Genomic DNA, 72,089 nt, shown 5'->3' on the forward strand with positions numbered 1-72,089 from the left:
TAATAATAATAATAATAATAATAATAATAATAATAATAATAATAATAATAATGATAAGTAATAAGTGAACTAACTCAATGAAATAGTCCTTTAAAAAAATGCCCAAGTCCGGGGTTAAACCCGCGACCTCCCGATAACACCTTTAACCATTGAACCGTTTCAATCTTTCTGAAATAAATCATATTTCAATAATATTTAACCCGTTCTATCAGTTTCTATTTCTTCTTCATCTTCTACAACACCCATTTAACATCTTCTTCATCATAATCCATTATCCTAATCACGCCCGTATATTATCATTATCATTTTCTTATCATCATAAATAATCGAATTATCATAATCTGAAATAGATATTGGATCAAATTCTTGAGCCCAGATCATGGCCCAATACCTCTGCTTCATAGGCCACAGTAATCAACTTTAGTTTTTAAGTAACAGCCCATCAATCGTTTTTAAATAGCAATAGCAGATACGCTAGTTTTATGTTGTTATTACAGCTGAAACGGTTTCGTTGGAGATCATTAACGCCACATGGTAATTAAAAAAATGATTAGAAACTTGGTTCCAGTTGAGTAACCCACTTCGATATGCTTGTTTAATTAGGTCCACCAACTAGCCGAATATCATAAGTCAAAAAGGCGTTTTTAATAAATATTAAATCATAACAGAAAGTAATCAAGTTGCCTCAGTCACATTCGATCACTATAGCTACAGTATTGAAAAAAGGTTTTTGGTTTGTGTCATTATTGAATGAAAATAGAAACCTGTAGCGTAGCAGCAACAATTAGCGTGATATAATAATGGTGTTTGGCTTCGGTTTTGCAACGGAAAAAAGAGAAACAACGCATAGGCAGTGGTTGTTGATGACGGTTAATGGTGGTCTCAAAATAGGAAGTAGAACCAAAGGTGGTGGGTTTCGATAAAGGGGACGGTTTGATGGTGGTGAATTTGGTGGGTGTTCTTCACGATGATGACTATAACGATCCTCACTTTTCCACTTCTACTTTTACTATTTTGCCCATAGGATTTTTTTGTGCTCATAAACTTTATTTGGCAAAACGTTGAACAAATGGTAAACTTTTAGTCGACACTCAATGCTAATTAAAATTTATGCTTTTCTGTAATATCGTAACTATTAATCTATATGTAAAAAAAATGTGACATTTATATAAATAGTAAAACATTTGGGAAATAAATAAAAGTTAGGGACTAAATTAAAAAGAGAAAAAAAATAAAAAAAATAATAAAAATAAAAATAATATATGCATATACATATACTAGTAGGCCGAAAAAAAAATAGAAATATAAATAGTATAAAAAAGAAAAATCGGATAGCACATTTAAAAAATAAAAAAATAAACTTCAAGACTCCTAATCCTAATCTAAATGATAAGGTGAATCCTAATCTCATCCCAATTCATTAATCATAATCCTAATCTCTTCTACACCTTTAAGGGAGGTGATACTCACACACCAGTTTTTGATCCATACACACTTTTTACTATAAAACTTACAATTATATCCTTAAGTTTATCTTGATATTTGAGTCACCATTATTGTAAGTAAGGGCATCATAGTAAATTAGGTGCGTATGGATAAAAAACTAGTGTGTGAGTATCATCTCCCCACCTTTAAACAATTTGAGTTTGATTCAAATACTCAACACTTGCACTATAAATAGAACCCTTAGGCTCTCCATAATATGTATCACTTGAAAAAAAAAAAACCTCAAGTTCCTCTCCTTGCAATTGCTCGACAGTTTATTTTGTCACCAACCATCACCCTAATTTGATAACCAACACCATCAAAAATAGCCTCTAACGTCACCTGCTTGCAGCCTTCCATAACCGCATGTTTTGCTGTGAATTTTACAGCCCAGAACCGTCACCCAAATAGCTCCATCACCGCTTGTTTTGCAGCTTCTTTGCTGCTGTTGCTGCCTGATACAATCACCACCACAGACGTCATCAACTTAGCCTTTTTCTTACTAATATTTGACATTCAAAACAGCCTTCAAAGTCGACTAAGAAGCTGCGTTTTTCCTGCTGTTGCTGTGCATCCAAAACAGTCCCAAAAGCCCGCCCAAATCAGCCCCTGCAGCTGCGTTTTTGTGACGCCCCGTACAAAACCATCGTGTATGATTCGTCAACAATAGGATCTTTACACGGTTGAATACTACATGCTGTTTGAAAACCAGTTTGCATTCATAAAAAGATAGCGTTTTACAAAAGATAGCGCGCATCCTACGAATAGGAGCATAAACATAATTATTTGACCCTAAGGTCGTTACAAAGCCATTGTTTGAAATTAACATAAACTACGAATGTAAAAGAAAAGTTCCATGATTGAGACATCTCTAGTAATGTAGCGGGTAACTAATACAGTAGGTCCTTAACAGCAAAACAGCAAATCTAACAGCATGACATCAAGTCTAACAGCGGAAGCAAGAAACCTCTAGGCACCTGAGAAATACACGCTTAAAAGTCAACACGAATGTTGGTGAGCTATAGTTTAAGTTGTAATAGTAACGTAAGATAGGCCACGAGATTTCAGTGTAATAAACAGTATGAAAAGTATATGTATAACCGTGGGCACCCGGTAACTAGACTTAACGTTTATAACCCCCTGAAAGTACACTTGGCGAGTGCGTATGTGAAATGTCCCGTTCATATTGATTATAAACGTTCCATATTAATTGATTTCGTCGCGAGGTTTTGACCTCTATATGAGACGTTTTTCAAAGACTGCATTCATTTTTAAAACAACCTTAACCTTTATTTTATCTATAAAGGTTTAAAAAACTTTACGTAGATTATCAAATAATGATAATCTAAAATATACCATTTACACACGACGATTACATAATGGTTTACAATAAGAATAGATTACATCAAAAATAAGTTTCTTGAATGCAGTTTTTTTACATAATATCATACAAGCATGGACTCCAAATCTTGTCCTTATTTTAGTATGCAACAGCGGAAGCTCTTAATAATCACCTGAGAATAAACATGCTTAAAACGTCAACAAAAATGTTGGTGAGTTATAGGTTTAACCTATATATTATCAAATCATAATAATAGACCACAAGATTTCATATTTCAATATACATCCCATACATAGAGATAAAAATCATTCATATGGTGAACACCTGGTAACCGACATTAACAAGATGCATATATAAGAATATCCCCATCATTCCGGGACACCCTTCGGATATGATATAAATTTCGAAGTACTAAAGCATCCGGTACTTTGGATGGGGTTTGTTAGGCCCAATAGATCTATCTTTAGGATTCGCGTCAATTAGGGTGTCTATTCCCTAATTTTTAGATTACCATACTTTAATAAAAAGGGGCATATTCGATTTCGATAATTCAACCATAGAATGTAGTTTCACGTACTTGTGTCTATTTTGTAAATCATTTATAAAACCTACATGTATTCTCATCCCGAAAATATTAGATTTTAAAAGTGAGACTATAACTCACTTTCACAAATTTTTTACTTCGTCGGGAAGTAAGACTTGGCCACTGGTCGATTCACGAACCTATAACAAATATGTACATATATATCAAAGTATGTTCAAAATATATTTACAACACTTTTAATACATTTTGATGTTTTAAGTTTATTAAGTCAGCTGTCCTCGTTAGTAACCTACAACTAGTTGTCCACAGTTAGATGTACAGAAATAATTCGATATATATTATCTTGAATCAATCCACGACCCAGTGTATACATATTGTAGTGACCCGAACTTTTCCATGTTTATATATATTAATTGAGATTGATATTTACATGATTAAATGTTTCCAACATGTTAAGCAATCAAACTTGTTAAGACTTGATTAATTGAAATATGTTTCATATAGACAATTGACCACCCAAGTTGACCGGCGATTCACGAACGTTAAAACTTGTAAAAACGACATGACGATATATATATATGGATATACATATGGTTAACATGAGATTATGATAAGTAAGTATCTCCATAAGTATATTAACAATGAGTTATATACATATAAACAAGACTACTAACTTAAGGATTTCGAAACGAGACATATATGTAATGGTTATCGTTGTAACGACATTTAAATGTATATATATCATATTAAGATATATTAATATATCATAATATCATGATAATATAATAATTTAACATCTCATTAGATATAATAAACAATGGGTTAACAACATTAATTGAGATCGTTAACTTAAAGGTTTCAAAACAACACTTACATGTAACGACTAACGATGACTTAACGACTCAGTTAAAATGTATATACATGTAGTGTATTTAGATGTATTAAAATACTTTTGGAAGACTTCAAGACATATATCAAAACACTCATACTTAACGAAAATGGTTACATTTACTTTTCCATTCTTTTCTTTCATCAAGAATTCTAGTCGTATTCTTACCCGTATTATACACAGCTTTAAAATGTACTTACTATGAGTATATACCAATAGGAACTAGAATGGGATTCCACTCTTGATTATGTCATGTATGACTAATCAATTTTAACTTCTACCATGAGCTAGTCAACTAACTAGAACTCCTTTTAACCCCACTCACCACTCACCAATTACCACTCATCATTCACTCCATTTCACTTCCAATTCTCTTTCTAATTCTCTCTCAACACACACACACACTATTATGAACGTATTTTTCCAGTAGTTAATCATCATCTTCATCAAAAATCACTTCAAGAATCAAGCTATAATCATCATAGGAAGAACACTTCAAGAACACTTCAAAAATCCCTTCAAGTTTACTAATTTACTTCCAAGCTTTCTAATCCATTCCAAGTAATCATCTAAGATCAAGAAACCTTTGTTATATACAGTAGGTTATCTTTCTTATTCAAGGTAATATTCATATTCAAACTTTGATTCAATTTCTATAACTATAAACTATCTTAATTCGAGTAAAAATCTTACTTGAACTTGTTTTTGTGTCATGATCCTACTTCAAGAACTTTCAAGCCATCCAAGATCCTTTGAAGCTAGATCATTTTTTGTCACTTCCAGTAGGTTTACCTACTAAACTTGAGGTAGTAATGATGTTCATAACATCATTCGATTCATATATATAAAACTATCTTATTCGAAGGTTTAAACTCGTAATCACTAGAACATAGTTTAGTTAATTCTAAACTTGTTCGCAAACAAAAGTTAATCCTTCTAACTTGACTTTTAAAATTAACTACACACATGTTCTAAACTATATGATATGCTAACTTAATGATTTAAAACCTGGAAACACGAAAAACACCGTAAAATCGGATTTACGCCGTCGTAGTAACACCGCGGGCTGTTTTGGGTTAGTTAATTAAAAACTATGATAAACTTTGATTTAAAAGTTGTTATTCTGAGAAAATGATTTTTATTATGAACATGAAACTATATCCAAAAATTATGGTTAAACTCAAAGTGGAAGTATGTTTTCTAAAATGGTCATCTAGACGTCGTTCTTTCGACTGAAATGACTACCTTTACAAAAACGACTTGTAACTTATTTTTCCGACTATAAACCTATACTTTTTCTGTTTAGATTCATAAAATATTGTTCAATATGAAACCATAGCAATTTGATTCACTCAAAACGGATTTAAAATGAAGAAGTTATGGGTAAAACAAGATTGGATAATTTTTCTCATTTTAGCTACGTGAAAATTGGTAACAAATCTATTCCAACCATAACTTAATCAACTTGTATTGTATATTATGTAATCTTGAGATACCATAGACACGTATACAATGTTTCGACCTATCATGTCGACACATCTATATATATTTCGGAACAACCATAGACACTCTATATGTGAATGTTGGAGTTAGCTATACAGGGTTGAGGTTGATTCCAAAATATATATAGTTTGAGTTGTGATCAATACTGAGATACGTATACACTGGGTCGTGGATTGATTCAAGATAATATTTATCGATTTATTTCTGTACATCTAACTGTGGACAACTAGTTGTAGGTTACTAACGAGGACAACTGACTTAATAAACTTAAAACATCAAAATATATTAAAAGTGTTGTAAATATATTTTAAACATACTTTGATATATATGTATATATTGTTATAGGTTCGTGAATCAACCAGTGGCCAAGTCTTACTTCCTGATGAAGTAAAAATCTGTGAAAGTGAGTTATAGTCCCACTTTTAAAATCTAATATTTTTGGGATGAGAATACATGCAGGTTTTATAAATGATTTACAAAATAGAAACAAGTACGTGAAACTACATTCTATGGTTGAATTATCGAAATCGAATATGCCCCTTTTTATTAAGTCTGGTAATCTAAGAATTAGGGAACAGACACCCTAATTGACGCGAATCCTAAAGATAGATCTATTGGGCCTAACAAACCCCATCCAAAGTACCGGATGCTTTAGTACTTCGAAATTTATATCATATCCGAAGGGTGTCCCGGAATGATGGGGATATTCTTATATATATGCATCTTGTTAATGTCGGTTACCAGGTGTTCACCATATGAATGATTTTTATCTCTATGTATGGGATGTGTATTGAAATATGAAATCTTGTGGTCTATTGTTACGATTTGATATATATATTGGTTAAACCTATAACTCACCAACATTTTTGTTGACGTTTAAAGCATGTTTATTCTCAGGTGAATACTAAGAGCTTCCGCTGTTGCATACTAAAATAAGGACAAGATTTAGAGTCCATGTTTGTATGATATTGTGTAAAAACTGCATTCAAGAAACTGATTTTGATGTAACATATTTGTATTGTAAACCATTATGTAATGGTCGTGTGTAAACAGGATATTTTAGATTATCATTATTTGATAATCTACGTAAAGCTTTTTAAACCTTTATTTATGAAATAAAGGTTATGGTTTGTTTTAAAAATGAATGCAGTCTTTGAAAAACGTCTCATATAGAGGTCAAAACCTCGCAACGAAATCAATTAATATGGAACGTTTTTAATCAATAAGAATGGGACATTTCAGTTGATATCCGAGCGTTGGTCTTACAGAACCAGAAAATTTACATTAGTGTGTCTTATCGAGTTTGTTAGGATGCATTAGTGAGTCTGGACTTCGACCGTGTTTTCTTTAAAAATGATTGCTTAACATTTTTGTTGGAAACTATATATTTTTAACATATGAATATTATGTGATATATTAATCTCTTATCGTGTTTGATATTATGTGATAGATGTCTACCTCTAGAACAAGTCCCATTGACTCACCTAATAATAATGAAGAGTCAAATGTAAATTGGAATGATTCGTGGACTGATTCACAAGTTCCCGAAGAGGAACCGGAAGAAGAGTCGGAACCGGAAGAAGAATCGAAACCGGAAGAAGAATCGGAACCGGAAGAAGAAATAGAACCGGTGGGGGAAATAATAAAACGGTTAAGTAAAATAGAATCCTCAACCAACCGACCAAGGTTAATTATGGTCAATGGTGTTTCCGCCAAGGAAGAAAAATATTGGGAGGATTACCAATTCTCCGATGAATCGGATTCCGACGAGAATTCCGATGATGTTATAGAAATTACCCCAACTGAATTTAAAAAGGCAAAAGAAAATAATAAGGGAAAGGGCATAAAAATAGAGAAATCTAATTCCAACCCCGATGAACTTTATATGTATCGTCAACCCCCGAAGTCCTTAAGTTGTAACAATGACCCGGGAACCTCTAAACCACCAGGTTTTTCTAAACCAATGTGGACAACGACTGCTCGTATTAGGGGAACATCATATATCCCTAGAAACTTGGCAAAACGAACCAAAACCGAACAAGAAGAAACGAGCGAGTCGGAATAAGATAGTTGTATTCGTGTGGTGTTATATATGTAATATAGTGTGCTTATGCTTTATGATATATGTAAAAATTGCTTGTATTAATAAGTATTTTTTTTTATGAATCTAACTCTTGTCTATTTTATAGTATAAAAACACAAAATGGATAGACAACCCAATATTTTAAGAGACCTACCCGGAGACATGATTGATGAAATCTTGTCTAGAGTCGGTCAGAATTCCTCGGCACAACTATTTAAGGCGAGATCAGTTTGTAAGACATTCGAAGAATGTTCCAAGAATGCCTTGGTTTATAAAAGGCTTTCGTTCGAAAGATGGGGGATATCACATTGGGAAATCCATAAGTTACGATGTGTTTACTTTGACGCATATATTGCGGGGAACCCAAATGCTATTTTACGCAACGGGTTAAGAAATTATTTTGACTCAGTATATCCGAATATAGGACTTCGTGATTTAGAAAAAGCGGCTAACATGCAACATAAAGAAGCATGTTATGCTTACGGGTTAGTAATGTTCGCTTCTCACCAAAGTGAGAATAAGAACATCGGGCTACAACTATTAAACAAAACGTTCCCACAAGTGACGGAGTTGGTAATTGGGGTAAGAAATGAGGTTTTTAGGTTATTACGAGACTGTTGGTCATTACATAACCCTCGTCCCTTTGACGACATTACAACACGCTGTCTTATCAACGGCCATAACGGTTATGTTCCACAAGACCAAGGATGGGAAGTAGTCCTAGTAAAACCAGAATGCATGACTTGTTTCTGGACGTATGAATTACGTGTCTTTATTGCCTTTGCTGAACGACTTCTGTACTAGCTAGAATTATCTTCACAACTATCTTGTATCAAAGTTATTGTGTGCTATATTTCATGCTTTATGTAAAATAAGCGGTATTGTAAGTTTGTAAAATATTGTATAAAAGTTTGAACGCGAAATATTATTACAATCAGTTTTTCATATAGAATTGTAGTAGTTGAATTGTATATTAGCTACTAAGTATGAACTTAACGGGTAGGTACTACCCGAATTTAAACTTATAAAACGCTAATATGAAGAAAAAGCTTTTATAAATGAGTTCATATTATGCTACGAAATACTATTAACTACTCTTAATATTCTGTATGATTAACTTGTTCCATTTGACTATTTTGAAGGAAATGGCACCGACTACTCGACACACCGTGAATATGAATGAAGAGGAATTCTGTAATGACCCGGAATTTTCCGACCAAATTATACTTATGAGATTAATATTTATATAAATTAAACCATACCAACATGATAAGCAATCCAAATTGTTGAGACTTGTGTTTTTGAAAAGAGTTTTACACAACGTTTGACCGTTTAATATGACCGATGATATCAAGAACTATATAACATACGATAATTATACGTTTGTGTTTATATATGTATTTATATATATTTAACATGATCTAAGGATGGTTTAACATCTCATTGTGTACTAATGACAATGAGTTATAAGTATATTTTGAAACTACTAACTTAAGTTTTCAAAACGATAACTATACGTAACATTCTTTGATATATATACTTATAATCTATAATGCTTATACATGTATCGTATATATAATGTATTTAATCACTTTTTAAGGACTTAAATACATAAAACAATATAAGTATATTCACAAAAGATAGCTATATTTGAATTCTCGTTCCGTTTTCTCAAGATTTCTATACGTATATCTAGGGTATATGTACCCGTATCATACCCAACTTCAATATGTATTTACTATTGGTATATACACATCAAATCAACATCCTAATCAACATTTTTACTGCCCTAGATATGAGGTAACTACGATTTGTCAAGTAGTATGAATTATTAGTAAGAAAATAAAATTAGGAATCCTTTTCTTTCTTTATAAACTAAAAACGTTTTTATAAATGAACAAAATTTCTTCACTCCATTTTCTTATACCTACAACCTCATTTCTCTCTCAAAATACTCCTAACTTCATACTTGATCATCTCCAAGCATTTTCCCCATCATTTAGCTTCAATTACAAGCCTTAAACACCATAAGAAAACTCTTTCAAGAACATATCAAAATAACCACCCATTTGAAGAAGTTTACTTCCAACCTTTTGATCTAACTCCACCACTCTTTGATTCCAAGATTATTTCTTATCTTTTGCAGTAACTTTGTCCAAGTAACTTGAGGTAGTAACCTTGTTCATAATCTTATTCAATTCATATTCATATAGCTATCTTATTTTGTGGTATAAAATTTTAACAACAAGAACATAGTTTGAATGATTTCAAACTTGTTCGCAAACTAAATAGATCCTTCTAACTTGACTTTTAAAACACTTCAAGACCTATAATATATCATAATGATATGCTAACCTAATAAGATATAACTTGGTTTTACAAAGAACATCTTAAAAACTGAATCTACGTCGTCGGAGTGCAACCGGGGGCTGTTTTAGGTTGGATAATTAAAAACTATCTTGAACTTTGAATTGGAAGTTCATGTTCTGGAAAAATGATATTTCTTATGAATATGTTAACACATAAACATTTCATGGTTTAACTCAAAGTGTAAGTATTTTTAGAAAAATGATCATTAAATGTTGTTTTTATGATGGAAAATGATCACTTTCATAAGTTTCACCAAAGTTTGACCTATAACCTATGATTTCGAATACAAACTAAGGTATTTTCAGTTCATATTCTTAAAATTTGACTCGATCCAAGGATGTGGCAAGTTGAACCAACAAAAACGGAGTTGTAATGAAGAAACTACGACTAAAACAAGATTGGGTATCCGAAGCTAGTTTAGCTACGAAAATATTTGGAGAAAAAGTAAATTAATCATATCTTTTCTAATTAATATGATATTTTATATATAATTACTTATGATTTGATTTTATATATTTCAGGACCACCCGTAAACAACACGAGAAGATTAATCATAAGACCTCATGATTGTACGCAACACGTCATTTGACAACACGGTACTTTATGTACGCAACACGTCATTTGACAACATGGTACCATGGGTCGAGATTAATTATGATCAATACGAATACGATGGGATCTTTATTTATTTTATTTAAGCAACTAATTGTGGACCACTAACATCGGACTGCTAACTACGGACTAAGAAAATATTAAAAGTATTAAAAGTATATATATATATATATATATATATATATATATATATATATATATATATATATATATATATATATATATATATATATATATATATGTAACGATTACTTAAAAAGAAAATATGTTGATATATTATATATATGGTTAGGTTCGTGATATCTATCGGAGGCCAAGTCGAATTAAATACCTTCAAGGCAAAAGTGAGTATCATTTGCTCCCTTTTTAATTGCTTTTGCAATATATATTTTTGGGCTGAGAATACATGCGCTACTTTTATACATGTTTACAAAATAGACACAAGTACTTAAAAATATATTCTACGTTGAGTTGTACCACTGGCATATTTCCCTGTAGCTTGGTAACTACTATTTACATGGGTATTGTAAGCGCGAATCCTGTTGATAGATCTATCGGGCCTGACAACCCCAACCGGACTGGACGACCAGTATTCAACGGTTGCAAAGTACTTCATTTTGGTGACTACACTTGGTACGGTGTAGTGAGATTTCATAACAAAGGGAATATGCGACGTTGATTAAATGTTAAGTATGGTTACCAAGTGCTCAACCACTTAGAATGCTTTACATACACTTGCGAGTGTATTATGTTTATGATTATGAAATCTTGTGGTCTATTAACATATTGAAATGATTGTTATGATAAACCTATGAACTCACCAACCTTTTGGTTAACACTTTAAAGCATGTTTATTCTCAGGTACGAATTAAGTCTTCCGTTGTGCATTTGCTCAATATAAGGACATTACTTGGAGCCGATCATCGCAATGGGACCAAATGTTGATGACTTCGTTCAGGTGGATTAGGACGGGTCCTTTCAGTTGGTATCAGAGCGGTGGTCGTAGCGAACCAGGTCTTGCATTAGTGTGTCTAACTAGTAGTTGTTAGGATGCATTAATGAGTCTGGACTTCGACTGTGTCTACATGTCAAAAGTTTTGCTTATCATTTCTAGTCGGAAATCATCTGCTTATCATCCTTTGGAAATTACCTGCTTATCATTCATAAGTCTAGACAAGTTTTACTGCATTTACTGCATTGATAGTGTATAGACGAATTCTTATCTTAGCATATCTGTTATTGCGAACTTTGACTGATATCTTTTCAAAGATTCTCCGTAATTTACGGGATTTTGGTATTATATATACATATGTAAATTATGTATTGAAGAGTACCAAATCTAACTCCTATAATCTATTCCATACCAAAAATTCATTTTCCCCATTATACAAGATGGATTCCGCATCTAGTTCGAATTCTTCAGATTCCGACAGTTATGCCGATATGGATTTCCATTCGGGCTCCGAAAGCAGCGTCACCGGAATGGATCAACCAATTTCCCATCATCTATTCTGGATGAATTAGGGATGGGTTCGTAATATACTAAATCACTGGAGACAAGAAGAAGGTGATCCATTCCCTCCACCAAATTGCCCTCTTGGCGATGAACCTGAAGCACTTACCGGCGAACCTATTCGAAACACCATTTTCTCTCTCATTTCTAGAGTATCTCGTCACGATTATATACTATCCCATATTACAAATCTTGTTCATTCGCTTGCTCCAACCGCCAATCATCCCTGTGTACTAGCAGAAGTTAACGAACTTCGCGCTCGCGTGACGGCTTTGGAGAACATGGTGCGAAGGTTGCAAACACCAGCAGCAGTACCAGCAGCATAATCAGCACCACCATCAATAACATCAACAATACCATCATCACCACTAACAAACAACATCCGCATCACACGTCTAGACATCATAATCTGTTCCACAAACATCAACATCATACGCACCATAGATACCAAGGAGTACCAACAATAATGAACGATGAAGTATTGATCCATAACTTCATTGATATTCTGCGAAGAATATGTGGTTTCAAAAAGTTTTAGAGATTTCTTATTCTAGCTCAAACCGAAAAGCAAATGAGATTAATATCATATTAACTCATTAAATTCATGATTTCATCTGAAGAAAATATATATGTATATATGTTTTCATAAAGATTGTAATTAAAAGTTCTTTTGTACAAAATATTAATGGTGAAATTTTTTTTTTTTAACGGGTAGGTAATACCCGAGGAATAATTAGATTTCATCTTAATAAGTTACATTGTACATTCGTCGAAGCTGATTCAATAGTCATTTACTATCGTACTTATAACCACCGATATACGTATCCGTTCACCGCAGAATAACCATTTTCATTCAATTTCATATTTGGATTTTGACTTCCCAGAATCCAACAAGTGGCATATGAAGAAAACATATGACAAAATAAAATCTGTTAGAAACAAACAAATTAACTATGAAAAATTTTGTTAAGAATCCACGCTAACTGTTCCAGCTAACTGTTCCTAGCTAACTGATTACATTTTATTTATCGCAGTTTATTTATCGCAATTTAATTATCGCACTTTTATTTATCGTCATTTAATTTCTGTAATTATTTTACACACTTTAAATATCGGGACACGTATACAATATTTTGACATATCATATCGACGCATCTATATATATTATTTGGAATCACCATAGACACTCTATATGCAGTAATGATCGAGTTCTCTATACAGGGTTGATGTTGATTCTACAATAATATATATAGTTAGAGTTGTGATCGAGTCTGAGAGGTATACGGGTCACGACACGTATTAATTAATTCGTATATTATATATTAAACTATATATGAATTATTGGACTGTTACTGTGGACTATCGACTGTGGACTAATGACATTGGACAATTAAAATGAATTAAAATATTGATTATAACATATGAAATTAAACATTTCTTCAAGATTGCCACTTGATTTCATTTTAAACCTCATTGTATCTCGACGATTACAATCAGCTTTCAAATCTATCATGATTCTTAAAAACACCTCAATCGAGAGGATAAACCAACCGCACTTCATCTACGGAAGAAAAGATTGATGCATATTGTTATGCACCTGAAAAACCCTCGGAAACTGAGTAAACGTTTGACACGTATCTGTTCTAGTTCCTTTGACATTGTTATTACCGAAGATCGTTTTGCAATCCCTTTCCAAAGTAGCTAATTTTGTCACAGCTCCAGCAAGTCAACTCCGACTTTTCATCCGAAACAACTTTATTATAACCGCAATATATATGCGTACTCTTTATTGTTACTGGGGAACCTTTTATATTCCACAATATTACCATCAGCGATTAATCATTCTAAAAACACAATTCTCCTGAAACTTCCTCGGTTTGATAACCGATGACCCGGATCAGTTAACTTTGAAAATGCTGACGAAGCAGCATGTTGTAGATTATCTTAATGGCCAAAAGTTTGATGATAAAGAAAGGAGTGTTAGGAACGCTCGATAGAAAATTTAGTACCGAAAAGCGGATTATGTGAAACTATGAAGAAAGCCATGGACAAATCACAAAGAATAAGTTTGCCTTCAAAGAATTCAAATGATTCTGTGCCTGCTGAAATCGTTAGCAAACATCTTATTTCTCATTCTAAACCTTCACAGACAAATCTTCTTCATCATCCATTGATATTAGAAATTCTAAGATATTCTCGTATGTTCTATTATAAATATCCTCCATATTTCTGGCGATATTTTCACAACTATTCTTATCTGAGATCATTTATCTCTCCGTAATATCTGCAACATAAAAGAAACTGTGTTAGTTCTAAATTCTGAAACCTTCGAGTTTAAAATATGAATGTTTTGAAGTAGTGTTGGGAACTGAAGCATGGATTAGTATAATATAATGACACTTGATCAACGTTATTATATTACAGTAAGTCATGCTGAGTTTCTAATGAAGCATGATGATTCACAGTACCGTCATCATGTGCCATTTACACGACTCTTACATTCTATCTAATCTCTAAACATATCAAGAGAATATTTTTCTGGATGACTCGGTCTTCTCCAGGGTATTCTGGTAATTTAACAAATCAAAATCGTTCTATTACCATTTTCTTCTTAGAGCATTAGCTATGTTCATTCTGAATTTCATATCTACGAATTCCGGACCATTACTCGCTTGACTCGAAGTCGGGAAGAGAAAATGAAAGCATGAAGCTCTGAAAAATAATGAAGAATATAAACTCCGATAATAAACTCGAAATTACAAACCGTGTATATCGATGCAGATAGCAATATAGAGACACGGGAGAATTAGAAACACTATAAACACAAGAGTATAGTAGAAGTAAATAGATTCTTCTAGTGGTAGATGAAAAAGAAGAATGACAGATATAAAAGTTAGGAGTATATCAAGAATCAGGACTGGATGGAGCATATTGATGAATGCTTTAAAGTAAGATTCAAGGGAGAAAGAATAGAAGGTGTGAGTCGTGGAAAATAAGGAAACGAAGGGGTGAATTTATAGTGAAATATCCGACAGAGCAATCGAAACAGATTATTGCATATAATCAAAGAAGATCCTAATTTCCTTAATCACCAAAGAACCAAATCTTATTACGTAAGATTCTCTTTAAATCCCTTAAATCCCGGAAATCAATCATAACTACGTCATCGGTTAAGACGAATATATTTTACTCATCTCACTCTTTTACGATAGTCTCATTTATATTCTTCGCATAATCGAATTGTTTTATCTACATTACTCAATGATGATAAAACTCCATTATCACCTTATATTTGTCATGAAAACCTTCTTATTGTTATCCATAACAACCTCTATCAAATTTCGGGGATGAAATTTCTTTAACGGGTAGGTACTGTAATGACCCGGAATTTTCCGACCAAATTATACTTATGAGATTAATATTTATATAAATTAAACCATACCAACATGATAAGCAATCCAAATTGTTGAGACTTGTGTTTTTGAAAAGAGTTTTACACAACGTTTGACCGTTCAATATGACCGATGATATCACGAACTATATAACATACGATAATTATACGTTTGTGTTTATATATGTATTTATATATATATTTAACATGATCTAAGGATGGTTTAACATCTCATTGTATACTAATGACAATGAGTTATAAGTATATTTTGAAACTACTAACTTAAGTTTTCAAAACGATAACTATACGTAACATTCTTTGATATATATACTTATAATCTATAATGCTTATACATGTATCGTATATATAATGTATTTAATCACTTTTTAAGGACTTAAATACATAAAACAATATAAGTATATTCACAAAAGATAGCTATATTTGAATTCTCGTTCCGTTTTCTCAAGATTTCTATACGTATATCTAGGGTATATGTACCCGTATCATACCCAACTTCTATATGTATTTACTATTGGTATATACACATCAAATCAACATCCTAATCAACATTATTACTGCCCTAGATATGAGGTAACTAGGATTTGTCAAGTAGTATGAATTATTAGTAAGAAAATAAAATTAGGAATCCTTTTCTTTCTTTATAAACTAAAAACATTTTTATAAATGAACACAATTTCTTCACTCTATTTTCTTATACCTACAACCTCATTTCTCTCTCAAAATACTCCTAACTTCATACTTGATCATCTCCAAGCATTTTCCCCATCATTTAGCTTCAATTACAAGCCTTAAACACCATAAGAAAACTCTTTCAAGAACATATCAAAATAACCACCCATTTGAAGAAGTTTACTTCCAACCTTTTGATCTAACTCCACCACTCTTTGATTCCAAGATTATTTCTTATCTTTTGCAGTAACTTTGTCCAAGTAACTTGAGGTAGTAACCTTGTTCATAATCTTATTCAATTCATATTCATATAGCTATCTTATTTTGTGGTATAAAATTTTAACAAAAAGAACATAGTTTGAATGATTTCAAACTTGTTCGCAAACTAAATAGATCCTTCTAAATTGACTTTTAAAACACTTCAAGACCTATAATATATCATAATGATATGCTAACCTAATAAGATATAACTTGGTTTTACAAAGAACATCTTAAAAACTGAATCTACGTCGTCGGAGTGCAACCGGGGGCTGTTTTGGGTTGGATAATTAAAAACTATCTTGAACTTTGAATTGGAAGTTCATGTTCTGGAAAAATGATATTTCTTATGAATATGTTAACACATAAAAATTTCATGATTTAACTCAAAGTGTAAGTATTTTTAGAAAAATGATCATTAAATGTTGTTTTTATGATGGAAAATGATCACTTTCATAAGTTTCACCAAAGTTTGACCTATAACCTATGATTTCGAATACAAACTAATTATTTTCAGTTCATATTCTTAAAATTTGACTCGATCCAAGGAAGTGGCAAGTTGAACCAACAAAAACGGAGTTGTAATGAAGAAACTACGACTAAAACAAGATTGGGTATCCGAAGCTAGTTTAGCTACGAAAATATTTGGAGAAAAAGTAAATTAATCATATCTTTTCTAATTAACATGATATTTTATATATAATTACTTATGATTTGATTTTATATATTTCTGGACCACCCGTAAACAACACGAGAAGATTAATCATAAGACCTCATGATTGTACGCAACACGTCATTTGACAACACGGTACTTTATGTACGCAACACGTCATTTGACAACATGGTACCATGGGTCGAGATTAATTATGATCAATACGAATACGATGGGATCTTTATTTATTTTATTTAAGCAACTAATTGTGGACCACTAACATCGAACTGCTAACTACGGACTAAGAAAATATTAAAAGTATTAAAAGTATATATATATATATATATATATATATATATATATATATATATATATATATATATATATATATATATATATATATATATATATATATATGTAACGATTACTTAAAAAGAAAATATGTTGATATATTATATATATGGTTAGGTTCGTGATATCTATCGGAGGCCAAGTCGAATTAAATACCTTCAAAGCAAAAGTGAGTTTCATTTGCTCCCTTTTTAATTGCTTTTGCAATATATATTTTTGGGCTGAGAATACATGCGCTGCTTTTATACATGTTTACAAAATAGACACAAGTACTTAAAAATATATTCTACGTTGAGTTGTACCACTGGCATATTTTCCTGTAGCTTGGTAACTACTATTTACATGGGTATTGTAAGCGCGAATCCTGTTGATAGATCTATCGGGCCTGACAACCCCTACCGGACTGGACGACCAGTATTCAACGGTTACACAGTACTTCATTTTGGTGACTACACTTGGTACGGTGTAGTGAGATTTCATAATAAAGGGAATATGCAACGTTGATTAAATGTTAAGTATGGTTACCAAGTGCTCAACCACTTAGAATGCTTTACATACACTTGCGAGTGTATTATGTTTATGATTATGAAATCTTGTGGTCTATTAACATATTGAAATGATTGTTATGATAAACCTATGAACTCACCAACTTTTTGGTTGACACTTTAAAGCATGTTTATTCTCAGGTACGAATTAAGTCTTCCGCTGTGCATTTGCTCAATATAAGGACATTACTTGGAGCCGATCATCGCAATGGGACCAAATGTTGATGACTTCGTCCAGGTGGATTAGGACGGGTCCTTTCAAATTCCGTACTTTTCTAGCTTCAAACATAGCCGCAGTACAGGCTGCGCTACATACCAACAATAACCTTGGATCTGGCAGTACAGGAAATCGTGTAGGATGCACCTACAAAGAATTCACTGCCTGCAAACCTTTGGAATTTGATGGAACCGAATGACCGATCGGATTGAAACGGTGGACCGAGAAGGTCGAATCAGTGTTTGCCATAAGTAAGTGTACTGAAGAGGAAAAAGTGAAGTACGCTACGCATACCTTCACAGGTTCTGCGTTAACATGGTGGAATACCTATCTAGAGCAAGTGGGACAAGATGATGCGTACGCACTACCGTGGTCAGCATTCAAGCACTTGATGAACGAGAAGTACCGTCCCAGAACCAAGGTCAATAAGCTCAAGACAGAACTTAGAGGGTTACGAACCCTAGGATTTGATATTACCACGTACGAAAGACGATTCACAGAATTGTGCCTATTGTGTCCGGGAGCATTCGAAGATGAGGAAGAGAAGATCGACGCGTTTGTGAAAGGATTACCGGAAAGAATCCAAGAAGATATAAGTTCACACGAGCCCGCCTCCATACAACAGGCATGTAGAATGGCTCAAAACTAGTGAACCAGATTGAAGAAAGAATTAAAGAACAGACTGCTGAAGAGGCCAATGTGAAGCAAGTCAAAAGAAAGTGGGAGGAAAACGGTGATAAGAATCACCAATACAACAACAACAGCAATTACAACAATAATCGCAACAATTATCCCAACAATCGCAACATCAATCGCAACTACAACAAACGGCCCAACAACAACAACAACAACAACAATAACAGCAACTACAACAATCATCCCAACAACAATAATAACCGCAACAACAACAACAATCAGAAGCAGCTATGCCAAAGGTGTGAAAAGTATCACTCGGGGTTCTGCACCAAATTTTGCAACAAGTGTAAAAGAAATGGTCATAGCGCGGCGAAGTGTGAGGTCTACGGACCAGGGGTTAATAGAACGAAAGGAACAAATGATGTCGGAACGAGTAATGGGAGAGCAAGTAGTGTTGGTGCAAGTTATGCCAATGTAGTTTGTTATAAATGTGGAAAACCGGGCCACATTATTAGAAATTGCCCGAACCAGGAGAACACGAATGGACAAGGCCGCGGAAGAGTTTTCAATATTAATGCAGCAGAGGCACAGGAAGACCCGGAGCTTGTTACGGGTACGTTTCTTATTGACAATAAATCTACTTATGTTTTATTTGATTCGGGTGCGGATAGAAGCTATATGAGTAGAGATTTTTGTGCTAAATTAAGTTGTCCATTGACGCCTTTGGATAGTAAATTTTTACTCGAATTAGCAAATGGTAAATTAATTTCAGCAGATAATATATGTCGGAATCGAGAAATTAAACTGGTTAGCGAAACATTTAAGATTGATTTGATACCAGTAGAGTTAGGGAGTTTTGATGTGATAATCGGTATGGACTGATTGAAAGAAGTGAAAGCAGAGATCGTTTGTTACAAAAATGCAATTCGCATTATACGAGAAAAAGGAAAACCCTTAATGGTGTACGGAGAAAAGGGCAACACGAAGCTACATATTATTAGTAATTTGAAGGCACAAAAACTAATAAGAAAAGGTTGCTATGCTGTTCTAGCACACGTCGAGAAAGTACAAACTGAAGAAAAGAGCATCAATGATGTTCCCATTGCAAAAGAATTTTCCGATGTATTTCCGAAAGAATTACCGGGATTACCCCCACAGCGATCCGTTGAATTTCAAATAGATCTTGTACCAGGAGCTGCACCAATAGCTCGTGCTCCTTACAGACTCGCACCCAGCGAGATGAAAGAACTGCAAAGCCAATTACAAGAACTTTTAGAGCGTGGTTTCATTCGACCAAGCACATCACCGTGGGAAGCTCCTGTTTTGTTTGTCAAGAAGAAAGATGGTACATTCAGGTTGTGTATCGACTACCGAGAGTTGAACAAACTTACCATCAAGAACCGCTACCCACTACCGAGAATCGACGACTTATTTGATCAACTACAAGGCTCGTCTGTTTATTCAAAGATTGACTTACGTTCCGGGTATCATCAAATGCGGGTGAAAGAAGATGATATTCCAAAGACTGCTTTCAGAACACGTTACGGTCATTACGAGTTTATGGTCATGCCGTTTGGTTTAACTAATGCACCAGCTGTGTTCATGGACCTTATGAATCGAGTGTGTGGACCATACCTTGACAAGTTTGTCATTGTTTTCATTGATGACATACTTATTTACTCAAAGAATGACCAAGAACATGATGAACATTTGAGAAAGGTGTTAGAAGTATTGAAGAAGGAAGAATTGTACGCTAAGTTTTCAAAAGTGTGCATTTTGGTTGGAAGAAGTTCAATTTCTCGGTCACATAGTGAACAAATAAGGTATTAAGGTGGATCCGGCAAAGATAGAAACTGTTGAAAAGTGGGAAACCCCGAAAACTCCGAAACACATACGCCATTTTTTAGGACTAGCTGGTTACTACAGAAGGTTCATCCAAGACTTTTCCAGAATAGCAAAACCCTTGACTGCATTAACGCATAAAGGGAAGAAATTTGAATGGAATGATGAACAAGAGAAAGCGTTTCAGTTATTGAAGAAAAAGCTAACTACGGCACCTATATTGTCATTGCCTGAAGGGAATGATGATTTTGTGATTTATTGTGACGCATCAAAGCAAGGTCTCGGTTGTGTATTAATGCAACGAACGAAGGTGATTGCTTATGCGTCTAGACAATTGAAGATTCACGAACAAAATTATACGATGCATGATTTGGAATTAGGCGCGGTTGTTTTTGCATTAAAGACTTAGAGGCACTACTTATATGGGGTCAAAAGTATTATATATACCGACCACAAAAGTCTTCAACACATATTTAATCAGAAACAACTAAATATGAGGCAGCGTAGGTGGATTGAATTATTGAATGATTACGACTTTGAGATTCGTTACCACCTGGGGAAGGCAAATGTGGTAGCCGATGCCTTGAGCAGGAAGGACAGAGAACCCATTCGAGTAAAATCTATGAATATAATTATTCATAATAACCTTACTACTTAAATAAAGGAGGCGCAACAAGGAGTTTTAAAAGGGGGAAATTTAAAGGATGAAATACCCAAAGGATCGGAGAAACATCTTAATATTCGGTAATACGGAACCCGGTATAGGGCTGAAAGGATTTGGGTACCAAAATTTGGAGATATGAGAGAAATGGTACTTAGAGAAGCTCATAAAACCAGATACTCAATACATCCTGGAACGGGGAAGATGTACAAGGATCTCAGGAAATATTTTTGGTGGCCGGGTATGAAAGCCGATGTTGCTAAATACGTAGGAGAATGTTTGACGTGTTCTAAGGTCAAAGCTGAGCATCAGAAACCATCAGGTCTACTTCAACAACCCGAAATCCCGGAATGGAAATGGGAAAACATTACCATGGATTTCATCACTAAATTGCCAAGGACTGCAAGTGGTTTTGATACTATTTGGGTAATAGTTGATCATCTCACCAAATCAGCACATTTCCTGCCAATAAGAGAAGATGACAAGATGGAGAAGTTAGCACGACTGTATTTGAAGGAAGTCGTCTCCAGACATGGAATACCAATCTCTATTATCTCTGATAGGGATGGCAGATTTATTTCAAGATTCTGGCAGACATTACAGCAAGCATTAGGAACTCGTCTAGACATGAGTACTGCCTATCATTCACAAACTGATGGGCAGAGCGAAAGGACGATACAAACGCTTGAAGACATGCTACGAGCATGTGTTATTGATTTCGGAAACAGTTGGGATCGACATCTACCATTAGCAGAATTTTCCTACAACAACAGCTACCATTCAAGCATTGAGATGGCGCCGTTTGAAGCACTTTATGGTAGAAAGTGCAGCTCTCCGATTTGTTGGAGTGAAGTGGGGGATAGACAGATTACGGGTCCGGAGATTATACAAGAAACTACCGAGAAGATCATCCAAATTCAACAACGGTTGAAAACCGCCCAAAGTCGACAAAAGAGCTACGCTGACATTAAAAGAAAAGATATAGAATTTGAAATTGGAGAGATGGTCATGCTTAAAGTTGCACCTTGGAAAGGCGTTGTTCGATTTAGTAAACGAGGGAAATTAAATCTAAGGTATATTGGACCATTCAAGATTATTGATCATGTCGGACCAGTAGCTTACCGACTTGAGTTACCTCAACAACTCGCGGCTATACATAACACTTTCCACGTCTCGAATTTGAAGAAATGTTTTGCTAAAGAAGATCTCACTATTCCGTTAGATGAAATCCAAATCAATGAAAAACTCCAATTCATCGAAGAACCCGTTGAAATAATGGATCGTGAGGTTAAAAGACTTAAGCAAAACAAGATACCAATTGTTAAGGTTTGATGAAATGCTCGTAGAGGACCCGAGTTCACCTGGGAGCGTGAAGATCAGATGAAGAAGAAATACCCGCATCTATTTCCAGAAGATTCGTCAACACCTTCAACAGCTTAAAATTTCGGGATGAAATTTATTTAACGGGTAGGTACTGTAGTGACCCAAACTTTTACATGTTTATATATATTAATTGAGATTGATATTTACATGATTAAATGTTTCCAACATGTTAAGCAATCAAACTTGTTAAGACTTGATTAATTGAAATATGTTTCATATAGACAATTGACCACACAAGTTGACCGGCGATTCACGAACGTTAAAACTTGTAAAAATGACATGACGATATATATATATATATATATATATATATATATATATATATATATATATATATATATATATATATATATATATATATATATATATATATATATGGATATACATATGGTTAACATGAGATTATGATAAGTAAGTATCTCCATAAGTATATTAACAATGAGTTATATACATATAAACAAGACTACTAACTTAAGGATTTCGAAACGAGACATATATGTAACGATTATCGTTGTAACGACATTTAAATGTATATATATATCATATTAAGATATATTAATATATCATAATATCATGATAATATAATAATTTAACATCTCATTAGATATAATAAATAATGGGTTAACAACATTAATTGAGATCGTTAACTTAAAGGTTTCAAAACAACACTTACATGTAACGACTAACGATGACTTAACGACTCAGTTAAAATGTATATACATGTAGTGTATTTAGATGTATTAAAATACATTTGGAAGACTTCAAGACATATATCAAAACACTCATACTTAACGAAAATGGTTACAGTTACTTTTCCATTCTTTTCTTTCATCAAGAATTCTAGTCGTATTCTTACCCGTATTATACACAGCTTCAAAACATACTTACTATGAGTATATACCAATAGGAACTAGCATGGGATTCCACTCTTGATTATGTCATGTATGAATAATCAATTTTAACTTCTACCATGAGCTAGTCAACTAACTAGAACTCCACTCACCACTCACCAATTACCACTCATCATTCACTCTATTTCACTTCCAATTCTCTTTCTAATTCTCTCTCAACACACACACACACTATTATGAACGTATTTTTCCAGTAGTTAATCATCATCTTCATCAAAAATCACTTCAAGAATCAAGCTATAATCATCATAGGAAGAAAACTTCAAGAACACTTCAAAAATCCCTTCAAGTTTACTAATTTACTTCCAAGCTTTCTAATCCATTCCAAGTAATCATCTAAGATCAAGAAACCTTTGTTATATACAGTAGGTTATCTTTCTTATTCAAGGTAATATTCATATTTAAACTTTGATTCAATTTCTATAACTATAAACTATCTTAATTCGAGTAAAAATCTTACTTGAACTTGTTTTTGTGTCATGATCCTACTTCAAGAACTTTCAAGCCATCCAAGATCCTTTGAAGCTAGATCATTTCTTGTCACTTCCAGTAGGTTTACCTACTAAACTTGAGGTAGTAATGATGTTCATAACATCATTCGATTCATATATATAAAACTATCTTATTCGAAGGTTTAAACTCGTAATCACTAGAACATAGTTTAGTTAATTCTAAACTTGTTCGCAAACAAAAGTTAATCCTTCTAACTTGACTTTTAAAATTAACTACACACATGTTATATATCTATATGATATGCTAACTTAATGATTTAAAACCTGGAAACACGAAAAACACCGTAAAACCGGATTTACGCCGTCGTAGTAACACCGCGGGCTGTTTTGGGTTAGTTAATTAAAAACTATGATAAACTTTGATTTAAAAGTTGTTATTTTGAGAAAATGATTTTTATTATGAATATGAAACTATATCCAAAAATTATGATTAAACTCAAAGTGGAAGTATGTTTTCTAAAATGGTCATCTAGACGTCGTTCTTTCGACTGAAATGACTACCTTTACAAAAACGACTTGTAACTTATTTTTCCGACTATAAACCTATACTTTTCTGTTTATATTCATAAAATAGAGTTCAATATGAAACCATAGCAATTTGATTCACTCAAAACGGATTTAAAATGAAGAAGTTATGGGTAAAACAAGATTGGATAATTTTTCTCATTTTAGCTACGTGAAAATTGGTAACAAATCTATTCCAACCATAACTTAATCAACTTGTATTGTATATTATGTAATCTTGAGATACCATAGACACGTATACAATGTTTCGACCTATCATGTCGACACATCTATATATATTTCGGAACAACCATAGACACTCTATATGTGAATGTTGGAGTTAGCTATACAGGGTTGAGGTTGATTCCAAAATATATATAGTTTGAGTTGTGATCAATACTGAGATACGTATACACTGGGTCGTGGATTGATTCAAGATAATATTTATCGATTTATTTCTGTACATCTAACTGTGGACAACTAGTTGTAGGTTACTAACGAGGACAGCTGACTTAATAAACTTAAAACATCAAAATATATTAAAAGTGTTGTAAATATATTTTAAACATACTTTGATATATATGTATATATTGTTATAGGTTCGTGAATCAACCAGTGGCCAAGTCTTACTTCCCGACGAAATAAAAATCTGTGAAAGTGAGTTATAGTTCCACTTTTAAAATCTAATATTTTTGGGATGAGAATACATGCAGGTTTTATAAATGATTTACAAAATAGACACAAGTACGTGAAACTACATTCTATGGTTGAATTATCGAAATCGAATTTTTATTAAGTCTGGTAATCTAAGAATTAGGGAACAGACACCCTAATTGACGCGAATCCTAAAGATAGATCTATTGAGCCTAACAAACCCCATCCAAAGTACCGGATGCTTTAGTACTTCGAAATTTATATCATATCCGAAGGGTGTCCCGGAATGATGGGGATATTCTTATATATATGCATCTTGTTAATGTCGGTTACCAGGTGTTCACCATATGAATGATTTTTATCTCTATGTATGGGATGTGTATTGAAATATGAAATCTTGTGGTCTATTGTTACGATTTGATATATATAGGTTAAACCTATAACTCACCAACATTTTTGTTGACGTTTAAAGCATGTTTATTCTCAGGTGAATACTAAGAGCTTCCGCTATTGCATACTAAAATAAGGACAAGATTTGGAGTCCATGTTTGTATGATATTGTGTAAAAACTGCATTCAAGAAACTGATTTCGATGTAACATATTTGTATTGTAAACCATTATGTAATGATCATGTGTAAACAGTATATTTTAGATTATCATTATTTGATAATCTACGTAAAGCTTTTTAAACCTTTATTTATGAAATAAAGGTTATGGTTTCTTTTAAAAATGAATGCAGTCTTTGAAAAACGTCTCATATAGAGGTCAAAACCTCGCAACGAAATCAATTAATATGGAACGTTTTTAATCAATAAGAACGGGACATTTCACATATCTCAGTATTGATCACAACTCAAACTATATATATTTTGGAATTAACCTCAACCCTATATAGCTAACTCCAACATTCACATATAGAGTGTCTATGGTTGTTCCGAAATATATATAGATGTGTCGACATGATAGGTCGAAACATTGTATACGTGTCTATGGTATCTCAAGATTACATAATATATAATACAAGTTGATTAAGTTATGGTTGGAATAGATTTGTTACCAATTTTCACGTAGCTAAAATGAGTAGTTTTTACCAATTTTGTTTTGCTCGCCATTTCTTCGTTTCTAATCCGTTTTGAGTGATTTAAGCGGCCACGGTTTTGTATTGAACTTGACTTTATGAAACTAAATAGAAAAGGTATAGATTTGTAGTCAGAAATACAAGTTACAAGTCATTTTTGAAAGAGGTAGTCATTTCCGTCGAAAGAACGACATCTTGATGACTGTTTTGAAAAACATACTTTCACTTTGAGTTTAACCATGATTTTTGGATATGATTTCATGTTCATAAGAAAAATCATTTTCTCAGAAGTATAGCTTTTAAATCAAAGTTTTTCATAGTTTTTAATTATCCAAACCAAAACAGCCCCCGGTTGTAACTACGACGGCGTAAATCCGGTTTTATGGTGTTTATCCTGTTTCCGGGTTTTAAATCATTAAGTTAGCATATAATATAGATATAGATCATGTGTATAGTTGATTTTAAAAGTTTAGTTAGAAGGATTAACTTTATTTGCGAACAAGTTTAGAATTAACTAAACTATGTTCTAGTGATTACTAGTTTACCACTTCGAATATGATAGCTTTTTATGTATGAATCGAATGATGTTATGAACATCATTACTACCTTAAGTTCCATGGATAAACCTACTGGAAAAGAGAAAAATGGATCTAGCTTCAACGGATCCTTGGATGGCTCGAAGTTCTTGAAGCAGAATCATGACACGAAAACAAGTTCAAGTAGGATCATCATTTGAAATAAGATTGTTATAGTTATAGAAATTGAACCAAAGTTTGAATATGATTATTAACTTGTATTAGAATGATAAACTACTATAAGAAACAAAGATTTCTTGAGGTTGGATGATCACCTTACAAGATTGGAAGTGAGCTAGCAAACTTGAAAGTATTCTTGATTTTATGAAACTAGAACTTGTAGAATTTATGAAGAACACTTAGAACTTGAAGATAGAACTTGAGAGAGATCAATTAGATGAAGAAAATTGAAGAATGAAAGTGTTTGTAGGTGTTTTTGGTTGTTAGTGTATGGATTAGATATAAAGGATATGTAATTTTGTTTTCATATAAATAAGTCATGAATGATTACTCATATTTTTGTAATTTTATGAGATATTTCATGCTAGTTGCCAAATGATGGTTCCCACATGTGTTAGGTGACTCACATGGGCTGCTAAGAGCTGATCATTGGAGTGTATATACCAATAGTACATACATCTAAAAGCTGTGTATTGTACGAGTACGAATACGGGTGCATACGAGTAGAATTATTGATGAAACTGAACGAGGATGTAATTGTAAGTATAATTGTAAGCATTTTTATTAAGTAGAAGTATTTTGATAAGTGTCTTGAAGTTTTTAAAAAGTGTATGAATACATATTAAAACACTACATGTATATACATTTTAACTGAGTCGTTAAGTCATCGTTAGTCGTTACATGTAAGTGTTGTTTTGAAACCTTTAGGTTAACGATCTTGTTAAATGTTGTTAACCCAATGTTTATAATATCAAATGAGATTTTAAATTCTTATATTATCATGATATTATGATATATTAATATATCTTAATATGATATATACATTTAAATGTCGTTACAACGATAATCGTTACATATATGTCTCGTTTCGAAATCCTTAAGTTAGTAGTCTTGTTTTTACTTATGTAGTTCATTGTTAATACACTTAATGATATATTTAATTATCATATTATCATGTTATATATAATATAACAATGTATTAATATGCTTCATATATATTTAGTAAGACGTGGTTATAACGATAATCGTTATATGTATCGTTTCGAGTTTCATACGTCAATAGTCTCCTTTTTAAGTATATAACTTATTGTTACTATTTTTAATGAGATACTTGATGATCATTATATCATGTTAAACATATATATTTATTCATTTATGTATCATCATGTCATATACAACATATAGCGTTCGTGAATCATTGGTCAAACTGGGTAATCAGACGTTTACAAAATTTCCGTTTCAATTAACCAAGTCTTAACAAGTTTGATTGCTTAACATGTTGGAAACATTTAATCATGTAAATATAGTTTTCATTAAACATATAATCATAGAAAGGTTCCGAAAAGTTCGGGTCACTACAGTATGTTCACGAAGTATTAAACACCCGTTAAATGCTAGCACGACTAGCCCGAGTGGGGATGTCAACCCCTATGGATCCATATCTAAGATTCGCGTTCACCGGTTCAAAAACCAATGACTAAACATTACCGTGCTAAGGGGAATGTTTATACCGTTGTATAACCCACACACATATAAAGTTTAAGTACTCATGCCTAGTATGTAAAATGTAAAAAGCGCATGCATTCTCAGTCCCAAAATAGTTAAAGTAAAAAGGGATGCTATAACTCACAGTGATAAAAGCGGTAAAGTCGGTAATGTAAGTACGCAAGTAGTAAGTCGGTCCGAAAGGTCGTCAACCTAAATCAAAGGTTACTAGGTCAGTAGGTTGTCTTTATAAATTCTAATAGTGCATAAAATAAGTTTAAGTGTCATCATCATCATCATTCATCATCATAAAAGCTAAGTAAGTTCGACAAGAATAGAGATCGAAACAATAGGCTGACTTCGGTCAGCTGCTACGACCTCTACGTAAATCGAAAAGATGCATAGTCAGTGGCTATGGCTCCGTATACGAGTCCCCTAACAGTTGACATATTTTCAGAACCTAACTCGTCTTCGTTTGACCGTGGCGACGGTTTAAGTGCGAGTAGCTCAGAATTTTCAGCACAACGTTAATAGGGTGTAGTGACTCTCGAAGGGCCATAAATCCTAAACCGTAACTCGGACTAAGACGAGGCCTAAACGGAAAATCATTTACTCGAACCGAACTATCTGAAAATCAACTTTCCAGTAGCCCAGGTTGTGACGACCCGGAAATTTCCGATCAAATTTAAACTTAATCTTCATATTATTTTGACATGATAAGCAAAGTCTGTAAAGTTGAGTCACAAAAAGTTTGAACTGTTTCATATATTTAATTAACCTTCGATTGTTTTCGACGATTCACGAATAGATGTATAAATAAATATGTAATTATATATATATGATTTTAAAATAATCGGTGATCCGAAAAGGAGTTCTATAAATTTTAGGCTTACTAAAAATGTATTTAGGATCTAGTTATTAGATTTTAACACTTTTTGTATTTTAAATGAGAGGGACAGTTGATGTAATTAGCAAAGGAGTACAAAAATGATGACGGCTAACAATTCAACACGTGTAAATCCTAAATTATATTATAATGAATATTGTGCATTCTGTTTTCAATCCTTTTCACTAATACATAAATTCAATTATGGTACTGTTTCTTGTCTTGACATTCTTTCCACAAACTAAAATATTTATACAAATGCATATGACGTAGATTCTAGAAAAGGAAATAAACACACCAATCCAAATTCGTTTGTCTCCACCACTTGAATTGAAAAGATATACTCACTTTTTCATTTCAAATCCGCCCGTGAATAAAAGTATCAATCAAGATTACTGTCATTGTTTCATGACTTTACACTAGGTTTATATATATATTAACATATATATGCATTAAGACACCAACAAAAAGCAATCTCTTCTTCTTCCTCAAACTAGTAGACTATCACTCACCATCTTTATAACCCACTTAATTATCCTCGGCCCCAATCATCACCTTAGCTTGATCACCATAACCGTTCGTTTCAATCTTCTGGCCTAGAACAAGAACAAACACAATAATCACAAACAACCACTATACCACCACACGCATCCAACCTAATATATGTATCTGTATTGGTTCCATCTCATCACCATGAAACTCCTCAACCATCATGTAATCACCACCTTCTACTACCACTACTGCTATACGGGTTTCTATCTGTTGTTTCACGAAAACCACCATCACTTTCGAAGCTTTCGTTGCTCGATCAACCATCACCACCACTTGAAAACAAACACCACTTTATTACCATCACTTTTAACCCACCAAGATCTTAAAACAGTTTTGATTGTATTTCATGTGCAAATCCAAATTGAAAACCATACGAGCCCAACCCAATACCACAAATCTTGAGCCACCATTAGTCACAACCACCACAAACTACCATTAACCGCTATATGTTTTGATAATATTTCATGTTTTTGTTTCCATTCGATCAACACCCATTTGCTTTTGTTTTCTGTGTTTGTTCAAAAATCACGAGGCTTGCAAACTGATGTTAAACGAATGTATTCCTTGTTCTACGGTGGTAATGTTTTCGTTACTATTGCAACCGTTACTATTTCTATTTCTATTGTTGCATAAACCATTATCCTATCCTTCTTCCACTCACCACTTTGAAGCACCTATGATCACCAACCACCCTTCACTTAAAAACCGCCATATACTTTCGTCTCTCTATAGCTTTTCTACAAACCGAACCCCTCATGTTACTTTTCTGTCCAAAACTTAAATTACATCAAGTGTCACCAAACCTTTTTGCATTTTTAAATGGTATCCTACTTTATCCAAATAATATGCTTTTGTTAAGGGAGAGCAATTTACAAGTGGGGTTAATGAAAGTGATATCCATAAAAGTATGGTGGCTCTATTTCGGTTTCTACCTAAACCGTATCATTATTTTCGCTAGCGGGCCATTTAATTTTTATTGGGTTTGAGACTTGCTGTATGGGCCGAAATATTAAATGTTTTCAGTTGGGCCAAAGTGATCTTGGGCTACTACTTGCAAAACCCATCATTTTTCTGTTTTGATTCTAACTGTGAGAAAATATAGTATGATGATGATGATGGTAATCGTGGTTTTATGATGATAAGATGATGATGATAGGAATGTAAATAATGATGGTGTTTAGTTTTGATGATAACTTTGATTCACGATTATATATGATGAAATGTTATTTTGATGATAATGATGGCGTCGGTGATGTGTTATTCTGATGATGATGAATGATAATTGATATGATGTTAATGAGATGATGATTGTAGTGATGTTAGTGATGAAGATAAAAACAGAAATCAAGTAAAAAGAAATTAAAATTCTAATAAAATCAGAAATAATACGATGGAGCAGTGTTTAGGGGTGTTTGTGTGGTTGTTAAAACGAGAGGTCATATGTTCGAGTCTGGGCAGCAACATTATATTTTTGACAACCATGGAAGTTACACACTTAAGGTAGTATTCCTAGTATTATTTTTATTATTATTATTATTATTATTATTACCATATTTATTATTAAATATTAGGTATATTTATAAAAATTATTATTTTCATTATCATTATTATTAAACTTTTCATCTTTATTAAAAACCACTATTATTATTATTATTATTATTATTATTATTTTTATTATTATTATCATTTTTATGAGTGTTAATATTATTTTTATGAAAATCACTATTATTATTAATTTTACGAATATTATAATTATTATTATTATGATTATCATCATTATTATTTTTAACACAAAAATTATTATTTTTAACATTATTTATCTAAAGTATATATAAAATAAACATAGTTAATTAAGTTATTAATGAAACATATATATAAATTGTTCGATTACCATTATATGTATTAAAATATATATAAATGATATAGGTTCGTGAATCCGAGGCCAACCCTATACTTGTTAAATGACATCATATGTATTTTTGCTACAAAATACAGTATGGTGAGTTTCATTTGCTCCCTTTTTAATTGCTTTTTGCAATATATATTTTTGGGCTGAGAATACATGCGCTGCTTTTATAAATCTTTACGAAATAGACACAAGTACTTAAAAATATATTCTACGTTGAGTTGTACCACTGGCATATTTCCCTGTAGCTTGGTAACTACTATTTACATGGGTATTGTAAACGTGAATCCTGTTGATAGATCTATCGGGCCTGACAACCCCAACCGGACTGGACGACCAGTATTCAACGGTTGCACAGTACTTCGTTTCGTGACTACACTTGGTACGGTGTAGTGAGATTTCATAATAAAGGGAATATGCGACGTTGATTAAATGTTAAGTATGGTTACCAAGTGCTCAACCACTTAGAATGCTTTACATACACTTGCGAGTGTATTATGTTTATGATTATGAAATCTTGTGGTCTATTAAAATATTGAAATGATTGTTATGATAAACCTATGAACTCACCAACCTTTTGGTTGACACTTTTAAGCATGTTTATTCTCAGGTACGAATTAAGTCTTCCGCTGTGCATTAGCTCATTTTAAGGACATTACTTGGAGTCGATCATCGCAATGGGACCAAATGTTGATGACTTCGTCCAGGTGGATAAGGACGGGTCCTCACAGGTGGTATCAGAGCGGTGGTCGTAGCGAACCAAGTCTTGCATTAGTGTGTCTAACTGATAGTTGTTAGGATGCATTAGCGAGTCTGGACTTCGACCTTAGCTGCATATTATAAGTATTGTTTGCCATTCCTAGTGGAAAATTACCTGCTTATCATTCCTAAGTCTAGACACGACTTCCTGCACTTATTTGATAGATAGTGTACAGATAAATTCATATCTTAGCGTATCTGTTACTGTAGACTTTATCTGACACGTTTCCTTATTTCCCTCCGTAATCTACGGGATCTTCTATATTATACATAGATATTCTATGTAATTAGAATATCATCAGATATCTGAAAATCATTTCATATCGAAAACCCTTTATCTAACCGTACAAAATGAAACTCACCACTAGTTCAAATCCCTCGGATTCCGAAATGAAGTTTCACCTAAACTCCGAAAGTAGTGTCACCAGAATGAATCAACCAATCATCCATCCCCAATTTATCTGATGGATTCGTTATCGACTTAATCAATGAAGACGCGCAGAAGGCGATCCCTTTCACTAATCGAATTCACCTTTTGATGAAGAACCTGAAGCACTTACCGGCGAACCTGTTCGTAACACCATTTTCAGCCTCAGTTCCAGAGTAGTTCGACACAATTATATTCTATCCACAATTATAAACATTATTCATCCGCTCTTTTCGACCGACAATCATCCCGGAATAATAGAAGAAGTCAATGAATTTCGCGCTCGAGTAATCAATTGGGAGAATATGGTGCAAAAGTTACCAGCTTCAATAACATCACCGGCACCAATAGTATCATCAGTAACAGCACCAGTACCATCAACAATCCATGCCTCAACATCTCATTCTGTACCTCGAGCATAATCATCGTTCTACGTATCGTTCTATCTACTTTATCTTCGTTCTACATATCGTTCTACATCGATTATCTTCGCTCGACATGGTGATTATGTAATTTCTAAAGTTTTAGAGATTATGTAATCTAGTATTAACGATAAATCAAATGAGATTAATATCATATTAACTCATTAAATCTATGATTACATCTGAAGAAAATATATATGTACATATGTTTTCATAAAGATTGTAATAAAAAAAATATCTCTCGTACAAACTGTTAATGGTAAAAATATTTTAACGGGTAGGTAATACCCGAGGAATATTTAGATTTCACATTAATAAGTTACATTGTACATTCTTCGAATTTGACTCAACAGTCATTTACTATCCTACTTACATCCACAAAGATACGAATCCGATCACCACAGAATAACCATTTTCATTCAATTTCATATTTGGATTTTGACCTATCAGAATCCAACAAGTGGCATAATGAAGAAAACATTTGATAAAATAAAATTTGTTAGAAACAGACAAATTAATTATGAAGAATTTTGTTAAGAATCCACGCTAACTGTTCCTAGCTAACTGTTCCTAACTAACTGGTTACATTTTATTTATCGCAATTTAATTATCGCAATTTACATTCTCGCAATTTTATTTATCGTCATTTAAATTTCTGTTATTTATTTTACGCACTTTAAATATCGGGACACGTATACAAGGTTTTGACATATCATATCGACGCATCTATATATATTATTTGGAATCACCATAGACACTCTATATGCAGTAATGATCAAGTTCTCTATACAGGGTTGAGGTTGATTCTATAATAATATATATACTTTGAGTTGTGATCGAGTCTGAGACATGTACACGGGTCACGAGACATATTAATTAATTCTAATATTATATATTAAACTACATATGTATGAATTATTGGACTGTTAACTGTGGACTATCGACTGTGGACTAAAAACATTGGACAATTAAAAATGAATTAAAATATTGATTATAACATATGAAACTAAACAATTCTTCAAGTTTGTCACTTGATTTTATCTTAAACCTCATTTGTATCTTGACGATTACAATCTGCGTTCAAAACCTTTCATGATTTTTGAAAACACCTCAATCGATAGGATGAATCAACCGCACTTCATCTACGGAAGGACAGATTTATGCATATAGTCATGCACCTGAGAAACTCTCGGCAACTGAGTAAAAGTTTAACACGTAGCCGCGTCAGATCCTTTGGCATTTATTAGCAAAAATAACTTTGCGATCCCTTTTCAAAGTAGCCAATTTTGTCACAGCTCCAGTAAGTCAACTTTGACTTTTTGTTCGAAACAACGTTATCAAAATCTTGATATATCTGCTTGCTCATTTATTGATACCAGAGAACCCTTTTATATTCCACCATACTACCATCAGTGTTTAATCATCTTAAAACACAATACACCTGAAAACACCTCGAATTGATAACCGATAAACCAGATCCATTAACTTTGAAAATGCTGACGAAGTAGCATGTTTTAGATGGTCTTGATGGCCAAGAGTTTGATGATAAAGAATGGAAAGTTAGAAACACTCAATAGGAAAATTTAGTATCAAAAAGCGGATTATGCGAAACTATGAAGGAAGCAGTGGACAAATCACAAAGAATAAGTTTGACTTCAAAGAATCCAAATAATTTAAAGCCTGATGAAATCTTTAGCAAATGCCTTGCTTCTGACTCCAAACTCTTGAGGACAAATTTTCTTCACCATGCTTCAATATTAGAAATTCTAAGATATCATCGTATCTTTCATTATAAATATCCTCCATATTTCTGAAAATATTTTCATAACTATTCTTATTTGAACTCATTAATCTCTTCGTGCTATCGGTGTTACATCATATAGAAACTGTTAGATTCTATATTCTATAAACTTTCGAGCTTAAAATATGAATGTTATTGAAGTAATGTTGGGAATTGAAGCATAAGTTAGTATAATATAATGCGCTTGGCCAACGTGATTATATTACAGTAAGTCATGCTAAGTTTCTAATGAAATGTGATGATGGTTCACAGTAGATTATACCATCATTATGTGTCATGTTACATAACTCTTTCATTCTACATAACCTCCGAACATATCAAGAAGAATATATTCTTGATAGTTCTATCTTCAGTAATTTTGATAAATTTGAAAATCAAATCGTGCTATCACGTTCCTTCCTGCTTAAAACATTATAATCATTCGAAATTCTATATCTACGAATTTTGGACCATTATTCGCTTGACTTGAAGTCGGGAAGAGAAAACAAAAGCATAGAGCTTCGAAATATAAGGGAGAATATAAAGCCCGATAACAACGCATAAATTACAAACTGTGTATGTCAATGTTTAACGCAACATAAAGACACGGGAGAATTAAAAACACTATAACCTCAAAGGTGAAGTAGAAGAAAGTAGATTCCTCTGGTGGAAGTTGGAAAAGGAGAATGAATGTTGCGATAGTAAGGATGAGGACAAGGATCAGAACTGGATTAAGCATTTTCACAATCGTTTGAAAGTATGGATCGAGAAAGAAAGAATTGGAGTGGTGAAAATAATGGAACGAAAGAAGTTCATTTATAGTGGAGATACCAGACAAAGCAATCGAGACAGATGATCGCATTTAATTAAAGAGATTCTATTTTTCTTATTCGCCGAAGAATCAAATCTTTTAGATTTCAAAGATTTTCTGTGAATCCCTAGAATTCCGGAATTCAACCAAGACAATGTTAAAAGATAAGACGAATATTATTTTCGGAAATCAACCATGACTAGTCAAAAGTTAAATATGTATCTCAATTTTCTGTGATAACTTCACTCGTACGCTTCAAATAATAGAATTGTTTTATCTATATTACTCAATTATGATAAAACTCTATTTATCAACTCATATTCGTCATGAAAACATTTTTATTGTTAGCCATGATGACCTCACTCAAATTTCGGGACGAAATTTCTTTAACGGGTAGGTACTGTGACGACCCGGAAATTTCCGATCAAATTTAAACTTAATCTTCATATTATTTTGACATGATAAGCAAAGTCTGTAAAGTTGAGTCACAAAAAGTTTGAACTGTTTCATATATTTAATTAACCTTCGATTGTTTTCGACGATTCACGAATAGATGTATAAATAAATATGTAATTTTATATATATGATTTTAAAATAATCGGTGATCCGAAAAGGAGTTCTATAAATTTTAGGCTTACTAAAAATGTATTTAGGATCTAGTTATTAAATTTTAACACTTTTTGTATTTTAAATGAGAGGGACAGTTGATGTAATTAGCAAAGGAGTACAAAAATGATGACGGCTAACAATTCAACACGTGTAAATCCTAAATTATATTATAATGAATATTGTGCATTCTGTTTTCAATCCTTTTCACTAATACATAAATTCAATTATGGTACTGTTTCTTGTCTTGACATTCTTTCCACAAACTAAAATATTTATACAAATGCATATGACGTAGATTCTAGAAAAGGAAATAAACACACCAATCCAAATTCGTTTGTCTCCACCACTTGAATTGAAAAGATATACTCACTTTTTCATTTCAAATCCGCCCGTGAATAAAAGTATCAATCAAGATTACTGTCATTGTTTCATGACTTTACACTAGGTTTATATATATATTAACATATATATGCATTAAGACACCAACAAAAAGCAATCTCTTCTTCTTCCTAAAACTAGTAGACTATCACTCACCATCTTTATAACCCACTTAATTATCCTCGGCCCCAATCATCACCTTAGCTTGATCACCATAACCGTTCGTTTCAATCTTCTGGCCTAGAACAAGAACAAACACAATAATCACAAACAACCACTATACCACCACACGCATCCAACCTAATATATGTATCTGTATTGGTTCCATCTCATCACCATGAAACTCCGCAACCATCATGTAATCACCACCTTCTACTACCACTACTGCTATACGGGTTTCTATCTGTTGTTTCACGAAAACCACCATCACTTTCGAAGCTTTCGTTGCTCGATCAACCATCACCACCACTTGAAAACAAACACCACTTTATTACCATCACTTTTAACCCACCAAGATCTTAAAACAGTTTTGATTGTATTTCATGTGCAAATCCAAATTGAAAACCATACGAGCCCAACCCAATACCACAAATCTTGAGCCACCATTAGTCACAACCACCACAAACTACCATTAACCGCTATATGTATTGATAATATTTCATGTTTTTGTTTCCATTCGATCAACACCCATTTGCTTTTGTTTTCTGTGTTTGTTCAAAAATCACGAGGCTTGCAAACTGATGTTAAACGAATGTATTCCTTGTTCTACGGTGGTAATGTTTTCGTTACTATTGCAACCGTTACTATTTCTATTTCTATTGTTGCATAAACCATTATCCTATCCTTCTTCCACTCACCACTTTGAAGCACCTATGATCACCAACCACCCTTCACTTAAAAACCGCCATATACTTTCGTCTCTCTATAGCTTTTCTACAAACCGAACCCCTCATGTTACTTTTCTGTCCAAAACTTAAATTACATCAAGTGTCACCAAACCTTTTTGCATTTTTAAATGGTATCCTACTTTATCCAAATAATATGCTTTTGTTAAGGGAGAGCAATTTACAAGTGGGGTTAATGAAAGTGATATCCATAAAAGTATGGTGGCTCTATTTCGGTTTCTACCTAAACCGTATCATTATTTTAGCTAGCGGGCCATTTAATTTTTATTGGGTTTGAGACTTGCTGTATGGGCCGAAATATTAAATGTTTTCAGTTGGGCCAAAGTGATCTTGGGCTACTACTTGCAAAACCCATCATTTTTCTGTTTTGATTCTAACTGTGAGAAAATATAGTATGATGATGATGATGGTAATCGTGGTTTTATGATGATAAGATGATGATGATAGGAATGTAAATAATGATGGTGTTTAGTTTTGATGATAACTTTGATTCACGATTATATATGATGAAATGTTATTTTGATGATAATGATGGCGTCGGTGATGTGTTATTCTGATGATGATGAATGATAATTGATATGATGTTAATGAGATGATGATTGTAGTGATGTTAGGGATGAAGATAAAAACAGAAATCAAGTAAAAAGAAATTAAAATTCTAATAAAATCAGAAATAATACGATGGAGTAGTGTTTAGGGGTGTTTGTGTGGTTGTTAAAACGAGAGGTCATATGTTCGAGTCTGGGCAGCAACATTATATTTTTGACAACCATGGAAGTTACACACTTAAGGTAGTATTCCTAGTATTATTTTTATTATTATTATTACCATATTTATTATTAAATATTAGGTATATTTATAAAAATTATTATTTTCATTATCATTATTATTAAACTTTTCATCTTTATTAAAAACCACTATTATTATTATTATTATTATTATTATTATTATTATTATTATTATTTTTATTATTATTATCATTTTTATGAGTGTTAATATTATTTTTATGAAAATCACTATTATTATTAATTTTACGAATATTATAATTATTATTATTATGATTATCATCATTATTATTTTTAACACAAAAATTATTATTTTTAACATTATTTATCTAAAGTATATATAAAATAAACATAGTTAATTAAGTTATTAATGAAACATATATATAAATTGTTCGATTACCATTATATGTATTAAAATATATATAAATGATATAGGTTCGTGAATCCGAGGCCAACCCTATACTTGTTAAATGACGTCATATGTATTTTTGCTACAAAATACAGTATGGTGAGTTTCATTTGCTCCCTTTTTAATTGCTTTTTGCAATATATATTTTTGGGCTGAGAATACATGCGCTGCTTTTATAAATCTTTACGAAATAGACACAAGTACTTAAAAATATATTCTACGTTGAGTTGTACCACTGGCATATTTCCCTGTAGCTTGGTAACTACTATTTACATGGGTATTGTAAACGAGAATCCTGTTGATAGATCTATCGGGCCTGACAACCCCAACCGGACTGGACGACCAGTATTCAACGGTTACACAGTACTTCGTTTCGTGACTACACTTGGTACGGTGTAGTGAGATTTCATAATAAAGGGAATATGCGACGTTGATTAAATGTTAAGTATGGTTACCAAGTGCTCAACCACTTAGAATGCTTTACATACACTTGCGAGTGTATTATGTTTATGATTATGAAATCTTGTGGTCTATTAAAATATTGAAATGATTGTTATGATAAACCTATGAACTCACCAACCTTTTGGTTGACACTTTTAAGCATGTTTATTCTCAGGTACGAATTAAGTCTTCCGCTGTGCATTAGCTCATTTTAAGGACATTACTTGGAGTCGATCATCGCAATGGGACCAAATGTTGATGACTTCGTCCAGGTGGATAAGGACGGGTCCTCACACAGGTGGTCTGATCAGATACGAAAATCAGTGGACAAGTGCTCCGGTGGGGTTCTTGGTGCTTGATGCTCATCACGGTTCTCATCCTTGATGCTTGTAGCTTCAAGTGTACAACTCGTTGATGGTTTAGCATCACTTTTGACCAAGATTCTACCATCAATACACAATATATTAAGACCAAGTGGTAACACAACTCATTTAAGAGTCTAAGATGGATGATGAACCAAAGTTACATCATATCCTTAGTCTTAACACAATTACAAGTCCTATTTACAACAAAGTTACAAACTTTACATCAATTCAACAAGTATAAGCACAATCCAAGTCAAAAGAGGTGATGGAACCCTAAGCTAGAGTGCTTGGATCTATTTCACACAAGTTACAAGGTTGCAAAGCTAGAAAGCTTGAACCTTTAAGTGTTCTTGAAGATCTTGAAGCATAAAGCTTGGATCTTTAAGTTTCATGAAGACCATAAACACAAGTTTTGATCTTTATAACAAAACAACAAGATCATAAGCTAGAGCACTTATATCCAACAACAAGATATGAAGATTCAAGCTAGAAAGCTTGAATCTTGATTGTTCTTGAAGATCTTGAAGCATAAAGCTTGGATCTTGAAGATGCATGAAGATTACAAACAAAAAGTTTGAATCTTTATCATAAAATAACAAGATTAAAGCATAAAAGAAGTATATCTACAAAGTTGGTGAAGATTCAAGGCTAGAAAGCTTGAATCTTCCATGTTCTTGAAGGATTCATGCTTGAATCAACAAGATATAATCAAGATCAAAGCTAAAAGGAACTTTGATCTCCATAAAATGATGATGATGATCACGAAATTGAAAAGAAGAAGGAAGAAGAAAAGAAAACTTACAAGAATACTAGAAAGGAAAGAAAGAAAAGAACAAGTGTGTGTGAAAACCAAAATGAGAGCAAGTGTAAAATGGGAGGTAAATGGCTAGTATTTATAGGCAAAGTTTTTCACTTGGATTGATGAGGTGGACTAGGCCTTGTTGCCGTGATTTTGAAGGAGGGGAGGGGGAGACAAAACTTTGCTTTATGGATAATGGTTGTCTAAAGTGTGTACTAATGCTAGAATCCCATGTGACAAATAGATAATCCTTATCCATTATGCTAGTATGACTCATTAATTATTTATTTATTATTTATTTATTTATCATGGGTCAGTAGTAATAATACTTGGGCTAATTAATTGGGTCACTAGCTAGAGTAGGGTGGGCTTGAGCCCATCAAGGTAGAAAGTCCAACAAGACTAATTATTGGGCTCTTGCAATTAAATAAATAAAATTAAGCATCCAAAGGCCCAAGTAATTATTATTATAAAATAATAATTAATATTTCGCTGTCCAAATATTCCGGTTACGACAAAAGTTAAACGTGCGCGCAGTTCGCGATTTATTCGAAACGTTAAATAACACTAACGGTTATAAAAGCATCCGGTGGACAAGTTAAGCATTCTACATACACCAAGGCATATTTTAAAGTATATATGAATATAAAACACTTGTGCCAAGGTTTCGAAGCAATAAAGTAACACAGTACGCACAAATACGTAGTTTCGCTAAAATACAAAGCATAAAAGCTAGTCGAAAAAATCGGGTCGTTACATTACCCACCTGTTAATGGACATTTCGTCCCGAAATTTAAGCTAATGGTGATGGAGTCGGGAAAAGGTGAGGATACTTCTGCATCATTTGATCCTCTCGTTCCCAGGTAAACTCAGGTCCACGCTTGGCATTCCATCGAACTCGGACAATTGGAATCTTATTGCGTTTCAAGGTTTTGACCTCACGGTCCATAATTTCGACAGGCTCTTCCACGAAGTGGAGTTTGTCATCAATCGTAAGTTCTTCCAATGGTATGACAAGTTCCGGTGGAGCAAGGCACTTCTTCAAATTCGATACATGGAAGGTAGGATGAACAGCACTCAATTGAGTTGGAAGATCCAGCCGATAAGCAACGGGTCCAACACGTTCCAAAATTTCAAAAGGACCAACATATTGCGGGTTCAACTTTCCGCGCTTTCCAAAACGAATTACACCTTTCCAGGGTGCGACCTTCAACATTACTCGATCACCTACGTTGAATTCGAAATCTTTACGTTTAAGATCAGCATAACTCTTCTGGCGATCGCGGGCCGTCTTAAGTCTCGATTAAATCTGAGAAATCTTCTCCGTTGTTTCTTGGACTATCTCGGGTCCAGTGATTTGCACTTCACCTAACTCGGCCCAACAAATAGGAGAACGGCACTTGCGACCATACAACGCTTCAACAGGCGCGACTTTAATACTCGAATGATAACTGTTGTTGTAAGAGAATTCGGCTAGCGGCAGATGCCTTTCCCAAGACTTTCCGAAGTCAATAACACAGGCACGCAACATGTCCTCCAATGTCTGAATCATTCGTTCGCTCTGACCGTCGGTCTGTGGGTGATAAGCGGTGCTCATGTCGAGACGATTTCCCAAGGCTTCTTGCAAGGAACGCCAGAATCTGGAAACAGGGATCACGATCTGAGATAATTGATAGTGGCACGCCATGACGAGATACAACCTCTTTGATGTACAGTTGAGCAACTCTCTCCATTGTATCTGTTTCTTTCATAGCTAGAAAATGAGCAGATTTGGTAAGACGGTCAACGATAACCCAGATTGTATCGTATCCGCCCACCGTTTTTGGTAGCTTCGTGATGAAATCCATCGTAATTGTTTCCCATTTCCATTGTGGGATTTCTGGTTGTTGAAGTAATCCAGATGGCCTCTGATGCTCAGCCTTAACCTTCGAGCAAGTCAAACACCTCCCAACATAAGTTGCAACATCCCTCTTAAGATTTGGCCACCAATACTGTTCCTTGAGATCGTGTGTGACGATCGCTCCAAATCCATATGGACGAACACGTCATTCATCGATTTCATTGTGAGGTATTTGACCTTTATATGATACGTTTTGTAAACATTGCATTCTTTTGAAAAGGCTCACCATAAATGAATATTTAAATCAAAGGTTTTCGATATCTGATGATTTCTACATATAGACAATCACCGTAAATAATAGTTTACAATAGTACTTCCGTTGACAATGCAGTCAAAATAAGATACATGGTGATGATTTGGTGAATGCAACGTTTCCTTGAAAAATATACCATGTAAGACTCCATGCACATAGCTTGTCTAACATATAAGCAAACAGCGGAAGACTTCTAGGGAACCTGAAAATAAACATGCTAACAAGTGTCAACACAAAGGTTGGTGAGTTCATAGTTTTAATGTTTTGCATAATCTGTACATAAAGGTGGATCACAAGATTTCAGTTGTTTCATCCAGAAACGTTTATCAAAATATTCTACAAGATTGAGCACCCTGGTAGCTAAACTTTAACGTTATAATAAGTACCCCTGTTTTAACATACATGCAACCAACATGTACAATAAACGCAAATCAACGTGTACTAAACTCAAATAGCATACATCTGTTTTATAGTTCAGGCTAGGGTTTCTATACCTGGAACAGACGAAGATGTCAAGCCCTATGGATCCATATACTACTACTCGCGCCCACCAGTTCTTATAACTGGCAGTTAAGAGTTACCAAAGCTAAGGGATTTTCGGTTCAAACTTAGTGTAGAATTTAGTATGTACTTGTATCCATTGCGTTTAAAATAAAGTTCATGTATTCTCAGCCCAAAAATATATATTGCAAAACAATTAAAAAGGGATCAATGAAACTCACGCATATAAATATTGTAAAACAGTTAATAAAGCATTTGCATGTATTCTCAGCCCAAAAATGTAATGAGTAAAAAGGGCAAATGAAACTCACACTTTATAATTATTGTAAAACAGTTATTAAAGCATTTGCATGTATTCTCGGCCCAAAAATGTAAAGGGTAAAAAGGATCATATGAAACTCACCGTAGCAGCATATAAAGTCGTTCACCAAAATATGACCGAAACTCGGATTATCAAATAACCGTAGATCTCAACCTAGAGAACATATGTTGGTCAATAAATGTCTATCAAGCTAAGTCAGGTCATAGTGTATCACAATCCTAATGCTCGAGATCGACATACAAAAGTTATCCGGAGTCGTTTCAAAAAGTCAATTTTGACAATAGTTCATCAAAACCAGACGTACTTTATATAAGGATTCATTTACTTGGTTGGTAATATTCAAAAATCCAATTTATCAATATTACAAACAAGTTGTTTAAATATTAATTGCAGATTCAAAAGCAATTCTAAATAACGTCAATCATAATTCAGTTGATCATATCTTTTGATTCGTTCATCGAAATTACGAGATTTCTAAATGAAAAGTTATTGATTTTTCGCCAGCTTTCCAAAAACATGTATATCATATACCTTTTATTAGTAATATATGTATTTAATTCATGATTCATTATAAACTGTTTAACGACGAAATTTAGCATACAAGCATGCATAAATATATATACTCGAGCACTAGACATGGATACACAATTAATATATAAAAGATAAAATATGAATGCTCACGTATCAATATCGTGATTCAATATTGCAGGAAAATACGTAGACGCGACGGAAATGATAAATGCTAGGTTAACCTTTGACTCATGATCATAACCCCCAAGTAATACCCATAACCTCCATAGCTATAACCCATAATTTCCTTAGCTCTATCCCGCTTGAAAAGCTTGTTTTGAAAATAACTTGCTCATGACCTCGTCGTAGTATTTTATGTATAATAATACTAATAATAATACTAATACTACTAATAATAATAATAAGATTTATAATAATTATAATAATAATAATAATAATAATAATAATAATAATAATAATAATAATAATAATAATAATAAATAATAATAAATATAGAGAGCATAGATGGAGAAATATATGTGTGTGTGTGTGTCAACAAATTGTCCAATTTATAGAAGAATTTTGATTTCTGACCCTCATGCGATCACATGAGTTTTATGCCTATTTCTCATGCGATCGCATGACCCTCTGACCCAGCTCACATTCATTTGTTGTTTTGTTTGTCGACATATTTAAATATAATATATATAATATATATAATTTAAATAATTAATTATATATTATATTAAATTCATGTGCATAGTTGACTTGTAATTTTCGTTTCGATGACTCGTACGTTGTCACTCGACTTATGTCCCGGTTCCGGTTTCTTGAACGCATTTTCGTACGCTTAGAAAACTCGCAATTTACGTTTTGTGACTCGTACCTTTGTCAAAATATAATCTTAAATTATCAATAAACTATATCATTCAAAGTGTATCTTAAACTTTCGAGTGTTTTGGTCATTTACTTCTATAAATCATTGTCTCGCTATTTGTTAATATATATATAATAATAAATCGTTTTATGACCAAGTTAATATACATTTTCAACATTCATAAACACGTTTTAAATATACGTCGCAAGTCATTCATACAATTAATATTCCAACTTATCATATATATTCAAATAAATATTTAAACCAATAAGTTTAATGTAAGGTATCAAACAATTAATACATTGTTACGTTTTCAAGTTATAGTATATATATATATATATATGTATCTATATACATATAATTGTTCACGAATCGTCAAGAACAACCGAAAGGTATTTGAATATATGAAAGTAGTTCAAAAATTTTGAGATTCAGTTTTACAGACTTTGCTTATCGTGTCGGAAATGTTAATCATACAGAGATTAAGTTTAAATTTGGTCAGAAATTTCCGGGTCATCACAGTACCTACCCGTTAAAGAAATTTCGTCCCGAAATTTGAGTGAGGTCGTCATGACTAACAATAAAAATGTTTTCATGATGTATATGTATTGATAAATAGAGTTTTATCACCGTTGAATAATATGGATAAAACAATCCGATTTCTCGAGGTGTATGAGAGAAGTTATCGTAAAAGAGTGAAATGAAAGAATAGAGATTCGTCTTAACTTTTGACGTAGTTATGATTGATTTCCGGAATTTAAGGAATAGAAAATCTTCATAATCTAAATAAGATTTGATTCTTCGAAATTTAAGGAAATTAAGATTTCCTTTAAATGTGTAATCTGCCTCGATTGCTTTGTCTGATATTTTTCTATAAATTAACCACTTCCGTTTCATTATTTTCACCACTCCTACATCTTCTTCCTTATTTCATACTTCCAAAAGATTGTGAAATGCTTAATCCAGTTCTGATTCTTGATATTTTCTTGGCTATCGTATCCTTCATTCTTCTTTTTTATCTGCCACCAGAGGAAATTATTTTCTTCTACTATTACCTTGGAGTTATAGTATTTTTTATTCTCCCGTGTCTTTATATTGCTATACGCATTGATATACACGGTTTGTAATATATGTGTTGTTGTCAGGCTTTATATTCTCCCTTATATTTCAAAGTTCCTGCTTCTGTCTTCTATAATTATTGTCATCCCCAGTTAATGCTTTCTTTTATTTGCTGCGATTTATACCCCAATTTCTATTTCAGAGTTTTGTCCCTTCGTTTCTTCTTCTTGTGACTAAGCATTGCTTGTAATGGTCCAGAATTCGCAGATATGAATTTCAGAATGAACATTGTTAATGTTCTAAGAAGAAAATGGTAATGGCACGATCTTGATTTGTTAAATTACCAGAATACCCTAGAAAAGACAGAATCATCAAGAAATATTTTCTTGATATTTTAGAGATTAACTAGAATACAAGATTCGTATGACATAGCACATGATGACGTTATGATCTGTGAATCATCACGTTCCATTTAGAAACTCAGCATGACTTACTGTAATATAATTACATTGATCATGTGTCATTATATTATACTAACTCATGCTTTAGCTCCCAACACTACTTCAAAAATATTCATATTTTAAACTCGAAGGTTTCAGAATTTAGAAACTAAAATAGATTCTTTTATGATGTAACACATATATCATAAGGAGAAAACGTGTCTAGTGTAAAAGCTAGCATGACATTTTATAAAATCATAAAACGTTTTCGCAAGGTCCAATTTCCCCTAAGGATCCAAATTTTTAAACCCTAATCACGAGTTTCATGTTTGTTTCTGTTGTCAGAATTTCGTTTCGTGTGGTGTGCGTGTGATTCAATAAAAATTGTGTAGTGTTTCTAAACTTATTCCATATAGCGTGTGTTTCATTTCGTGTAGTGTGTGTTGTGTGATCTAATGTTCGATAAGAAGATATATATAATGTTCTAATTCTGGTAAAAGATGTAATTGCTTGAGGACAAGCAACGTTCAAGTGTGGGGTATTTTGATATTGCTCTAAACATACATATTATTCGACGCAATATCAGTTATATTTCATCAGCTTTTATCATCTAAAAAGACATTCAACGTATAATATTCAAGAAAAACGACAAAAGTGGACAAGAGCTTGCTATTTGAAGAAACAACGATAAACGATGAGTTTAAATCAAATATATATCGAGAAAATGTTTATCCGAATTCAAGAACGAAGAAGACTGAAGAAAAAGGTTACACAAGTCGTCCAAAATGGTACACATCGATACGGGATCAACAAAGAACAAACGAAAAAGAAAAATAAAGAAAACTGCCATTAACTCATACACGAATCGTGTAACTCTACACGAAACGTGTAGCCTGTTGGTCTTACGCGAATCGTGTAAGCCTACACGAAACGCGTAATGTTAGGCCAGACAAGTTTCCAGAACGCAAGAATGGGGCGGCTGGCTTTTGATTTTTAAAACAATTCTTTTGTCTAGTGCTAACAGCAAATGGGGCTTTTTGACCAACTATACCTAATATCTCAATGATAAATACGAAGTGCAGGAGACATATTAGGGAGGGACAGAGACTACACACAAATTAATATACATACATACATATTATTGTTCTGTATTATTTTCATTTCAGTTTCAAAGTTCAAATATTAGGATTAGTTTCAAATATTAAGGGTGTATTGTTCGTGATTAAGGGTGTTATTGTACGCGTGAAAAGGGTGTTATTATTGTAATTTTCTACCGTTTGAAGTTAATGAAAGTGAAGATATTTTAGTAAGTTTACTCTGTTAAAATTATCGTTGTTATTATGTTTCCATATCTATATTTTTATGTTTACCTTAGTGTAATGAATAGCTAAATTACCTTAGTGTTTGCTTAGATGTAGAGCCCCTAGTGAAATGGATTGTTATCATTTGTAAAAGTTAAAATGTAACTTTAGTATTTTTAATATTGAGCCTAGTTAAAAGAACCATTCTTGTGTAATTAGGTATTTAACCCTTGCCACTTAATTTATTAAATTTAAATAACGAAAGTTGTTTTTATTTACATAAATTAAGCTTCAACATTAAAATGATCTAGACAAATTTATGGATAAGTTATTAACACCAATTTAGAAATAAACTTCGGTGGTTTGGGTAATATCAATAATTATATGATAGTGAAATTATAAAAAGGGAAACCGTTATGATTTGGGTATTGGCGAAAGTCAAAACTAGGCTAGGTCTCAATTTAAATACTTAGGGAATAGTAGCGATCTAAAAAAAAGAATCCGATGAAAATTAGATTTTATTTAGTTAGTCGTAACCTTATATTTATTCGAAAGAAAAATATAAAGTTTATTACTAAAACATTTTAATAAGGCTTAAAACTCAAAACAATCCATGGACCTAGGGGTGACACATTTAAGTAAATACTCCCATTTATCCCATTATTATTTCTTGTAAACTTATTATTATCATTATTTACGAATTATTAGTATAAAATATAAAAAAAATACATAAAAATACTCGAATCTGTATCAGTTAGTTTTGTCACATCGTATTACACATACGCGAATCGTGTATGTATATGCGAAATGCGTAAGCCTTAAACCCGGCTACAGTACCAGTAGGGTTAAAATTAGGGTTTTAATTATTTAATTAGTTTAAAATTAGGGTTTTAGCCTTTTTACTATTATATTTAGGTTATTATTATTTAATTTGTATTAGTTATTATAAAATACTTTAATACATGTTAAATCCTAATAATTAGTGTTAATTATAATACTTTATCATTAGAAATTAGTTTACAATTAGTTAATCATTTTAATTCATTTTAATTTGTATTAGTTTTATTAAAAATGTCATTTAGTTAATTTAAATAAGTTTATATTATAATTGCTCAAAACAAAATTCTAAACATATAGTTTTATTAAAAGTTACTATTTTACTAATTACTATTTAGTAATAAAATACTCGCATCATAGTTAGTATAATTTCATTTAGTTCCTTTGTAAGTTATTTATTGTAATCTTGTAATTTTATGTATGAATTAAATTAGTTTAAGTTATTTTCTTTTACTGTTATATTATAAATTCCTAATCCAAAACCCCCTTTAATTAAGTTTGACATCAAAGACTATTAAAAACCATTAAACACTCCATATCCCTGTGGAACAAATCGGATTTACCGACAAACTAAACTACACGGATAGGACTAGTTGCCTATATATGTGTGAAATCAACCTGAATTCAATAAAATACCACATATACAATAAATCAGTTCGTGTAACAAAACAACTCAAATCCGTTCAAAATAAAGGTTACGTTTCACCATCATTAACTTTTTGGCGCCGCTGCCGGGGACTTGGCAGTTAAATAAATAGATAATTTTTTTTCTGGTTCGTAGTAATAGTTGGATTTGTACGTGGACCGGGTTGTTGGATCACCAATTTTATTGGTCTTTGAAGGATCCTGCCCCTCTGCTGCATCTTTTGGCTATTCGAAACGTGGGCAAAATCAGAAGGATAATCTGTTTGTTTAAAGGTTTTTATCATTGTTTTTATGTTATTCACCCTCTCGAGGAAATTCATTTCCAAGAAAGTTCAAAGTTTTTGAATAAATCCTTTAGTTCTTTGTACAATTTCCCAAATTGTATGATCCGTTCAATCTTAAACTCATTAAACTTAAACCGGAACCTCAAAGAATTAATAAAAGTCAAAAACAACAAAAAGAAGTACTAGTAATTTTAAAACACCGAAAAACACTAAAAAAGAAACAAGTAAGTAACACTAGAAAAGCTTTTGGTGTTATGATCTCATAATAGAAATTAATGCATGAACTTACGTTCCTCCAACGCTGAATTAACTCCTTCACATCCTGAACCCGAAAGAAAATTCCACGAACGCTTAAGAGCTCAAGAAGTAGAATCTCTTGCTAAAAATTTAGAGTCACTTTCCTTAGAATCCGACTCTGAACCAATTATTCAACCAATCATAGAGCCGATTATTAAAGAAGAAGAAGAAATGGCTGATACAAATCAAACGATGGAAGCATTAATGAAGGCCACAAGAAAAGGTCAAGGCCACGCAATCATCCAACCCACGATGAGTGATGGCTTTGAAATAAAAGGTCAATTTTTACACATGGTGACTAATACATGTCAATTCGGTGGAGCCCCAAATGAGGATGCTAACGAGCATCTTCGTAAGTTTGTAAGCATTTGCAAGCTTTTCAAAATCAAAGATGTCACCGATGAAGTTGCATGTTTAAAAATCTTTCCATGGTCCTTAAAAGATGATGCAAGAGATTGGCTAGACTCATTACCAGAAGGTTATATTGAAAACTGGAATGATATGATGGATAAGTTTTTGTCAGAATTCTTTCCTGCTTCAAAAGCAGCAAAATTGCAAAGTGATATAAATCACTTTATGCAAAAGCCTAATGAAACTCTTTATGAAGCTTGGACCCGATTCAACAAAATGCTTAGGGTATGTCCTCAACACGGGTTGAATACATTCCAAAAGGTCCAAATATTCTATAAAGGAGTCAATGTGGCAACTAGAAAAGATATAGATGTTGCAGCCGGAGGTTCGATCATAAAGAAAACACCTGAAGACGCTCACACAATCATTGCTGATTTAGCTTCCCATTCCCATAATTGGCATCAAGAAATAGAATTCTCTAGATCATCAAATATTGCTAGTATTGAAAGCAATGATGAAATTGCTTCTTTAAAAGTTCAAATAGCAAATCAAGCAAGGCAAATCGAAAAAGTAACCAAGGAAATGCATGCTATCAGAGTAGGATGTGAACTATGCCAAGGTCCCCATCTTACTAGAGATTGTGATCAAAGTACAATGGAAGAGCAAGCAAATTTCTTAGGTTACTTACGAAAAGGTGAAATGAACTTCAGTGATTTTCCAGCTATAGAAGCAAACAACCGAAAATATCCTCCTATAAACAGCTATCAAGTAGGAGGACCTTCAGGATCAAATAATAATAACTATCAAAATAATAATAACTATCAAGGAGGAAATCCAGGTTACCAAAATAACCGGAATTTCCCAAATCAAAATCAAAGAAATCCGCCACCAGGTTATAATAACCGAAATCAACCTCAACGAAATTATCAAAATAATTTCCAACACAATCAACCACAACCACTAGCACTTATGCAACCACAACCATTAGCAATTATTCAACCTCAACCTGAGAGGAAATCTGGTTTAGAAGATCTCTTAAGAGATTTTATGGTTAAGCACGAGCAAAATGCAGAGCTCCAAACTCAGCAAATCTGAAATCAACAAGCCACAATACAAAATTTAGAAAGGGATGTTGGAAGGATATCACAATTACTATCAGAGAGACCACCAGGTACTCTCCCCTCAAATACTCAAGTGAATCCCAACAACCCCCAAACAAGGAACGAGCATGTAAATGCTATAAATACTAGAAGTGGTTTAACTACTAAACCGGAGACTCTTAAGTCCCCGGAAGTTCCTTTATGTCCTTCTGTTTTACAAATACCGGTTGATGAAAATGAGCAAGTTGACAAAGAACAAGAGAAAGATGATCCACCTGAGGTCATACCAAAGAAAAGTGAAGAACCAACAGTAAAGGTGCATAAGGAACCTATTCCATACCCAAAAGCATTAAAGAAAGACAGACTCGCGAGGCGATATGAGAAATTTGCGGACATGATTAAGCAAATTAGCATTAACATGCCACTCGCGGAGGTTCTTAGGGATATGCCCAATTATGGGAAGTTTTTAAAGGATCTCATATCCTCGAAGGGTAAATACCACAATGTTTCTGCCACATTCCTTCATGAGGAATGTTCGGCCATCTTAAAGAAATAAAATGTACCTCCAAAATTAGTAGACCCTGGTAGTTTTATCATACCATGTATGATGGGTGATTCGGTAGTGTACGATGCACTAGCCGACCTAGGTGCAAGTGTTAACTTAATGCCTTACTCGTTATATTTAAAACTTGACTTAGGAGACTTAAAACCAACCCGAATGGGTATTCGATTAGCAAACCAATCATTTGATACTCCCATAGGTATAGCCGAGGATATACTTGTAAAAGTTGGCTCACTTATCTTTCCCGTCGACTTCGTTATTCTAGAAATGCAAGAGGACACAAAAGTTCCTATCATTTTAGGACGTCCTTTCCTAAACACTGCAGATGCTATCATTAATGTCCAAAAAGAACAATTGAGTCTAGGTGTGGGAAACGAGAGAATAATTTGTCACATTGACAAAGCCATGAAAAGACCCACTTCTACCGATGACTCTTGTTTTCAAATTGATGTTATAGATCTTTGTGTCGAGAATGAATTGAAGGAGCTACTTGAAATTGATATCCCGGGGTTAGCCCCGATAAGTGAGAATGAATACTTCAATATTGATAAAGATTTTGATGAGTTGATGAAGGTGGTCACGGATGACGAGACCATAATAGAAGAAATTCCCATGGAAGAGGAATCGTTTGAGGAAATCAAAAATGAAGATAGATTTCGTATAAAAAATTCCTTAGAAGAACCACCCGTACTAGAGCTTAAAGAGCTACCCAAACACTTGGAGTATGCTTATCTCGAAGGTACATCTCAATTACCAGTAATTATTGCTTCACATCTTTCAGATAATGAGAAGGATAAGCTAATTTCTGTATTAAAAACCCATAAAAAAGCTATAGCCTGGAAAACAACCGACATTCCGGGAATAAACTCGTCTTATTGTACACATAAAATTCTCCTTGAGAATGACTACAAACCTGTAGTACAAAGACAACGCAGGCTAAATCCCAACATGAAAGAGGTTGTTAAAAAGGAGGTCGTCAAGCTTCTTGACGCCGGGTTAATCTACCCCATCTCCGATAGTCCATGGGTTAGTTTAGTACAAGTAGTACCCAAAAGGGGGGGTACAACCGTTATATTAAATGAAAAGGACGAACTCGTCCCAACTAGAAAAGTTACCGGCTGGAGAGTCTGTATTGATTACAGACGTCTAAATGATGCCACTAGAAAGGATCATTTCCCGTTACCTTTTATTGATCAAATGCTTGAACGATTAGCGGGAAAAGAATATTATTGCTTTCTAGACGGTTTCTCCGGTTACTTCCAAATTCCAATTGATCCCAACGACCAAGAAAAGACCACATTCACTTGTCCTTTCGGTACCTTTGCCTATCGCCGCATGCCGTTTGGTTTATGCAATGCACCCGGAACCTTTCAAAGGTGCATGATGGCAATCTTTGATGATATGGTAGAGGATTGTATGGAAGTCTTCATGGATGACTTTTCCGTATTTGGAGACTCCTTTGAATCGTGTCTTTTCAACCTTGAACGTATGCTTATCCGATGTGAGAAAGCAAACTTGGTCCTAAATTGGGAAAAATGCCACTTCATGGTGAAAGAGGGCATTGTACTTGGTCACAAAATATCTCGTGCGGGAATAGAGGTAGATAAAGCTAAAATTGAAGTTATCTCTAAGCTACCTAAACCATCAAATGTTAAAGCAATTAGAAGCTTTCTTGGTCACGCAGGATTCTATAGGCGATTTATCAAAGATTTTTCTAAAATCGCCCGCCCATTGACCAAACTTCTTGAAAAGGATGCTCCATTTGACTTCGATTCTAATTGCGAGAATGCATTCTCGATTCTAAAGTCAAAACTCACACAAGCTCCAATTATGGTATCTCCGGATTGGAGTATGCCATTTGAGCTAATGTGTGACGCAAGTGACTATGCTTTAGGTGCTGTTTTAGGACAACGTCCCGATAATCATTTTCTTCCGATTTATTATGCAAGTAAAACTCTAACGGGAGCCCAAATTAATTATACCACCACGGAAAAAGAACTCCTAGCGGTTGTTTATGCATTTGATAAATTTCGGTCATATTTGGTGTTGTCCAAGACCATTGTTTACACGGACCATTCGGCACTTAGGTATTTATTCTCGAAACTAGATGCAAAACATCGTCTCATACGTTGGGTTCTTTTACTTCAAGAATTTGACATTGAGATACGTGATAAGAAAGGAGCCGAGAATCTAGCTGCCGATCATTTATCCCGACTTGAAAACCCCGAATTAGATAAACTTGATGACACAATCATCAAGGACACTTTTCCTGACGAATCTCTAATGAGGGTTGAAAAAGAATCTGAAATCCCATGGTTTGCCCATTTTGCAAACTATCTTGCTTCAGGCATTCTACAAAAAGGACTTACTTATCAGCAAAAGAAGAAATTCTTTGCGGATTTAAAGTCTTATTTCTGGGAATACCCAGACCTATTTCGTGTTGGTGCGGATCAAATAATTTGCCGTTGTGTGTACGGACAAGAAGCTCAACAAATTATTGAGCATTGCCATCAAGGGCCAACCGGCGATCATTTCGGACCAAACCACACTGCAAGAAAAATCCTTGAATCGGGCTTTTATTGGCCCACGATCTTTAAAGATGCCCATGATTTCGTTCGGACTTGTAACGCATGCCAACGAACGGGTAACATCACGAAAAAGGATGAGATGCCTCAAACCGGCATCCAAGTTTGTGAAATCTTTGACATTTGGGGAATCGATTTCATGGGACCCTTTCCAAGTTCACATAAGTGCAAGTACATACTAGTAGCCGTTGACTATGTATCCAAGTGGGCTAAAGCAAAAGCTTTACCTACAAATGATGCTAGGGTGGTGGTAAACTTCTTGAAAAATCTCTTCTCAAGCTTTGGAATCCCAAAAGCACTCATATCCGACCGAGGAACACATTTTACCAACAACCTTCTTGAAAAGGTGTTGAAGAAGTATGGCGTAACTCATCGTTTCTCTACTCCGTACCACCCGCAAACAAGTGGTCAAGTGGAGAACACGAATCGTGCCTTAAAACGCATACTTGAGAAGACGGTTAATAACAACCCTAAAATCTGGCAACGCAAGTTAGATGACGCGTTGTGGGCTTTTAGGACTGCGTATAAAACACCAATAGGTACCACACCATTTAGACTTGTATACGGTAAAGCGTGTCATCTACCTGTTGAAGTTGAACACAAGGCATACTGGGCTATGAGAGAATGTAATACTGACCTTGTACAAGCCGGAGAAAATAGGTTATTACAACTTAACGAACTAGATGAATTAAGATTACAAGCCTACGAAAATTCTAAAACATATAAAGAAAAAACTAAAGTATGGCACGATGCACGATTAAAAAAGAAAGAATTTGAACAAGGGGATAAAGTATTAGTATTCCAATCACGTTTCAAGTTTTCACCTGATAAACTTAGATCCCGATGGACTGGGCCATATATAATAAAACAGGTTTTTCCATCTGGATATGCAGAGTTGTATGGTAAAGACGGTGGAACTTTCAAAGTGAACGGACACAGACTCAAGTTATACTTTGAAGAAATCAATACTACGGAAAGAGACGAAATCACCTTCTACCCTAAGGACAAATAAATTCAGGGTAACTCTAAGGTTTTAAACTCCATTCTCGATTTTTATTCTTATCTTTAAGAGTGGGGTTAGATTGGTCTTTCCCTAGCAGACCCTAAAGAACTAGTGTTTGTGTGTTTGTGCATTTTTGTGTGTAATGTTTTGGTATGTTTGGTTTGTTTTTGTTTGTTGTATGTTCTATTAAAACGGTCTACCATTTAAAAGTGATGAACCTTGAGTTCAATATGTTTTCATTAAAAACGATAAATGTTAAGTGTTACAACTGAATTATCGTTTTTCAAATTGCACGAAATTTTTTGTTGGATTCATAAGATATCTTTTAAATAGTAAACCACGAAGAAAAAAAAATTAAAAAAAAATCCTTTCTACTAAATTGAAGGTGAAACGCCTTGAGTTTAACTTGTTTCTTTGAAAATGAAAATGTTTAGGTGTCACAACTGAATTTTCATTCTTCAAATTGCACAAAATTTTTTGTTATATTCTAAAAGTCTACAGTAGATTGCAAAATATACCTTTTTATCAATAACCGTAAAAATATATAACTTGTAAATCTTTGTCGTGGATAATGATAGGTTTGACGACTGAATTTATCTCTACCTAATCGATAGGAAACAAAGTTTTAAGTTTGAAAATTAGTTGATTTAGGGGTATACAAAAAAATAGAGTGTATTTTAATTTGTGTAATTTTTATTTTTCATGTACTTGTTCTAAAAATTAAAAATGTTAATTTTTTTTTAACACAAAAATAGAGTGTTTTTATTTTTAATTTGTTTTCGAAAAACATTAAAAACATTAACTTTTAATGGATTGAATTTTATAAATTGAAATTACAAATTTATAAACGGATTAAGATCAGGTGTAACAACCGAATTTCCGTTACAAATATAAATTTATAAAAGATATTTTAAAAATTCAATTGATTTTAAGTTATATAAAAAAAAAAAAAAAAAAGACAAAGCTTACGCGAATCGTGTAGACCTACACGAAACGCGTAAGGTCAAAAATAGCTGAACATAACAGACGAGCAGCAGTCTGTTCTTTACACACTCTTTTCATTATTTAGGCTGCTGTAAACGAGAGAAAACCCCAAAAATTGCCAAAATCACACCCAAAACTTAAATTAACACTTCCAATCTTCTCCAATTCTTCAATCTTTCAACATGCCTAGATTGGTAAGGGTCCTAAACCCATTTTACCTAGTGTTCTTCCAATTTTTCATTATATTTCTTTATAGCTTTAATCCGAAGTATATACATGTTCTTGTTGATTTTTGCTTGATTATTGCTATATCTATGTTGTTAGTAAGATAATAAACCCGATTAGCATGAAAAATTGATGTTTAATTGGTTATTGAAAAATTAGGGTTTATACAAATTGGGGATAATTGAGAAATTGCTACTGAGGTGTGTTATTTTGGTTGTAATTAGATGTTTTTAAGTGTTTTGTCAGTAGTTAGAACTATTGAACATGATTTTGTTTGTTTGATTTTGTAATTTTTAATTTTAGTATGATTTTGATAGTTTTTGTCATTTTAATGAATCAAGTATGAACTTTAATGCTATTAAGGATTGTTTAGAAGCTGAAATACACGCAATGTGATTGAATTGAATTAGATACACTTAGATAAATTGCGTGTTTTCACTTGTGAATTAAACTTTGCATATGAAACTTGATTTTTGATTTATGATTTTTAGTTTGTTTCTGTTTTGTTTTGAATCATAGAACTAAAAATTCCAATATTGCTGAAACAAGTTGATTCCTGTGTTGATTGAAAACAAGCTTGTATGTTGAATTTAGACTCTTTGCTAACATTAACACATCCAATTGGGATGATTTTCTTAATTTAAAATGTTATGCAGGGACCAATTAGAATGAGGGCATTTAACCAACAACAAGCAGAAAATCAAGTTACACCCGAAATGGAACAACAACTCTTGAACCTACACCCGATCCTGCAATTTCCTAACGAATTACATCAAAGGGTACAAAAGGTTAAGGATTTGCTCATTCTGGTAAATAGAACCATCTCTCCAGTTTACGTTGTTGATTGGGCTCCCCTAGGAGACCCAGTCAACCTAGATACACCGATAAGGGAAATTTTAACCCAAAGTTTCACGGATGAATTTGGGGAAATTACGTATTATAATGACTTTGAGAGATTGTTTAGGTTGAATTCTCCTGTATATAGAGAATTGTGTTTGGAATTCTATTCTACCGTCAGGATGAATATACACCCTGAAAATATCGAAGATACTAGATTTCTACAATTTCGACTGGGTGGGGTAGATAGAGTAATGTCCCTAGGCGACATGACTTTGGCTTTAGGGATTTACGATGGTAATGAGATAAATGCTCCAGGTTTTTGGGAATATATTTTTACAGGAGCTAGGTATACAGGAGATTATGATTCTTTGAGCGTCTGGCGTTCTTTTTCCCAAAAGAATACATATGTAGCAGGCCAAGAATCATACCTTAAGATCACTGATGTTCGCTATCGAATAATTCATAAATTTATAGCGAACACAATTAACCAAAGGGCATTCCTTAATACAGATAAGATTAATTATGTTGACCTTTGGTATTTAGATGCAATCAGAGATAGGGATACATTTATTAGTATACCCTATGGAGTGGCCTACTTTTTGGCCCATATAGGTAAGGGTGCTCGAGGATCCAGTGACATGTCGGGGGGTCACTATGTCACGTGTTTGGCAGCCTGGTTCGGTCTCAACCCGAACGAATTAGATCCTCCAATCCAGCCGATAGATCAACGGGTTCGTACTTTAGGATTGGAGGTGTATAAGACAGCTAAGGCTATACGTGTGAGGGGTGGGGTACGTAGTTTAAGGCAACAGGAAGTTGCTGCTCACGCACCTATGGAGGAGGATAATGAACCCACGAGGGAAGCTAGGAGGAGACGCAGAGAGACAGATCAGGCTAGCTCGTTTCATACAGGTACTTCTGATTTCGATATGCTCCAAAATTCTTTTAACACATTGAGTTTAGATGTACGTAACTCATATCAAAACTGGGGAGTGAGATCAGAAGACCAGTATACTGCTTTGTCTCGGCAATTGGGGGATATTAGGCATACCCAACTAGATCAGTATAATATTCTGTCTAACATCCGATACGATCAGAGGGGTCAGGGAGCACAATTAGAGTGGGCGCATCATCAGGCATATTTATACGCGTCTAACCCGCAGAATTACGCACCCTCAGCCTATCCTTCATACCCCCAATGGCAGACACCCAATGACCCTCTACCTCCACCATATGACCATAACGCCGCCATAGCCACGAGTCAGGATGCATATAGGCGTTTCTACGAGGAACAACGCCTAAACGAACAACGGCAGCGACAGCAACAGGAAGAAGGCGAACAGGGAGGCCCGTTTTGGAATCCATTTAACTAGTTCTATTCTTTAAAACATTTTTATTTTTATGGTTTGTAATAACATAATTGTATGGTGTGTATTGATACTTTTTATGTTTCTTATGTTTTATTATATATTAGCAAGACAGTAGTGTGGGGTAAAAATTGTTTTGTACGATTGAAGTACAACCCCATGTTTTGTATGTTTTTAACATGGTTTTGATAGGTACAGAAGAAAATGAAATTAGACGAAACGAAACATCGAATTACATTGTGATACAAACGTTAGATATAATCATAGGTAAAACAATTTGAAAATTCAAAACGGTTAACAAAGGATGTTCCAAATACTTTACACTTTTTGTCCTCTCAAATTTATACATTATTATCTGATTTTATGTAATGAGGGCATTACATAATCTTAAGTGTGGGGTGGGAATATATAAATTCTCGAGAACTTATAATTTGGTGATTTTTATCAAGATTTATAAAATTTTTAAACAAATATATCAAATGAATTTTTAAGGTAACTACGAGCGATTAAAGCATAGGTGTCAAAAACCGAAATTATCGTCTCAATACATTAAAAATGCATAAGTTTATTTGTTTAAAACCTATAAAAGAAAACCAAGTATAACAAGAATTTATAAAACCTTATGTTGAGAACCATATATCACATATTTCTATGAAGTTATTGCAGATATCATTGCTTTGGAACGTATAAACCTGAACACTCCATTATTACGAGTAATAGAGGATGAATCAAGTCCATCCCGTAAGGAAGTAAAGTCTTCCAAATTGACACACTTGCTAACTTATGTTAGAAGATGTAGTCCAGAACAGCTGTAGGTTGACGAAAAATCTTGTAAAGTCATCCCTAAAATCGGCTGGAAATCCACCTAACCTCAGCATCAAACAGGGTTTTTGGTGGTCAGACTTATCCTAACCATGAGATGGATCTGTCTCGTACAATGGGGGGCACAATGCAAATTAGCTTTTAAGACTAATGAATCTAATCCCCAGATGGATGATCTCCGTAAAGATTAACCGCATCTATGTTTGACCGCGGTCAACATACATATGCCATAACAAATTGAGGTGTGCAAACTCATGGTTCACCGATGATATTTGGACACGATATAATTTTGTTCTAAAACTTATGCTATTTTATTAATTATATTTGTGTAAAACCATTTTTTTGGACATTCGGCTTCAAGTTCCATGATACTACAATCATGGGGGTGAATAGCTTGCTAATCGCCGACTGAGACTTCGGTTTTCAGTTACCCTCAACCGGAATTTGAGGTTAAAACCGGAAAATATGTCTAGTGTAAAAGCTAGCATGACATTTTATAAAATCATAAAACGTTTTCGCAAGGTCCAATTTCCCCTAAGGATCCAAATTTTTAAACCCTAATCACGAGTTTCATGTTTGTTTCTGTTGTCAGAATTTCGTTTCGTGTGGTGTGCGTGTGATTCAATAAAAATTGTGTAGTGTTTCTAAACTTATTCCATATAGCGTGTGTTTCATTTCGTGTAGTGTGTGTTGTGTGATCTAATGTTCGATAAGAAGATATATATAATGTTCTAATTCTATTAAAAGATGTAATTGCTTGAGGACAAGCAACGTTCAAGTGTGGGGTATTTTGATATTGCTCTAAACATACATATTATTCGACGCAATATCAGTTATATTTCATCAGCTTTTATCATCTAAAAAGACATTCAACGTATAATATTCAAGAAAAACGACAAAAGTGGACAAGAGCTTGCTATTTGAAGAAACAACGATAAACGATGAGTTTAAATCAAATATATATCGAGAAAATGTTTATCCGAATTCAAGAACGAAGAAGACTGAAGAAAAAGGTTACACAAGTCGTCCAAAATGGTACACATCGATACGGGATCAAAAAAGAACAAACGAAAAAGAAAAATAAAGAAAACTGCCATTAACTCATACACGAATCGTGTAACTCTACACGAAACGTGTAGCCTGTTGGTCTTATGCGAATCGTGTAAGCCTACACGAAACGCGTAATGTTAGGCCAGACAAGTTTCCAGAACGCAAGAATGGGGCGGCTGGCTTTTGATTTTTAAAACAATTCTTTTGTCTAGTGCTAACAGCAAATGGGGCTTTTTGACCAACTATACCTAATATCTCAATGATAAATACGAAGTGCAGGAGACATATTAGGGAGGGACAGAGACTACACACAAATTAATATACATACATACATATTATTGTTCTGTATTATTTTCATTTCAGTTTCAAAGTTCAAATATTAGGATTAGTTTCAAATATTAAGGGTGTATTGTTCGTGATTAAGGGTGTTATTGTACGCGTGAAAAGGATGTTATTATTGTAATTTTCTACCGTTTGAAGTTAATGAAAGTGAAGATATTTTAGTAAGTTTACTCTGTTAAAATTATCGTTGTTATTATGTTTGCATATCTATATTTTTATGTTTACCTTAGTGTAATGAATAGCTAAATTACCTTAGTGTTTGCTTAGATGTAGAGCCCCTAGTGAAATGGATTGTTATCATTTGTAAAAGTTAAAATGTAACTTTAGTATTTTTAATATTGAGCCTAGTTAAAAGAACCATTATTGTGTAATTAGGTATTTAACCCTTGCCACTTAATTTATTAAATTTAAATAACGAAAGTTGTTTTTATTTACATAAATTAAGCTTCAACATTAAAATGATCTAGACGAATTTATGGATAAGTTATTAACACCAATTTAGAAATAAACTTCGGTGGTTTGGGTAATATCAATAATTATATGATAGTGAAATTATAAAAAGGGAAACCGTTATGATTTGGGTATTGGCGAAAGTCAAAACTAGGCTAGGTCTCAATTTAAATACTTAGGGAATAGTAGCTATCTAAAAAAAAAAAAGAATCCGATGAAAATTAGATTTTATTTAGTTAGTCGTAACCTTATATTTATTCGAAAGCAAAATATAAAGTTTATTACTAAAACATTTTAATAAGGCTTAAAACTCAAAACAATCCATGGACCTAGGGGTGACACATTTAAGTAAATACTCCCATTTATCCCATTATTATTTCTTGTAAACTTATTATTATCATTATTTACGAATTATTAGTATAAAATATAAAAAAAATACATAAAAATACTCGAATCTGTATCAGTTAGTTTTGTCACATCGTATTACACATACGCGAAACGCGTATGTATACGCGAAACGCGTAAGCCTTAAACCCGGCTACAGTACCAGTAGGGTTAAAATTAGGGTTTTAATTATTTAATTAGTTTAAAATTAGGGTTTTAGCCTTTTTACTATTATATTTAGGTTATTATTATTTAATTTGTATTAGTTATTATAAAATACTTTAATACATGTTAAATCCTAATAATTAGTGTTAATTATAATACTTTATCATTAGAAATTAGTTTACAATTAGTTAATCATTTTAATTCATTTTAATTTGTATTAGTTTTATTAAAAATGTCATTTAGTTAATTTAAATAAGTTTATATTATAATTGCTCAAAACAAAATTCTAAACATATAGTTTTATTAAAAGTTACTATTTTACTAATTACTATTTAGTAATAAAATACTCGCATAATAGTTAGTATAATTTCATTTAGTTCCTTTGTAAGTTATTTATTGTAATCTTGTAATTTTATGTATGAATTAAATTAGTTTAAGTTATTTTCTTTTACTGTTATATTATAAATTCCTAATCCAAAACCCCCTTTAATTAAGTTTGACATCAAAGACTATTAAAAACCATTAAACACTCCATCTCCCTGTGGAACAAATCGGATTTACCGACAAACTAAACTACACGGATAGGACTAGTTGCCTATATATGTGTGAAATCAACCTGAATTCAATAAAATACCACATATACAATAAATCAGTTCGTGTAACAAAACAACTCAAATCCGTTCAAAATAAAGGTTACGTTTCACCATCATTAGGGATCCATCTTGTATAATTAGGAAGATGATTTTTAATATGAATTAGATTATAGAATTTATTTTGGTATTCTTTAATACATAATTTACATATGTATATATAATACCAAATTCCATAAATCACGGAGAAATTTTCGGAAGGTGTCAGGAAAAGTTCACTGTAACAGATACGCTAAGATATGAATTTTTGTCTATACACCATTTATGCAATAAATGCAGGAAAACATGTCTAGACTTTAAGAATGATAAGCATGTAATTTCCGACAAGAAATAATAAGCAAAACTTTTAACATGCAAACACGGTCGAAGTCCAGACTTACTAATGCATCTTAACAACTATCAGTTAGACACACTTATGCAAGACCTGGTTCACTAGGACCAACGCTCTGATACCAACTGTGATGATCGCTCAAAATCCATATGGACGAACACGTCATTCATCTATTTCATTGCGAGGTATTTGACCTTTATATGATACGTTTTGTAAACATTGCATTCTTTTGAAAAGGCTCACCATAAATGAATATTTAAATCAAAGGTTTTCGATATCTGATGATTTCTACATATAGACAATCACCGTAAATAATAGTTTACAATAGTACTTCCGTTGACAATGCAGTCAAAATAAGATACATGGTGATGATTTGGTGAATGCAACGTTTCCTTGAAAAATATGCCATGTAAGACTCCATGCACATAGCTTGTCTAACATATAAGCAAACAGCGGAAGACTTCTAGGGAACCTGAAAATAAACATGCTAACAAGTGTCAACACAAAGGTTGGTGAGTTCATAGTTTTAATGTTTTGCATAATCTGTACATAAAGGTGGATCACAAGATTTCAGTTGTTTCATCTAGAAACGTTTATCAAAATATTCTACAAGATTGAGCACCCTGGTAGCTAAACTTTAACGTTATAATAAGTACCCCTGTTTTAACATACATGCAACCAACATGTACAATACACGCAAACCAACGTGTACTAAACTCAAATAGCATACATCTGTTTTATAGTTCAGGCTAGGGTTTCTATACCTGAAATAGACGGAGATGTCAAGCCCTATGGATCCATATACTACTACTCGCGCCCACCAGTTCTTATAACTGGCAGTTAAGAGTTACCAAAGCTAAGGGATTTTCGGTTCAAACTCAGTGTAGAATTTAGTATGTACTTGTATCCATTGTGTTTAAAATAAAGTTCATGTATTCTCAGCCTAAAAATATATATTGCAAAAACAATTAAAAAGGGATCAATGAAACTCACGCATATAAATATTGTAAAACAGTTAATAAAGCATTTGCATGTATTCTCAGCCCAAAAATGTAATGAGTAAAAAGGGCAAATGAAACTCACACTTTATAATTATTGTAAAACAGTTATTAAAGCATTTGCATGTATTCTCAGCCCAAAAATGTAAAGGGTAAAAAGGATCATATGAAACTCACCGTAGCAGCATATAAAGTCGTTCACCAAAATATGACCGAAACTCGGATTATCAAATAACCGTAGATCTCAACCTAGAGAACATATGTTGGTCAATAAATGTCTATCAAGCTAAGTCAGGTCATAGTGTATCACAATCCTAATGCTCGAGATCGACATACAAAAGTTATCCGGAGTCGTTTCAAAAAGTCAATTTTGACAATAGTTCATCAAAACCAGACGTACTTTATATAAGGATTCATTTACTTGGTTGGTAATATTCAAAAATCCAATTTATCAATATTACAAACAAGTTGTTTAAATATTAATTGCAGATTCAAAAGCAATTCTAAATAACGTCAATCATAATTCAGTTGATCATATCTTTTGATTCGTTCATCGAAATTACGAGATTTCTAAATGAAAAGTTATTGATTTTTCGCCAGCTTTCCAAAAACATGTATATCATATACCTTTTATTAGTAATATATGTATTTAATTCATGATTCATTATAAACTGTTTAACGACGAAATTTAGCATACAAGCATGCATAAATATATATACTCGAGCACTAGACATGGATACACAATTAATATATAAAAGATAAAATATGAATGCTCACGTATCAATATCGTGATTCAATATTGCAGGAAAATACGTAGACGCAACGGAAATGATAAATGCTAGGTTGACCTTTGACTCATGATCATAACCCCCAAGTAATACCCATAACCTCCATAGCTATAACCCATAATTTCCTTAGCTCTATCCCGCTCGAAAAGCTTGTTTTGAAAATAACTTGCTCATGACCTCGTCGTAGTATTTTATGTATAATAATACTAATAATAATACTAACACTACTAATAATAATAATAATAAGATTTATAATAATTATAATAATAATAATAATAATAATAATAATAATAATAATAATAATAATAATAATAATAATAATAATAATAATAATAATAATAATAATAATAAATATAGAGAGCATAGATGGAGAGATATATGTGTGTGTGTGTGTCGACAAACTGTCCAATTTATAGAAGAATTTTGATTTCTGACCCTCATGCGATCGCATGAGTTTTATGCCTATTTCTCATGCGATCGCATGACCCTCTGACCCAGCTCACAATCATTTGTTGTTTTGTTTGTCGACATATTTAAATATAATATATATAATATATATAATTTAAATAATTAATTATATATTATATTAAATTCATGTGCATAGTTGACTTGTAATTTTCGTTTCGATGACTCGTACGTTGTTACTCGACTTATGTCCCGGTTCCAGTTTCTTGAACGCATTTTCGTACGCTTAGAAAACTCGCAATTTACGTTTTGTGACTCGTACCTTTGTCAAAATATAATCTTAAATTATCAATAAACTATATCATTCAAAGTGTATCTTAAACTTTCGAGTGTTTTGGTCATTTACTTCTATAAATCATTGTCTCGCTATTTGTTAATATATATATAATAACAAATCATTTTATGACCAAGTTAATATATATTTTCAACATTCATAAACACGTTTTAAATATACGTCGCAAGTTATTCATACAATTAATATTCCAACTTATCATATATATTCAAATAAATATTTAAACCAATAAGTTTAATGTACGGTATCAAACAATTAATACATTGTTACTTTTTCAAGTTATAGTATATATATATATGTATCTATATACATATAATTGTTCACGAATCATCAAGAACAACCGAAAGGTATTTGAATATATGAAAGTAGTTCAAAAATTTTGAGATTCAGTTTTACAGACTTTGCTTATCGTGTCGGAAATGTTAATCATACAAAGATTAAGTTTAAATTTGGTCAGAAATTTCCGGGTCATCACATCGTGGTACATTTTTCCGGCTCCTGGATGAATCGAATATCTCAACTTGTGGGCTTCATCAAGTAAAAGGCTTCGTAAATCTCCATAACGAGGTACCCAAATTCTTCCGGCATAACATCCTTAACCTTGAATTTAGAGACCAGGATGTTCAGGTATTCACGAGATATGTTCTCCTCCTTGAGAGCCTCTTCTTGGGCTACTCGGATCTGGCTATGGAGGTTCGAATGGATGGTGATGTTCAGAGCCCGAAAATGAAGAGGTACCGTTCTCTCCTTTCGACTCAGAGCGTCGGCTACAATATTGGCCTTACAAGGATGGTAACGAAGTTCACAATTATAGTCGTTCAGCGTCTCAATCCATCATCGTTGTCTCATGTTCAGCTGCTTCTGATCAAAGATGTGCTGGAGGCTTTTGTGATCGGTGAATATGGTACTCTTTGTTCCATAAAGATAGTGTCTCCACAGCTTCAATGCAAAGACAACGGCTCTAAGTTTGAGATTGTGAGTAGTGTAGTTTCGCTCATGAATCTTCAGCTGACGAGATGCATAAGCAATGACCTTCGTTCTTTGCATCAATACACAACCAAAACCATTCTTCGAAGCATCGCAGTACACAACGAAGTCATCACTGCCTTCGGGAAGAGATAAGATAGGTGCGGTGGTTAACTTCTGCTTCAGGGTTTAAAATGCTGCTTCTTGTTCTTTATCCCAAACAAACTTCTTCCCTTTGTGAGTCAGCGCGGTCAAAGGACGCGAAATCAACGAAAAACCTTTAATAAACCTTCTGTAGTAACCGGCAAGACCTAGAAATTGGCGAATGTGAGTCGGAGTAGTGGGTATCTCCCACTTGCTGATAGCTTCAATCTTGGCGGGGTCAACTTTGATACCTTGATCACTCACAATATGACCCAGAAATTGGACTTCCTTCAGCCAAAATTCACACATGGAGAATTTGGCATAAAGCTGCTCTCGTCTCAAGAGTTCAAGCACTAACCGAAGATGTTGCTCATGTTCTTCTTCGCTCTTGGAGTAGATGAGGATATCATCTATGAAGACGATAATGAATTTATCCAGATATGGCTTGCAGACATGATTCATGAGGTCCATGAACACGGCTGGTGCGTTGGTTAATCCGAACGGCATCACGAGAAAGTCGTAATGACCATAGCGGGTTCTAAACACAGTCTTCATCACATCACTCTCTTTCACTCTCAACTGGTGATAACCGGATCGCAAATCGATCTTAGAGTACACGCTTGATCCTTGTAGCTGATCAAAAAGATCGTTAATTCGGGGAAGAGGATATCAATTCTTGATCGTCAATTTGTTGAGTTCGCGGTAGTCGATACACATGCGGAAGGATCCGTCCTTCTTCTTCACGAATAAAATGGGCGCACCCCAAGGCGACGAGCTCGGTTGGATAAACCCTCGGTCGAGCAATTCCTGAAGTTGACTCTGCAACTCTTGCAGTTCGGAAGGTGCTAGTCGATAAGGTGCGCGAGCTACGGGTGCAGCTCCCGGCACTAGATCGATCTGGAACTCCACTGCTGTTGGTGGCGGTAATCCAGGAAACTCTTCCGAAAAAATGTCAGGGAATTCATTCACAATTCGCACGTCATTCACACTCTTCTCCTCTGATTCTAAAGCCTTCACGTGCGCTAAAACAGCAAGTCGTCCTTTCTTCATGATCTTCTGCGCTTTCATACAACTAATGAGGTTCAGCTTCGAGTTACATCTCTCTCCATAAATAGTCAGTGGCTCACCGTCTCCTTGTGGTATACGAAGAGTTTTATCTCCACAGATAATATCGGCCCTTACTTTAGTCAACCAGTCCATGCCGACAATCACGTCAAAGCTTCCCAATTTGATGGGTATCAAGTCAATTTCGAAATCCACGCCAGCTATGTTAATAATAGCTCCTCAGCCAATTTGGTCAACCTTCTCAAGTTTCCCATTGGCTACCTCAACTAGCATATTCTCCTCTAAAGGCACTAATGACCAATCTATCTTAGAGCAAAAGTTTCTACAGATATAGCTTCTATCGGCACCAGTATCAAATAGGACAGAGGCTAATAGATTGTTGATAGTGAATATACATGTAACCAAGTCGAGGTTCTCACATGCATCCCTCGCATTAACGTTGAAAGCTCTACCACGCGGTGGTCCGCCGTCCTTCTTTTTATTGGGGCAATCATTCCTAAAGTGGCCCTGCTATCCACACTCATAGCATTTCTTGGCCCATTTTGGTTTGTCCTTACAGCTGGAATGGGAATCTTGCAGTTCTTGCCAATGTGCCTGATTCTGTTGCATTTCTCACAGACCGCATTACAGTACCCGGTATGGTGCTTGTAGCACCTCTTGCACTGTGGTAGAGTACCCTTGTAGTTGAGGTTCGAGCTGGTATTCGGGTTAGGGTTCCTTCCGTTGTTAGGCCTCTTAGCGGGGGTTTGATCATAGGTTCTCCCCTTGTTATTGTAGTCCCACTTACACTTCTCACCACTGGCTCCTGATTCGGATTTACCCTTCTCCGGTTCTTTGCTGATAATTTAGTTCATAAGGATATGCGCCATTCGCATAGCTGTCGGGACGTTGGGTAGATTAGAAGAGGTGACATTCCCCTTAATGGACTTGGGAAGTCCCCACAAGTAGCGTTCCATTCTCTTAAATTCCGGGGTGACCATCGTGGGACACATCAGCGCTAATTCCAGATACCTATGGTTGTAACCATCAAGATCGTTGCCCACAACCTTTAACTCCCAGAACTCGGCCTCCATTTTCTGTAACTCCGTCCTGGGGCAGTATTCTTCGATCATGGCCCCCTTGAATTCTTCCCACGGAATGGCATAAGCCTCATCAATACCCTTAGCTTGAGCCAGTGTGTTCCACCAGGTTAGGGCGCCATCTGACAGCGTACATGAGGCATACTTGGTTTTGTTCGCTTTTGAGCAGTTGCTGACGCGGAACACAGCTTCTAATTTCTCAAACCACCTAGTCAGACCAACTGGCCCCTCAGTGCCTCTAAAGTTGTGGGGCTTGCAGCTTTGAAACTCTTTGTAAGTGCAACCGTTCTGGACGTTCTGGTTAACCGGTGGAGCTGGGGGAATGACATTTGCCATGGCTGCGGCTACTCTCTCGGCGATCATTTCCTCAATCTGTGTTGCTGTGGGTGCTCGTCGTCCGTTTGCTATCGCTCTTCTAAACAGAAATTTTGACTTAAGTCAAAATCCAGCATTCAATAAGTAGTAATATAGTATATAGCAACCAACATGGAATCAACGCAACACATGTTAACTAAGCAATGCAACCAGATACAGATACCACAAAAACACCATACAGTAACGTAAATAGAACACTGTGCAAGAATTAAACAATACAAAGTTCCATTCATTAATAAAGAGTTGCATACATTCGCTTAGGTTCGTATAATACATAAGTAAAACATGAAACTACAAACGAGATTACATAATGAAATCTACTACAAAGCCCTATGGTGACGGTGGGTAAAGGATGTCCATTACGTGGGACATCTGGTCCTCGAGCTCAGTTACCCGAGCACAGAGGATCTCCACCTCCCTCGTCAGTTCCTCGATAGAGGGATGGGCTAGCAGAGCAGGCGGTGCGGCTGGTGCAGGTGGTGCCGGTGGTGCAGATGATCCGGCTCCAGAAGTAGAGGCTGCAAAGCGGTAAGGCTTACGCACGAAAGGATCAGTAGGGTAAGGCACAACCCGCTTACGGGCGGTAACCCTACGACGCTAACCATGTGCGTTAGTGAACGCTCGACCTCCGTTGATCTCCGGAATAACGGTGCCGTCGAAACGGTACCGCTTCTTCGGCGGGGTGGAGGGTGGCTGTACAGGTGCATCATTAGGGTCCTCCTCTTCGGAGTCATCGTCACTAGTGTCATCTGAGGATGAGTCGTCGGATGATGAATCATTGAAAACAGCTGGAGGTGGCGGCGATCGGCGACCGGTAGTCATGATCCGGTATCTGAAAGGTGGGATCGGTATGGCACGTCCATCAGGAAGGCGTTGGCACCAATGGTTATGCTCATTACGGAACGGGACGTCCCCGTATTCCCCGGGAATCCCAACACCATTGGAGCGGGGTTGTGGCTCCGAGGTTCCTGGGGCAAGTAGAGCTGAAATCTCCTGGGGGTCCTGGACTTCGCCTGAGGTAACCACTGGGGCAGGCGTATGGCTGCTGGTTCCAGAGGATGAAGCGCCGGGGTCACTGGTTAACGGGACCTGTGTGTCAGTAGCAGCAGTAGGTGAAGTGGCTGACGAGTCTGAATCGCTGCCCAAAATGATGACAGGTGGAATATCCGACATCTGAACAGGGAAAAATAACTTTTCCGTGTCAGTAAGTCATAGAGCAAGCACGTATTTGGCACTACAGCAACCTAGCATGGTAGTAATAATAATAGTGCTAAATAGAAATAACATGTGAAAGCAGATAGTAATCATGCAATAGTGGAAATAAGCATACAACAAGTTCGCATGGCAGTGAAGATAAGCAATAGCATGAAGTAAGATCATACAGCTGAAAAAGTAGACAAAAGCATGCAGTAAGTTTCGCAGAAACAAGTAAACTAGCAAGTTGTAGATTAGTCCTATTAGTGAATCCTACTTAGGTCCGGTCTAGACTCACTAATGCAACCTAATTCCCTACAACCAATGCTCTGATACCAAATGTGACGCCCAGTACAAAACTGTGTACGATTCGTCAACAACAGGATCTTTACACGGTTGAATACTACATGCTGTTTGAAAACCAGTTTGCATTCATAAAAAGATAGCGTTTTATAAAAGATAGCGCGCATCCTACGAATAGGAGCATAAACATAATTATTTGACCCTAAGGTCATTACAAAGCCATTGTTTGAAATTAACATAAACTACGAATGCAAAAGAAAAGTTCCATGATTGAGACATCTCTAGTAATGCAGTGGGTAACTAATACAGCAGGTCCTTAACAGCAAGACAGCAAATCTAACAGCATGACATCAAGTCTAACAGCAGAAGCAAGAAACCTCTAGGCACCTGAGAAATACATGCTTAAAAGTCAACACGAATGTTGGTGAGCTATAGTTTAAGTTGTAACAGTAACGTAAGATAGGCCACGAGATTTCAGTGTAACAAATAGTATGAAAAGTATATGTATAACCATGGGCACCCGGTAACTAGACTTAACGTTTATAACCCTCTGAAAGTATACTTGGCGAGTGCGTATGTTCACGAAGTATTAAACACCCGGTAAATGCTAGCTCGACTAGCCCGAGTAGGGATGTCAAACCCTATGAATCCATATCTAAGATTCGCGTTCACCGGTTCAAAAACCAATGACTAAACGTTACCGTGCTAAGGGGAATGTTTATGCAGTTGTATAACCCACACACATATAAAGTTTAAGTACTCGTGCCTAGTATGTAAAACGTAAAAAGCGCATGCATTCTCAGTCCTAAAATAGTTAAAGTAAAAAGGGATGCTACAACTCACAGTGATAAAAGCGGTAAAGTCGGTAATGAAAGTACACAA

Source organism: Rutidosis leptorrhynchoides, chromosome 2 (genome assembly GCF_046630445.1).
Source record: "Rutidosis leptorrhynchoides isolate AG116_Rl617_1_P2 chromosome 2, CSIRO_AGI_Rlap_v1, whole genome shotgun sequence".
Taxonomy (NCBI): Eukaryota; Viridiplantae; Streptophyta; class Magnoliopsida; order Asterales; family Asteraceae; genus Rutidosis; species Rutidosis leptorrhynchoides.